The 72,089-nt window shown below is 36.9% G+C and overlaps 1 long non-coding RNA gene and 1 other non-coding gene across 2 annotated transcripts; both read left to right on the top strand.

The window, feature by feature from the left end:
* The first annotated feature begins 6,988 nt into the window (after nucleotides 1-6,988).
* On the top strand, nucleotides 6,989-39,935 carry LOC103661352. Its single transcript, XR_568039.1, has 3 exons — nucleotides 6,989-7,166; nucleotides 28,127-28,195; nucleotides 39,450-39,935. It is a non-coding gene; the product is annotated as an uncharacterized LOC103661352 (long non-coding RNA).
* Nucleotides 26,227-26,333, top strand: LOC121101778. The gene has a single exon (XR_005833813.1). It is a non-coding gene; the product is annotated as a U6 spliceosomal RNA (small nuclear RNA).
* Nucleotides 39,936-72,089: the final 32,154 nt, after the last annotated feature.

The raw sequence follows: 72,089 nt of genomic DNA on the forward strand, positions 1-72,089 counted from the left end.
GTAGAGAAGGCAGATGAGAATCACAGCTAGCAAAGACAAGGAGCAAAGTTTTATCACAAGAGCAGAATTAGAAGAGGTAGTTCAGGGAAAGACTCGGAAGAGTAGGAGAACGTGCAGACCCAAGTAGAAAAGGCAAAAATGGAGGGAGAGAAGGCCTGAAATGGAACACCTGTTGTTCTTGTGGAAAGAGATTCCTGACCCTGGGATGTGCCTTCCACAAAGCACTTGACTGAGGATATGGGTCCCCAGCTCCCAGTTTTCCTCTCTCTTTCATATCATGATGGGATGCAAGCCAATGACCTAGAAAGTGCTGCTCTCATTGTGGTGTCTGGATTTCTGCTACTCGAACCCCTTCATTTCCACTCTTCACCAGGTCAATCTCTAACTTTCTATTAAGATCCTTCTACCTCTGTTACCTCCGCAGTCCTACTAAGCTGGAGCTTCAACTCCCCCACAACCACTTACAATTCTTCTTCAAGTCTCGTAGGTTCTCCCACACCTACTTAGTCTCTCTTCCTCATAAAATAACATTTGCTGAACGTCTACCATACTTTCCATAAATGTTCTCATTTTTCCCCCCAAAATCATGATGTAAGACCTATCAAGCTCCCCTTTTAGCCCAAACCTTTGAAGTAACTTCCTCAAAGTGACAGCCTGGTGTCCGTGGAGGTGAAGAGGGCAGTCAGGACTCCCAGCGTTATACTGGTGTGCATTACTATATGTGTCTTTTCTAAATACTCTTTCCTTGCATAAATGAGGTCTCATGGTCAGTCTTAGCGCCACTGCCTATACCAACATCTTCATTTCTTTTGCTTTTATACACTTGTACATACTCAGCCAATCTCTAAATTCTAAGGCAACCTAGTTGCCCGTTTTCAGCATGCCTACTTCCAGGCCGCTAAGTGTTATTGGAGAAAAAGGAATAGCCGTGCTGATTGCTTTCATTACATTGTCATGGTGTCCAACCTCAGCTGGGCCTTCACAAACACTGGCAATCCTTTTGCTCCTCTCTCGACAGCTATTTCCCATTTCCCACAGCATCTGTTCCAAATCTGTATAGTTTTCCTCAAGTCTACTTTAATTAAAAACAATCTTAACATGGCTTAGCAGCCTCTCCAAAATCTGGCTCCTTCCCACCTCCCTGGCCTCCCCAAGGGCTATGTTCCCTCTTGCTTTTCTAGGCTCTAGCCACACTGATACTTTTAATCCCCTTGTCTTGTCCTTTTTGGATATTCTGTTCCTGTGTTTGGGAAGACTCTGTCTGGCTTCTTTGTTTAACTAAGTGCTCACCCTTCAATGTTACTTCGTCTGATGAGCCTTTCCTGACCTCCTAGATTAGCTTAAATCCCACCAAAACATTTTTAATATTCTGTACATTTTTAAGGATTTGTCTGAAGCCAGCCCTCTCTTCAGGCAGCTAAGTATGTGCAGATAGTGGAGATATTGTCTCATTTAACTAATCTATCCCCAGCACATGGCACAGTGTCTGGCCCTTGAGAAATGCTCAATACCTATTGCATATTTAACTGGAATTAAGAATTTGTCATTAATAATCATATGTATCTATGTTTACCCAAAGACCTACAGAGACCTGGAATACCTTGGTTATACATAGAGTCTGAAAAGGTAAAAAGCATGCAAAGTCTGAGGTTTTTGTGTTGACAGTAAGTTGGGGCAGAAAAACTTCTCAGACTAGATACAAGACCCGAGACGGTAGAGAACAGATGGTGTCTACAGAAATATTGCTTTCTTGGTCTTGAGGCTGAAAGTACGAAGATGTTTTGTAGGATGTCTGTGTGATGGTGTCCTTTGTTCAGAGATAGGCCAAGAAGTAGGAAATCAAAATGCCAAAAAGCTGTCCCAGCCCTAAGGGTGAGGACATTGATAATTCAGATGTGTTTTCTAAGAACTAACCAGACAACTAAGCAATTGAGGACTACGGAAACTGGGATGTTGTTATTCTTAGGGCATTCTCTAAGCTTACTTCCATTGTCATCCTTTCCTATTCTCTACCTGAGGATTAAGGTTTACCCTTGGGCTGTGAGCCCAGAACGCAGTGTGCTGAGAGTCAAAAGTTGCCGAGCTTGGGAAAGAGGAAGGTAAGTAAAAAACAAAATGAACAAAGGGAAGCAGGGGAGGCAGCAGCTGTCATAGGACAGCAGGTCAACCCTAGGTTCGGGCCAAGTTCCAGGAGATCTGGTTCATTCATTACTCTTATATTGATTCAAAAGAGGGCAAACAGGAAAGAGGTACAACTTTGAAAGTACTGAGGGGAGATGATGGAGATAGTGAGCGTTTCATTTAAGGGATTTCATCCCCTAACAAGGCAGGAAGACCGTGAATAACTTTTGGCCTCAAGAAAACATGACAACTGGGGCACCTGGGTAGCTCGGTTGGTTAAGAATCTGCCTTCGGCTCAGGTTATGATCCCAGGGTCCTGGGATTGAGTCCTGCATCCAGGTCCCTGCTCAGCAGAGAGTCTGCTTCTCCCTCTGCTCATCCTCTCTCTCCCCCTTCTCTCTCTCTCCCCCTTCTCTCTCTCTCTCTGAAAAATAAATAAATGAAAGAAAGAAAGAAAGAAAGAAAGAAGAAAGAAAGAAAGAAAGAAAGAAAGAAAGAAAGAAAGAAAGAAAGAAAGAAAACATGATGATTTCAGTCACATCTCCTCCCCTTCCCCCAGGCCCTACAGCGTAACTTCTCCTTGTTGTCAGCAGTCCCAGTGGAAAAGTCCCCGTGGCCCTGAAGGCCGGCCACCAAGATGCTCGGGATCACCACTCAGTGGCATACCTTGAAACATGCAGGGTTAGAATTCAAACAAAACAGTGAGTATCTGCAAACCTTCCTTGTTCACAGGGAGCAGTGTATTGATCTAGTGATAACTGACATCGCATGTGTTTCTGGTGATGGACAAAACACTGGTGACGGACAAAACACAGAACAGGATCCTGGCTGACAATATTCAACAAAAAGATCTTAGAGTCCTTTGGCCTGGTTTGGGCATTCTAAGGGTATGTTATTTAGGACTTTTTTGGTTTCAGTAGATAGAAGCCAAAACATTAAACTGACTTAAGCTGATAACAAATGTGGAGGCTCTTTATTGTTTCATAGAACCGTAAAATCTAGAGAAAGACTGCTGAGTGTGTAAGAATTGACCATTGGCATGCCCGGATGTAGGGTCTCAGATAATGTCACCAGGATCTGGTTCATTTCAGTGTCTCTGCTCAGCATTCCACAAAGAGGACACCAATACCTCCAGCATCACTTCTTGTTGTCAGCAATCCCAGTGGAAAGAGCTAAAGCTGTTCTCAAGTCTTATAAAAGCACTGGTTTTAACTCCCAATGGTCTAGATTCTATCTCATGTTGAACCTGGCCAGGGCCATGAAATGTGCTGAGTGGCTTAGTCCCGTATCACATCCTCACCCCTCCAGCTTTCAGGTCCGCCTTATCTATATACAGTAGAGAGATAATAGGAGGGAGGCAATATCCCAAGGAAAAATGGTCTACTTTTAGAAAAGAAGAGGGGAAGGTTTCTAAATAGGCAAAAATCAAAAATGTCCATAAGAAAGGTGTTCCAAGGAAAGGGATCTGTGATACTGCCTGAGTCAGAGATGAAAAGAAGCTATGATATTTCTCTGTATTGGTTAGGATGATTTTTGTTGCTGTCACTGTTAGAATCAGATCCAGAAGCCCATCCTAAACGAGCTCCAAAAGGAAACTCATTGGCTTAGACAAACCAATCACCAGTCACCGAAGAGTTGGGGCTGGCCTCAGGGACTGGTTCCAAGGATAAGAACAATTATTAGAACCCATATCCCCCCAAGAAAAGAACACTTTATTGCCATTTCTAGCCTGGAAAATTTAGGAGAATAAACAATTTGTCCAGCTAGAATCATTTGTTTCTCCTTTGACTGATGAGGAAAGCAGGGTCTACTAGCAGAAGCACAGTAATTTGCTGGTTAAAGACTAGTCCGTAGCCTAAGTTAAACTTCTTGTGCCACAAACCCACTGGCAGTCTGGGGACGTCTAAAAACCCCATCTAAAAATAGTGCGTTTACATCCATGAAATGCAACATATAGGACTGCAAAGGAAAGTGAGGATACTTAAATATAGTTATTAAATGCTTTAAGAATAATTAACAACAGTAACATATGTGCTTCATTATTAACACATCGCATAATGAGATGTGGTAGCAGGCCTCATTACTGCCTCATAATTTTGAGATATGGGTGAACATAAATGATATCTGTCACATGGGTAAAGCAGTATGGAAATACCTGTCATTTACTTTGGTAACATTACAGGTACTGCTCCTATTTCTTTGGTTTGTTGTCTACATTCAAATTTCAACAAAATGAGAAACTTTAGTCTGAGGTTAATGAAAATAAAGCTCTAAGTTTTCCCACCCCAGTCGTCCATCCCTCTGAAGCTTGTCCAGGATCACTTCGGGGGCCATGCAATAGAGGGTTAGTGAGGTAAGAGTTTGAGAAACCCTTAATTAAAAATGGATTTCAGGAGCTACTGGATCAAGACTGTCCATCTTCACCTTGATAATGTTACCCCAGGGCCAATGCTGAGATTTATTTTGATAAGAAATGCAATTTCCTAAATATTATAGTAACTGCAGCTTTGGGAATTATATTGGGTTGTGGTGCCTTCACCAACCTAGCTTTTCCTCTAGGTCTCACCTGATGAGTGAAATAATCTATGCCATCACCCTACTGAGAAGAGACTGTTTCTCTCAGCCCGAAACCTTCATCTGAGTTGAAAATTCCGAAGTGGGTGTCAAGGCTAATGTTTAGCACTCACCCTCAATACCAGAGCTTCATGTGTTGAAAAGAACAGTTCTTTGGTGGAAGATGAGGCACTCTCCTCCTTTCAATGGGCAAACGGGAAAGGGGAAACACAGACCAGACGCACGTGAACACAACTTTAGGTTGAGATCTAGAGCTGGACAGACTTTGTCGAGAGCTAACTACAATAAGAATCAGAAATCTCTATCTCAAGAACCTAATGATTTTTTTTAAAGTTTCCTTATTTGCCTTTTTTTTTTTTCTTTCACAGTGTTTTAAAATTATTATAAGACGCCGGCCTTCTTCAGCTGTGCTAAAAAGAACCAAGGAAACAATCTATGATTGGGACACACTTTTCAAGAACAGTGAGGAATGTGACCCTGAAAACTGGCATTGGCGGCCATAGGAATTTATGTGGCCTGAGTGGTCCAGGAAATGGATTAAGGCTCCTTGATCAGCCACTCTTCGCTAATTGGCAATCTCTTCTCAGTGTTAAACCTTGGAGGTTTTGAGTGGGTTTCAATAAGAAAACATTTAGCAAAGCATTAGTCAGATTACTGTGAACTCTGCTGGAGACAGAGCCAAAAAACCAAATCCAACAAAAACTGAGTAACTATTATGAGTCAGACATTGTAGAAGGCATCTTACATATATTATCTGTTTTAATCCTCCCCCAAACCTTGTGAAATAGCTACCATCACTTCCATTTTACAGGGGAGAAAATTGCAACTCAGAGAAGGTTAGTAATCTATTGAAGATCACACAGCTGGCAAGCAGAACGAGTACGGGATGCCGGGATGCCTGACAACAAATGTAATACTTGTCCTTTCTACTATCGATCTCTGCCAAAAAAACACACTTGTTCACCCAATTATTTCAAGTACCCATTGGCCAGTTTCCTTGGGCCCCAGGCAATTTCCCAATAGGAAAAAAAAAAAGTGGCCAGTGTTAGAAACCTGGAAATGGACCTTATGTGACCTCAAGGCACATGTGCTATTTTGCTTTTCGCAAAGGGAGTCAAAATTCTCGCGAAAAAAGAACAAAAGCCTACAATTCTTATAGGTCTTTACTCGGATTGTATTCAATTTTTTTTTTTTAAGTGATGATCTTAATCGTTGGATTACAGTGAGATCAGAAAAGAGTTATCTAGTATATCTCTAATGTCACACAGGGAACCGTAATAGGAAACATATGTAAAATATCAATTTTCACAAAACAAATATTTATCGGGGTGGAATGTAGGGGGATAGAGAACTTAAGCTTTATGTTTATTGAGCTTCGGACTGATAGAACTATTCCATAGAAATGAATATAACGATATGTCATGATTAGTTATGACATATTGGCACCACTCTCAAATTAATCCAGACATTTAGATCTTCAAAGCGGGTCACTATTTTTTTGGACTATGCTGGCAATTAATAAATCAATCTTATCACACGGAGTGATTGATTAGCACTTTTTGCAAAATGTATAGCAAATGGCCATGCTAATCAAAGGAAGTAAAACTATTCATAGATCTTTTTTTAATTTGAATTTTTTTCCAATTATAAACAGATTTTTTTCCTCTGGCCATATATAAGTGCATTTAATATTCCATGGATAGCAAAATGTTTAAGACTGACAAATACCCACAGTCTGTAACCTCTATGGGAAAAGGCTTTGATTACAGTAAAATTACACAAAAATGTGTCATTAAAAGGCATTGGACAGACATAAAATCTAACCTTTTGAGCTGAAGAATACTTAATATTCTCTTCATGATCATGCAAGGGGAAATTCTTTGCTATGGAATAGCTATTTTCCTGTTAAGCAAGCTATTTCATCAATGATTTATTCCTGAGATGTAATAGGTCGTTTAAAATGGTGGTTTAAAAGTTGGGCCTTTTTGTTTAATTTTCTCACAGGCGGTTGGTAATTATCATGGTCCTGCAGTTTCTCTGGAATGCCGTGGAGGGTCAAATGCCAATGGAACCCTGCTTTATAGGGTAATTAAGACAGTCGACATGGTTATTAAATACATCATGCTAAACTAAACTGGAATGCTGTGAAATAAAATCCAAAATCATAAATAGAACTTGGGTATTCCAGCAAAGGGGTATGTGTGAAAAGGAGGAGCTTTATGCTCTCAGAATTGTAATAATAGCTCTTGCCCACTCAGACTTACTAAAATCTGGCTACTGAAAGCCTCTGGATTTGCCTTTGAGAGAGTGAAACTGAGATCGATGCTACCACCCTACGTGTACTTGAAGTTCTAAGTCCCACCATTTCACATCACGTAAAACAACATGAGAATACTTTGATGAATCAGTTTCCTGCCTTCCTTATTGCCAAGATCAAACACCGAAAAACGTGATAAATTAAGTGATCCAAGGTAAGTGGGATATGACTAGCAAACGAATTTTAGAGAGAGAGAGAGATAGTTTTTTCACATTTTCAAGACTCCTTCGCTCTGTAAGTTCCTTCCAATGACTGCTCATCGCTGGGGGTTCATGCTGCCTTTGAGAATTCATCTGTAGCCCACAAAAGACCACGGCAATAGGGCGACTACTTCAAAGAAGCCAGGAACAGGCTATATCGGAAGGCTTGTTGATGTTGATAATTCTAAACAGTGGTGATAGGTAAATATTGTCATCAGTAGAGATACGTCTTCCAAGTATGTGTCTGTCTTGTGGTCATAAGCTTTCAAACGCAAAAGCCGAAGGCTTGGGTAATTTAATTTCTTTCCAGAAAATGTGATGAGTAAACAAAAAATGCTGGCAAAAGGGCCGGACAGGATGAGAATAGAATAAAATGCAATCTTTCCAACCTATAATATGTTGCCTACGAGAGATTTTCAATTATTCCTCCCTTGCGTATTGCCTGGAAGTCTTTTTCTCTATACGCATGTTTACAGGCAAATTCATTGGTTTACTAGGCAAAGGAAAAGAACCTCTCTTAAATAGGGAAATAAATATTTCCAATTCTAGCTGTAAAACTAGAAGCCAAAATGTGTAGTTGACAGGCACGGAGCCAGCTGACTTCAGATCACTAGCCTTTCCTTAAAACCAGTCTTCCTATTTCCACATGGAACACATTTTAAGTTAACAATGTGTAGTTTGGCAAAGGAATTGTTTTTCTTTGGCATGAAACGGTTGTCTCGTTTTTTAAAAAATGTATTTTCTGCCTGCTCCTACATACAGCGTACGTCAACATTCTTCAGAACTTTCAAAACTCTTGTTACATGAGAAAAGTTTGAGGGAATTACCTTTTTTTAAATCTTTGCCCAAGGAGGAAAATACATATTTAACCTACGCATGCGCTCGTGCTCATGCTTCCTAGAATTCTGACCACTGCCTCGATGTCCCTTGAAAGGCATGTTGAATGGTGACGTGACTATATCGCATACTTCGGAAAAACGGGCCTCTCAGAGAAGTCATTTAAATTGCCTTTGATGAGTATTTTTACGGGATTTATCGACAACGTACAATCTGAAAATAAATCCGGCCGTTGCCTTCTCTCCTCCCTGTCAGAGTCTTAAAATTGGGTCATTCTATCCACAATGTATTTATAGCACTAAAAACAGTAGAGTGGAATGCTACCCATTCAAACATTTGCAGTCTATTTCCCCACTTCTGGCTACGGCCACAGCGAAGTCAGAGAAGCAGAAATGCAAATTTTCAGCCATCGGTTCCTCAGGCTGCTGCACCGGCTACCGTTGTGAGACCAGATAGGGCCACTGCTGCCTACACATAAAGAAGGCCATTAAGGAGAAGTTGTTTATTTCTGCTTCTGCAGAAATCATAAACACCAACCCTGAGCTTGACAGCGCAAGCTGTGCCGCAGTAAATTCTAGTACTTTGCTGGCCATTCTAAGCTGCCCAGTAAAAGTTACTGTAGCTAAATCCCATATACATTTCACGAAATAATCCCACTCAGAAGATGGTATCGTATTCATGCACAGCAGGGTGTGCAAATGCCTATAAATTACATGTAGAATCTGAGATATCTATTTTAAAAAATCTCTGCAAATTTAACCGTGACCCTTTGCCAGACAATAGGCCCTCATACGCTTTGCAGCTTAGCAGACACCCAGGAATTTTGTTTGGAAGTGATAGCTACTGTCTATGTAATATTTAGGACCTATTCATGAAGCATCTGGCAGAAAATAAAAGGGTTTTCTCCACTAACATATGCTAAAGAAGGATGTGGTCCTGTGCCGACTCCTCCTCTTCTGATTTTTTGCAAACAGCACAACATAAGAGACGGTTGTTTCTGGCTGCCCTGCTGCCTGTCATGGCTGTCAGGCGAAATCCCATGAATTATTGCTCTTCCAGATGTAAGAGATTTTCAGGCTGCCTTAAACTGCCTGTGGTTTGTGGTGCTGGAGAGGAGAGAAACGAGATTAAACTTCATCTCATCAGTGCGATCTGGAAAGATCACACAGAGGACTAATAATCAGGGCTTTTTCACTCCAGAGCCGGACTTGAGAGCTGTGTGTTTTTGTTTCAAGGTGATGTCATGTTAAGCTTGTTGGAAGACAGTGATTAAGGTCAAACAATATTTGAGGAAGATCAAAAAAAAAAAAAAGTGTTCAACCCACTTCTGACGCTTCCTTATTGCATTTGCTTAAAGGGGAAGGACTGATCATTTTCACTGATGGCAGAGAACGGGAGGAGGATTTAGTCTTGTAATTCAAAGTTGTTAGCATTTCCTAACACAAGGTTAATGTGGGGAAAATTAGGAATGTTCTCATAAAATTATAGCTCTACTGTTCATTGTAATTTAGAGGAAGCATTCATCACCATCCAAAAAAAAAAAAATCAAGTGTCACTTTTTGTTATCTCTAAAGGTCAATTTTGAAGTTTTTTTTTTGTTTGTTTGTTTGCTTTTGCTTTTTTGGTTTTTTGTTTTGTTTTGGTTTGGTTTGGTTTGGATTCTGTGAACATGTCACACAGAGCCTGGAAATAGTCATTAAAAAATCAGCAGGCGAAAAAAAAATCAGCAGGTGATACTAATGTTTTCTGATATATAGAGGTTTCTTTTAAAAGATACTTTAGTTCAGTTTTCCTCTCAAAAAAAAATGCACTCCTATAACTCCCCCCATAAGTGGTAAATATCAGCAGATTCAATAACCCCAGTTACGAACATTTAACTAAAGGTTTTTATAACTGTTTCCAGAATGACTCAGAAAATAAATCACACCCTCTCCCATTATGTACAGTTTGAGTCCTCGGGGAGAAAACTTATAACTCATTACATTTCCATTCCCTTTGATCAAATACCATATACAACACCTGGATATTATAATTTTAAATAATAGTTGTGACACAAACTAGGATAATGCTTAAAAACCTAAGAATCTTAATATGGTTACTATTAGTTCATATCATTTACAGCATGGAGAAATAGTGAGTGGTTTTGTGGCATTTTGCTAGAACTCCATCGCAAAATATTAATTATAGATCAAGAAAACATGTTTTTTTAAGAAACACCTGGAAATAATCGACAAATATATATGTCTTAGATCAGAACATAATTGCCCCAATTCAACCTGTATGACTTTCTTTTTTTTTTTTTTTTTTTTTTTTAAGATGTAGCCTGTAAGTAATGGGGTAGGCTACCAGATGTAAAACCTCCCAGGCCAGCTTTTCTTTCCATTTCAGCTTAGGCACCTCACAAAGGTTCTCTAATGTGAAGGATCCCAGTGAAACAGTGATGAAAACCACAGGTACAAGTGGCTTACATGAAAGTATTTATTGCTTTTCATGCATTGCATTATAGCAGAGTGGAAAAAAGTCCTTCATTGAAAATGCATTAATTATTTGACACTGGTTTGCCTCAAAGTCATTTTTACTATGGGATGCAAGCAAAAGATCACAGCTGAAAAAAAGATCATCATACTTGAGGTAGGCTCACAGAGTCTTTTCTTATGTTCTGTGTGAAGTTGTCTTGAACTGAAACCTATGCTCCTTAAGGATTAAGGGATTGAAAAGCAAAGACTAAAGCTGCTGTAATTTAAACCTACAGATTCCCTAGCACAAAGGTGCAAAATGGACTAAGCCAATCTGACTCTTTCCTTGTTCAGTAAAGAAATCATTTTCCTTTAGAAAGTTTTACACTATTAACATTCCAAAGGTGTTATCATCTTTAAAGCAAGTGGTCTTCTCTTGGCTTTGACTATGCATCGAGTGCCTGCAGACATTAAATCAGTGGACATGGTTTTAAATGACCACGTGTGACATCTCTAAACAGGCCTTTCTGTGTGAGAAATAGGAAGAAATTTTTAAGAAAAACATGCATAATGATCATCAGACTTGTGTTTTCCTAGTTAAATTGGCACTGTGTGCATTACATGTTTTTGTTCGTGGTGGTATATTTGCTTTTTGTTTCCTTTCTAGAAAGATGCTTATTTCTGAGTCAATAAAATTTAAAAGCATTATTCATCCTTCAAATAGTAAAAATCATTTCTGAGCAATGGAAAGCCACTCGATTGCAAGCATTCGTTTTCTTACGTGGTAATTAAGTCAAAATGAAAGCTCAAGGAGTGCTTTATTCGTTCACTGATGGAATCATTCATTCAACAGTTATTAAGCTCCTACTAGGTGTCATGCAGTTGGGCACCTCAGATACAATGGTGCGAAAGTAGACACATCTTCATGCCTAGTGGGGTGCACGTATATTAAATTAATAAGTAAGTAACTTCTTAAACTCTAATTGTTACCCATGCTGTAAAGGAGATGCTTAGACAAAGGTCACGAAAATATGTAATTCACAGGAATGTGAACTTTGCAGCCACGTGTGGTTGTATAGCTCTGCCCTGAGGAAGCCATGATTTACCGCAAGTTAGCTGAGAGCTTTATTTCTATAGTTTCTCAAAGAAGACAAACAAAAAAACTTCAACTCTAAACAAAAGATTTGGCTAAAATTTTTGTGTGCTGGTATCAGAATTCAGGGTTTTGTTTTTAGTTTCCCGTGTTAGATAGGAAAAATAGTGAGTGTAAGAAGATAATATTTCCAGGATAAGCCATTTCTAAATGGTTCTTACTGATTATATCCAAGTTCCCTTTGAAAAGCCATATGGAGAAAATAGATCATCTTAAAACATAAAACCAAAAATCCTTAGTCACAAAACTTGAATTTTAGCTATTGTTTTTTCTCACAAAAATGTTCTGCTCCAATCCTTCTCAGATTTTCAGGCTGTATTTCTAATCTACTCTTTGAAGATAAAACACAGCATCATTTTCTCACCTCCAATGTGAAGGCAGTTTGGATATTTCATATCTTGATCTTTCAATCTCTTACCTCTGCGTTTTTACTTCTTTTCTTTGTATTAATATTCCTATTTTGCTAATATTTTTGCCATTCACATTAAATGTCTTCACTAAAGTACTTATTAAATAATGACTTGGTTCATCTAATTACTTTGGGCTAAACCCATTGTTTAAAAAAATCTGAGTAAATTTGAAGGTCTAATGGGCTTTATTCAATGATTCATGGGTGGGGTACATCCCATCTAGCAGAAAGAAAGGAACTTGGAGAAGTTGTACAAAATGGAAGGCATTTACAAGCAGAAGTAGGTGCGTCAAGGGGGCTTCTAATAAAGAGTGGATTGTTTCAAGGAAGATGGGGGTCTATCAAGCAGATGACCTCACTAGAGCTGACCAGGTGATTCCAGACTGGCTGGTTAAAGATCACCTTCCTGGAAGACGCTGCAACTCCAGTTAGGTATTAAGTCTTAGTTTGTTGACACGGGACGTAGCACAAGTGATTCATTTGGGACCTGTTGGTTCCTTTTTCTTTTCTTTTAACACTGAGAATATAAGGTATCCAGATCGTCTATGTATATAGATCAAAATAGGCTTACTGTCTTCCCTTCAGAACCATTCAACACATTTCCCCTCAAGTATTTTCAAGTTCCTGGTCCCTTCTAGCCACTCTTCTCACCTTTGCTCTTGAACTTGGGTTCTTCACTTTTATTGAGTTCAACTTTCACTCAACTTCAAATTAACCTTCACTCAACTTTCAAATCAAATTACTCAAGGAAACATTTTCAAGTATTGTCCCTTTGATGTCCAAAGGACTTAGTGGTTTTCAAATTTACAGAATGAATACTGTATTTAGTTTTCTGAACATGAATGATGGCTACAGAGAGAGTTGTAACCAGATAGAATTTAGTGTGTGTTTCAGAGGTTACTTTTCCTGGTTAGAAAAAATAATAACAAATATGCTTTGTGTACAGCACACAAAGATATAGAAAAATATTAAAAAGTAAATAAAAATAACTCTAATCTAACCAAAGAGATTAAATTAGTGGTTTTCTCCACTTTATTTTTCCTTGTCGTTTGTCATATATCCACAAGAAAAAAACCTTACATCTTTTTCTTTTGTTAATTTTAAAATAGTTCCTGTATAACTGCATATTACAAAGATCTCAGTAATATGTAAATGAAGCTCTACTTAAATTAAATTAAATGACAATGGCCATTGTCTTCTCTCTAAGGGAGAAAAATAAAGATACTTAATCACTGTATTAACTTCCATTAAAGGCTCTTCTCAAGTTAAATTTGACACCTTTCATTGTTGAAATTTTAAATTACTTGAATATTTTTATAGGAAGTGTTCAACTTCCTCCCTCTCATTAATTCTGCAAAATTGAAACATTCAACAGATTTTTTTTTTCTGACTTACAATGACCACCCAACATGCAATAGTACCTCTTTTGATCATCACTCATCCATTCATGATAAAGTAGGTAGTGAACATCTACTGGGTTGGGTTGTATATTTGACAAATCAAAGACTTAAAAAAACAGCAAGTATGTCCTCAAGTTTATGTGTTCTTTAATTATTTCCAATGTTTATTTGAAAAGGGAATTCATTTTAATGTGAAGGAAGTGAAATTTAAATAATAAAATGAAAACTTGTCACAACTTCATATCACATACCCTAATATAAAATGCAGGGATTTGTGTATTATTTAATATGTTAGAAACTCTAGTCTGTGTTTCTCTGTGAACATTAGATTGGCTCTGTCAGCCCCAAGTTTCACTGCATGCCACCACTACACACATCTGCTACTGTTGGCTACAGTCAAGTTATTTGTTTTTTCCTGTGGATTAAATGGTACAAATATTTTGCATTTGAAGACATAGCAAATAAAAGCATTTGAAGACATAGCAAATAAAAGCTAAAAGCATGAACCTTGGAAATATCCCAGGATCTAAAATTTGCATTCGATTATGGGAGTGAGGGGTGGCTTTCACATGGGCTTATGGATTTCTATCTCTAGATGCTACTTTGGCCAATGTTTCCCATTTATAACCTTAAAATCCTATCTTGAAGGTTCAGACACCCTCTCCAAGAGTAGAAGTAATTCCATTTCTATACTCCATGTGCCTCTTGAGGCCAGATCTGCCAGTAATGCTTAATTGGGTTGGAAGATAGTGGATAGTACCAGTTTATCATACAGGCAACTGACACAAAACTTTTTCACTTATCTGAGGTTGGTCTGTGTCTGGGTTCAGAGATGAAAGGTCAGTTCTTTATCCACTAAGTCCCCTAGACATTCCAAAATCCCCAGTACATTACAAATTTGAACAGTTTAAGCTCTCTTAAATAAAAAATCTCTTCTCTGGGTAAAGTATACAGTGTATATAGATACAGTGGAGAAGAAACATGTGAAAGGTCACAGCCATGACCTTTTAACATCAATAGTTTTATTTATAGCCAAGAGCTTAGTCTATAGGGCTTAATATAAAAGCAAGAAGAAAGACAAAGGTATCTGGTTAGCTTTATAATAGCTATCCGGTTATAGAAAATTTGTCTTTTTACTCTTGAGCTGAGAATAAAAATTATAATTTAAGTGACAACTATTTTAAAGTGAAGAATAACATTTCTCAATCATTTTTAATGGAACACATTCTATTTTTCTCTTGATATGGCCTAAAATAATCTGCCAGCTTTTAAAGGAATAGATTTATTTCTTCACATGTGTGATTCATTCTTAAAAGACAAAACAACAGTATTTTATTTTTATTACTACCTGCTTCCTTGTCACCTGTTTGGTGTGTCCTGCTGTACTTAAAATTACATGTGGGAGAGTTGCAGATTTCAGCACCCAAAAACCCTCTTTCATGGAGTTCTAGTAGTTTAGGAAATGTAGCATACACAGACGCAAGCACTAATTTGCCGTTTTCAAAATAGTTCTCGAATACTCTTAAGAAACGCCTGAAGGTATATTGAGAGAAGTTCAAAGATGCCCCAAAACCCACAGTGGGAGCAAAGTGTGAAACAAGGCTAGAGAATTGGCCACCAAGGGCTGGGTGACAAGTTGAGACGAACACTCATCCTACAGGGAGCCTGGGAACAGTTTTATAAGGAAGAGAGCCTGATCTTAGTGACCTACTCAATTCCAGGAGACCAGGAAGCCACTGGGAAGTATGCTCTCAGAGAAGACCACCACCCTCTCCTTTCAACCCTCTTCATCAGGGAGATAATCAGAGCCTAAGACAATTTTGTCTTCTTGTCTCAAGAGACCAGTTTGCCTTTCTGAGCACCCTACCTGGTAGTTTGCCTCTCACTGGTATGATACTGCTAGCACAGTTTCCTACAATGTGTTCATTTAATTCAGGCTGAAGTAATAATAATGGAAACTGACCGATAGCTTTTTCTTTTTAACTGGAACTTCCCGAGACAACAAATTTACCCAAAAAGTTAACTAAATTGGTCAGAATTGCAAGCCCTGTATCCATGTATAGAATTGCCAAGGATGCCTTTCTGTAATACTCCAATTTAAGTTGAATGTAGTACTTGGGACTTTTGCCTTCTAGTTTTGTATCCTTGCTCCAAATTTATAACCAACCTTCTGGTGTGTTATAGAAATCTCTCTTCACGACTGCCTACACCAGAGATAGCAGCGCCCCAACCCTACATCCCCCCACCCCCCGTGCCACCTTCACTCAGGACTGCTATATTTTCTAGTTAAAAGGATATCTATTGAGTCATTAAACAAAACAAAACTTCAGTAAACAGTATCAAGTATTTAATAGTGGGTAAAAGCCCAAAGTATCAGGATTTGATAAGATGCTGAAGCGTCTTCTAGAAGGTGGAAGCCCAGATTCTGGATCCAGACAGACCTGGATTTGAATCTCTAGTCAAAGACCCACTTGATTTATGGCTTTGGCCAGAAGCTGAACTTCTTTAAGCCTCATTTCCTTAAAATGAGGACAGCATATACTACGAGGTGTGATAACTGCGAGGCTATAATGGGTTCATTTATGTAAATTACAGGGCTGGTTTATAGTAAGCAGTCACTTAATCTTAATTATTTTTAGTATCATTGAATTAAATGTCATTTGTACAATGAAAGAATAAGAAAATCAAGGTTATTGACAACATTTAGATAATGAAATGCAGCAAAATGTAGAGTTGATTATTCTCCTTTTTTTGTAACATTTTAAGTGTGTCTAATATTTATCAGTAGCTACATCGAGAGAAAACTCTAAAATATATGTAAAATGAACAACAGTGATGAAATATTACTAGTGAAGTTCATTTCCTTCAACTATAACCTCCTTGTGGTCTCGGCAAAGGGACTATTTTAACCTCCTTGAAGAATGGAAGGGAAAAATCTTGCCCACGCTCTACTATAGAAAAAGTTTGTTAGATTAAAGTATCTTTTTGATGTCCTAACAGATTGTGAAATGCTGCCGTTATAAACCCGCTTCTCTGCTACCCAATCATACAAACCTAAATCCAGCCCTACTGAATTATTATTCTCTCTGTCCTGCCCTGAGTCAAGCTCAGAATGAGAACTAGTCCAGGTATATTTTGGCCCTTCAGCGCCACCAAGACCAAAACACCTTTATCACAAGGAATAATTCCGGGTCTAATGGTCCTCAGGTTTTCTTTGCTTCCATTGCATTCCATTTTTATTAGTCAATTTATTTTTTGAATGCCTACCATGTTCCCAACCCTGCACCAGACCCTTTCGGCAAACATGAGCAGAGTAAGCCATAATCCCTGCCGTGGACAAGTTTAAAGCCTAAATAAAGGAGAAAACAAGTAAACCAGTAAATGCACCATCTTCAGTGAACTGTTATCCATTTACATGGTAGAGAATCAGATAAAATCTAGTGTTTAAAAATTTAGATTTTATGTTGTACAGGCAGATGGTGTTCACTCTTAGTGATTGGGAGGGAGATTAAAGAAGACATCTGGGGTGCTGCTGATGTTCTGTTTCTTGGTCTGGGTATAGATTTTACAGCTGTGTTCAGTTTGTGAAAAAATCATCGAGTACATCAAGTGACACACTTATGTTTTTCTTTTTTTTAATATATGTTTTTCTTTTATATGTTATACGCTCAATAATTCTTTATAAAAAATATAGACCTCTATTCCCTTTGCACAACACAGACACTTAGATAGGTACACATATTCCTTAGTCTCAACAAATATTTTAAAATTTGAATTATAATTATAATTTAAATTTCTAAAAACTTAAAAACAGTAGAGTCTTCACTGTTCTTCACAACCATGAAAACAATCCTTATTTTGTAAATAAATTACTATGCTGAATCTTCAGTTATGCCTCTATTCATAATAATTTTGTTCTATTCAAAGCCACTAAGACTATTCCCATATATTCCAGCGATATTATATTACCATAGCTATCCCAAAGAGCACCTCCCACAAGAAAAGTCAACACACCAGTTGCTCGGAAATTTCCATTTGGGTCTCTTATTTTTTGCACCTACCAACAGCTTACTTAATGATGCCTTGAGCAAACAAGTAATTGCATTCACTGTATCCTCTTGGTATTACACCGTATTAACATCTTTCATTTTTTTTTCATGAAAATGTCATTTGTGAGTATGATTTACTTTTTAAAAATGCTCAATTTCCACTGCTGAATATAAAATGCATCCAACTCGTGGAAAAAATATAGCACCAAGCAAAGCAGCCCCCTAAAATTGTTTTAAAATTAATTCCATAGATATCACATAATTTCCCCAATAAATATACTGTCAAGCAACACATAGCAAATAGTGCTAGATTTACTCCTCTCTGCAGAGTTTAATCCCGTTGAAAACATATCCCCTTGAATTTTCCTTAGATTTCATGCCACAAGATTCATCTTATCCCTTACTCCTCCTAAGCCCACATTCCAGGCTCCTCTTTCTCTATCCTTGATGACAAATACGATTCTATAATATGTATGAATCTCTGAAAAGCACTTGTTTTTTTCCTAAATTACAACCCCAGAACTCACTCTAGTCTCTACCTACTCTGTACATTCTCTCTGTCAATGTAAAGAGGTATTGCCAAGGTTTTCAGGGCATGACCCTTAGCTCTAGCTTCCAGACCCAAGTGACAGCAAGAAATCCAACCATTTCCCACTCAACTCAAAACCCACCTGTATTCTCTTGAAAGCTGCTTCCCTCCTTCTCCACCTCACATCTCCCTGCCCCCAAACAACCCTCTGTGTTCTCTCTGTTGGTAAATGACAGTCCTTCTCTTGAATAACCTTCCAATATCCTTCTCACTATACCTTTGCTAGAAAATTTCCTCTTCACTGTTATCTTTTATCCCGTTCTTGACGCCCTCTAATCGCATACCCCTGCAGTTAAAATATATATTGTGATGTGCATAACACTGTTCTTTTATTCATTCATTCATTCACTTTTTGTGTGTGGCAAATATTTGCTGAGTACTACCCTTCCTAGGCTTTTGATACACAGAGATAAACAAGACTCATTCCTTTCTATGATGAAACTGTCTCAAGAGGGAGACATACAAGAATGGCTTTCTCACATGTATATTCTGTAGCAGAGAGTTTAAATGCCTGTCATATATGCCATATAATGGTCTTCACAATCTGGGCTCTCCAAACCTCTCCTGCTTCATTGACTACATTTCCCTAGTATGTGTCCTTCACTGCAGGCCCCCAGAACTACATGTAGGTTTCCAGTAAGCCTTGTCCTTTTTTTTTTTAAGATTTTATTTATTTATTTATTTATTCGACAGAGATAGAGACAGCCAGCGAGAGAGGGAACACAAGCAGGGGGAGGGGGAGAGGAAGAAGCAGGCTCATAGCGGAGGGGCCTGATGTGGGGCTCGATCCCAGAATGCCAGGATCACGCCCTGAGCCGAAGGCAGACACTTAACCGCTGTGCCACCCAGGCGCCCCTCCAGTAAGCCTTGCCCTTATGCTTCTGTGCCTTTGGGCCCTCAGTCTGAAATGTCCTTCTCCACCTTGGTAGTCCAGCAAATGGATTCGGGAACTATTTTCTGGCCTCCTCAGACAGTTGGCATCTGTCCTCTGTACTCAATAACATCTTGTGCAGATTTAACATTTATCACACTATTTACTAATTATTGATTTTCACTTTCGCCTTTCCTACTAGACAGTGAGGTGCATGAGAGCAGTGATTGAATCTCCTGTGTCCTTCGGGTTGAATGAACAATAATCATATACTTGGGAATAAGAAAATGATTAAGAACACAGCCCAGGGAGTCAGACAGCCATGGGTATAAATCCCAGATCCACTCTGTAATAACTATGCAACCTTGAGAAGTCACTTGTCTTCTCTGAGCCTCAGTTTCCTAATCTGTTAAAGGGAATAACAATGTTTATTTTAAAGTGTCTGTGAGAATGGCACAAGATCATGTGAATAAAGTGTTAGCTCTCGTGTCTGGTCCGTAGTAAGTTCTCAATAATGTTTAGCTATTTTTATTATTATACCTGAAAAATGGTGGCAGCATATGGTGCCCTTTACATTTTACAACTGTGCTTAGGTGGTAAAAAAAACAAAGGCTGGAAGGGGAAGTGAAGTAACTTTCAAGAATTTACTGTGTATCTATCATACTTGGGATATGTTATCTCAGTGATTTTCCCAGCTACTTGGGGGAAATAAGGAATATTACTAACATTTTATAAATGAAAAAACTGAGTCTCAAAAAGCAGAAGCGACTCCTTCACGGGCATAGAGGTTCAGCTGTAAGACACACTGTCTCAGCTTCAGCTGCCATAACAAATACCACAGACTGGGTGGCTTAAACAAGAAACATTAATTTCTCACAGTTCTCGAGGCTGGGAAGTCCAAGGTCAAGGTGTAGGGAGACTCGGTACCTGGCGGGGGCCCTCTCCCTGACCTGCAGATGGCCACCTTCTTGCTGTGTCCTCACATGGCGGCAGGAAGAAGAAAAATCTCTCTCTTCCTCTTTGTATAAAACCACTATACTGGGGTCTCATTCTTATGATCTCATTTAGCCTCCATTGCCTCCTAAAAGCCTAATCTCAAAACACAGCCACATTGGAGTTATGACTTCAACATACGAATTTGGGGGGGACACAATTCAGTGCATAACACTCGTGTTTTTTCACTGAATCTCACCGCCATAAACAAAGATGAACTGGCGTGAACAGAGTTCATTACTGCAATCCGTAAAAGTATAAGTTCTGAATCCAATTTACCCAAAAGCTTGAAGATTTTAATCATTCTCCCTTTATTCCTTACCCTATTACTAGAGTTTCTTGAGCATCCAAAATATAACTGTTGGAAAGTAAACAGTAGGTGTATCTCATAAGCTATCCATCCAAAAGGAGCATTTTTAAGAGACAAATAATTTAAGGCAGAAGACATTCTGGACCATGAGTTGGAAAATATGCAGCTCTTTGGGGCACCTGGCTGGCTCAGTCAGTAAAGCGCGCAACTCTTTATCTCAGGGTTATGTGTTCAAGCCCCACATTGGGCATAAAGCTTACTTTAAAAAAAAAAAAAAAAAGCAAAAAATACTTTAAAAAAAAAAAACAAGAAAATAGGTGGCTCTTCAACACAGTGACTGGGAGCAGGAGTGAGCTATTCCACATTGTGCACCACTGTATATGTCATATGCCAATAAAAAGTTCTAAAATTTAAAAACACCACTTCTGGGTATATACCTGAAAGAGTGGAAAGAAGGAATTTGAATAGATATTTGTATACTCACATTCATAGCAGCATTATTCACAATAACCTAACGATTGAAACAACCCACATGTCCAGAGACAGATGAATAGATAAACAAAATATGGTATATCCATACAATGGAATATAACTCAGCCTTAAAAAGGAATGGCATTCTGATACATGCTACACCATGGAAGAAAGTCGGAAACATGCTAAGTGAAATAAATCAGACACAAGAGGACAAATAGTGTATGTTTCTACTTGCAAAATGTTTTAGTTTGGGCTTTTATAATAAAACACCAAAGATCTGGTGGCTTATAATCAACAAGCACTCATTTCTCATAGTTCTGGAGGTGAGGAAGTCCAGCTCAAGGCACTGGAAGAGTCTGTGTCTGGTGTGAGCCTGTTTTCTCATTCAAGGACAGTCATCTTCTTGCTGTGTCCTCCCATAACAGAAGAGACAAGGTCGTTTTCTGGAGTCTCTTTTGTAAGGGTACTAATCCAATTCATGATAGCAAAGACTACCAAAGGCTCACCTCCTAAAACCACCACACTGGGGACTAGTATTTCAACATATGAATTTGGGACGGACAAAAATATTCAGTCTATGGTATAAGAAGTACCTGGAGTGGTCAAATTCATAGAGACTAAAAGCAGAATAGTATTCATTAGGGGCTGAGGGGAGAGAGAAAAATGGGAATTATTATTTAGTGGGTATGGAGTTTCAGTTTGGGATGATGAAAAAGCCCTGGAGATGGATAATGGTGATGGTTGCACAATAACATGAATGTATTTAATGATTAATGACTCCAAATTGTACATCTAAAAATGATTAAGGTGGTAAGTTTTACATATATTTTACCATAATAAAAAAATCAAAAACCAAGATAAAAATGGAGGCATGTGCCTTCCTCTTCTCTCTCAATGGAAACTTGCCTACCTGTGCACAGGATCCTCTAGACAAATTCTCCCACATTTCCTCCAAGTGGTTTCTTTTCAAGGCCACCACCGTTTTCATCCTCAGGATCCATCTCTGAGATCTCCTTCTGTCATCAGCCACCTTCTTTACCTCAAGGCTACATGTCAATATTTCCCTGGGCTGGCTCTGTTTCACCTCCAGGAGTAGAAGAGAATATCTTTAGAAGAATCTACTTGTTTAATGTGATCAAGAGATTTGAGTTATTGACCACCATACACGAATGTCTTATATATGTTACATCATCCCCACACCAATATTCTAAAATATACTTCTTGCAGTGAAAACCCTAGAAATAGCTAATTTATTGTTTCTCTGAGTAGAATACAATCCGTTGACCAAAATTTTAAACATTTATTTATACCTCACCTATTTGTAAACAGACCTAAGACTAAAATGAAATGGCCAACTTCACAACAGAATAATCTGGAAACAATAGTTAGAATACTTTGTCATTTTATTTTCAAATAATACCAAAATACCTATTCCACTGAGCTAACTATTCATTTATTTTTGTCTACATAATATCAAAAAAGTTTGACCAAATTTTTCACTGAGTTTATTAATGTTTTTACTGAATTTCCAGATGTTTTGCTTTCACATATTGGTGTCACTATATATCTTTATTTTCCTCTTACACTATGATTCCTATGTATAGTTTATTGCTGGGGGATAGCTGCAGGGCAGGACAGATATTAAAACTATAGAGGATCTCATAAGATGTGAAGCTGAATATCTTTTTTTTTAGATTAGGTAACCTTTTTATAGCTTTGAGGGAAAACATGGATAGTACTCCTGTGTGTGTGTGGGTGGGTGGGTGGGTGGGTGGGTGGGTGTGAGTGTGGGTGTGGGTGTATATTGACAAAGAATTCTTTTATATTGAGAATGAGCAAAACCTTATGCCAAACATTGTAAGAAAACTCTAGAAGTCTCGGGGTTTTTTTTATTTATAGGTCTGCCAGGGAACTTCATTTATATACATATAACCCAATTCATATATAACCTCAGAGGAATTAGTACAGACTACTGGTTAAGAAGGCAGAGTTCTTTACAGGGTCATGAGATCTAGCCCTGATTTCGGCTCAGTGCGGGGTCTGCTTGACACTCTCTCTCCCTCCCCCTCTGCACCCCCAGCACTCCACGTGCACTCTCGCTTTTCCTAAAATAAATAAATCTTAAAAAAAAAAAAAAAAAAAAGAAGGCAGAGTTTTACTCTCAGCTCTGACATTTCCTAGCTTTTCTCAGTTTTCTCATCTGTACGGAGCAATAAAAATTACAACTTCCTTATGGAATGTTGAATGAAAAAGGACTCAACCCAGTGACATGCTCAGTTAATGTTAGTGTTCACGCTGAGAACCAGGAAACTTGTCATTTTTAATTATGAAATAACGTCTACATTACCAACTATGGGTCATTGTCTTTAATTTAAATAAGCAGTTTAGTTGTTGTTTCAAAGGAGCAACATTTCCTAGGCAGACTGTTCAGAGAAGAGCAAGGAGGACAGGATGGTTGGGAAAGACAAGGAGAGGGAGCTATGGCTAAGGCAGGGGCTGTAGTCAGAGAGGAGGCAGATAGTAGAGCCAACAATTTTGTTTGGTTCACAATTTGGGCAGCAAAACAAGGTATTTGGAAAAGCATGAATCTGGGAGCATTTTGTTATCACCGCACTACACCATCCTATTTCATCCCTTTTGGAATGATGACATTTTCTACTTTAATTTTAATGATGCAATAATTCACCACTTGAATTAGCTCATGCTAAATCATGATATATCTTTTTCTTTGTTGTTGCAGGTTGTTCATTTGTTCAACTACTACCATTTGGGGCTTTAAAAAAAGGTTTTAGCTCCTAGTTGTATTTTCTTATGGTCCAACTGGATGGCATGAACTCACTTTAGGTTAAGAAACAACACGTTTTTTCCCAAGAGAAATCTCTACATTCCAGGTTCCTGAGTGACAGGTAGACTCCAGGTCCTTGGTTGGGGGCCTGAAAAATCTCTGAACCTTCACGGAAGCAACTACTTTTTTCTTTTTTTTTTAAATATCTCTGGTTACTTGACTCTTTGCCCCTCCTATTTCTTAAAACAAAGAACTCTGGGATTCAGAGGCAAACATATATCCTTCTATCCAGCTCTCAGATTTTAAGTCCTATATTCTACTGAGCATGATAAAATTGTTCCAAAGTAAATGAAAACTGGCTTGTCAGAATCTTGCTTTCTATATTTCTGATGGTCTCTGGACTAATAAGCAACATGTAGATGGCATTTCTCAGGTCCCAAAGCATATTAAAACTTTCTTTTCATGGAAGAACTAGTTCTTTGCCTGAACTGTATCACCTGCCCAAGGACTTCAAGAGCTTCAAAAAATATACCCGTTGGAAACTCATGTGTTATACTCATATTGTTTTCATACTGGAGTTTCTTTTTCAAATAGTTGAAATATAATAAAGAATTTGTTTTAACTAAACCTTCAACCTTTTATCCCTATATCTCCATCATGAATGGACACAGTATCTTAGGGAGTTAAGACAGTTTCCTTGACTTAGTTATAGCCCTAATGATTATAAACTGAAATTTTATTTAAAAAAAAAAAAACAACTTTTGCTTGGTCTATTTTGCTTTTTGAGTTAATCTTTTATAATTCATAAAAGTAGCAAATTCTTGTAAATATTTCAGATATTACAGTTCTATTTGAAGTTAAAGGTGTCCCTAATCTCAGAAGTAACTATTTGTAATTATTTGGTATCATTATAGATCTTTTCTTACACACATACTCAATCAGAATATTAGCATATATTTGTTACAACTCTGTTTGTCTTCCCTATTTTTCTTTCCTCCAACTGTATCCCACTCTTAATCCTCATCCCCCAATTCAATCAGGTATGCAAATTTATATTTCTTTTCCTCAGGATTTTTTTCTCTTTTTAAGGATGAAAGCAAAATTGGCTCCAAGTCAGTTTCCTCTAGTCTTTTGTGTTAATTTAAAGTCATATAAGAGGTTATCTAGGTGTGTTTGAAGAAGCCAGAGGAGAGGAGGGAATCTTTGAGGTTTATTGGAGCATGGAGCATAATTTAATAAATAAAGGGTGGAAGTCTAGGATACATGTGAAGGACTCCTGCTGTCCGGGCTCAGCATCCTAGCACCCAGACTTCCCAGATGACTGCATGAGTTCCTCTAAGAGGGTAGTGTCTGCTAAACAAGTATCCCCACCTCCATAAGGATTACTCTGCCCCACATGTACCAGAAGAGCAGGAAGACACCAGATTTCAAACGCTTATCCCTCGCCTAGAAAATAAATGATCAGTGTTGACAATGACGGACTGAAGATTAGCTCTTCCTCCCACGTGTGAGACAGTAACTAGTGAAAGGAAAACAGGACCCAACGCAGCTGCAATTGAATTGTCCATAAGACAGGGAGGATGGGGTCAAGAACTGATTTAACTACACGCAACAACAATAAATAACTGGATACTTCTTATATATCTGAGATGTCAGCTGGGATAGCCTCCAAATATTGATGTAGAGTTGGGGGATGGGCTTCATTTCATTATGCTTGTTTTTTGATAACAAAACTGGGACCATAACATGCCTTTTTTCTATAAATTGGCTTTGCAAACAATACTTACAGAGATCTTTCCATGACTGTATATTGTTTCATACTTCATCCTTTTTGCCAGAATAGACAGTTCAGAAGGAAAAAATACACACACACACACACACACACACAGATTTGGTGAAAGGAAGATAAAGTCATTCTTTAACTGCTTCTAGTTTATTTTATCTTACTGGTTTGATTTTTCACATTTAAAATTTTAATGCATCTGGAGTTGTATTATGGTTCAAGTTCAGGATGCAATGTGGGTATAAGTGGCTAGTACTTGTTTCCACACTTTCTCCCCCAGTGCTTAGCATTGCCACCTTTGTCCTATAGTAAACTTCTTCATCTTTGAATGCTTGCTACTAAGTTCTCTATCCTATCGTTCTAGTCTATTAGTGGCAAATTGCTCTGCTTTAATTATTATATGCTTTAATATAAGTCTAGATAACTAGTAAAACAAAACTTCACTTAAGATTTTCTAACAGATTGCCTTATTTGTAATTACCTAAATATTGCCTATATCCATGTTTATATTCTCCTTTTCTTATTCTTAGTATTGTTTAACTATTTTCTTTCTTTTTTCCTCGATGAGACTTGCCAGAAAACTTCCCACTGTTTGGTTTTGGCTTCTGGTTTTGACGGTTTTTCTTTTCTGTCTCCTTGGTTAAGCTGTTTTCAATTTTATTTAAAAAGTCTATTTTTTGTTAGTTTTTCCCTGTTTTTTCCTCTTTCGTTAATTTTTCCTTTAAAAATTCTCTGTTTCTCAAAGGAAATTTAAATAACATAAAATCAAATTATAAATGACATAAAACCAAGTTACAAATGTTAACATGATTTCCCCTTTCGTAATGTACACATATATCAAATCATTATGTTGTACACTTTAAAATCTTACAATTTTCTCGATTGTACTTCAGTAAATAATAATAGTCCTCACTTCAGCAGCACATTTGCCAAAATTGGAATGATACGGAGAAGATTAGCAGGGCCCCTGCACAAGGATGACAGCCAAATTTATGATGCATTCCATGTTTTTCTCCAATAACATAAATACACAAATAAATAATAACAATGATAATAAAATGAAATGAAAGCATTAAAAAGTAGACATGATTCTAAAACATTAATACAGAAAATACCTCATGTCAAGAGTAAACCTTTTTTTAATTCTTTTAGTAGGTAAGTGGGCTTTACTAATTGAATTATGTTAGCAAGTAGGTCTGCAATGAGCCTACGAGTAGATGGTCTTCTACTGTATAATTTGAAGATCAACAAAAATAATCCTTACAAAAATATCACCTCTGCTACCTAAACTGGGCATTGCATTCCATTCCTATGCAAATTAATATCCAACTATAAGGCTCTTGGTTCCTGGAGACCCATCATGGCTGCCCCTCTCAGCAATGGCCCTCAAACTTCAGCATTCCGTAACAATGACTGAGAAAGCTGATTCAAAAGGCAAATGGAGAGGGTTTAATATGGGGCCCAAGAATCTCACATTTAAACAACTATTTCAGTTGATTAAGATGGCAGTCATCCTAGAACCACTTTCTGAAAAATACTGCTATAGAAGATGAATAGTTATGCATTCATTTACCTGGAAATCATCCCAGCACTCTCTCCCTCTTAGCCCCCTTCTACCAGTGGATAATATAAGACAAATATATAAGACAAAGGACAGAGGCAGAAGATAATATAAGACAAATCTCAGAGGGAGAAGATACTAGAGTGATAACACCTAACTGGGAAGCGGTTTTGAAGGTGCCCGACCAAGAAAGGATACAAGTTATTTGAGTTTTGGGGGGCACTGGCCAATAGAATTTCCTGCAATGATGAAAAATGTTTTATATGTGCATGCTCTGATAAGTAGCCATTTGTCACATGGCTTTTGAGCCTGTGAAATGTGGCCAGTCCAGCTGGGTAACTGAATTTCAAATTTTAAATTTTATTTAATTTTAATTAATTTCAATTTAAATGTATATAGTTATATGTGAGAGTGGCTATCCTAACAACAGCACGGGACTGGAGCTTTGTCTAAGGCTGGGATAGGGATTTAGTCAAAAGAAAGTTGATACTAAATTAAACTATTTCTAATTTACAATTTTGCCAAAGGTCAGCGTGATTATTTAGGATCACGGTATCTAATCTTGATATCATGCTACCAGGGAAAGTCGTAAAATTGGTAAAATGTATTTAACTAATAGTTCCTCTATCATTCTGCCAGTCAAATAAATTGCTTTCGATACCGAAACCATTGAAGTGTATTTTCAAGAAATCTTAGTGACAGTTTGGCAAATGATAGGCAGAAGAAAAAATATTAGTGGTAAATATCCTTAGTATATTCTTCAAAGTCTGTCAAGCTAAATTTTCAGTGGTCATTGAAATTTTATTTTGAGTTTAGAAAATTTAAAAAGATCTTTGAGTGAGGAAACTTTATTAGTAATGGTGTTAACGCTTGTAGAACACTGACCAGATGAAAAGGAGTATGTGAAGTGCTCTACACACACATTATTTGACTTAACCCTGATGGCACCAACACATTGTATTAATCGCATTTTGAGATGAACGAATCAAAAAATCAGAGAAGTTAAGTAACCAGCCCAAAGTGGCACAGCCGGTCACGTTAAAACAAGGTCAGAAACAAAATCTGTTTGCCTCCAGAACACGATGCTTAGCTGCCTCTTTTTATTTAATCTTGGAATAGGGGATTTGACCAAAAAACTTCCTCGGATGTTTAATATTTTTTAAAAATCAGTTCTACTGTATGATGACTAAAATAATAAATTTGAAATGCTAGTAAATTGTTCTAATGCTAATATTCTTTCTAAGGATGGTGACTTCTCTGATGAGCAGGTCCTCAACTCTAATGAGCACCTTGGTAAGCTGCGGTTTGTGATGGTGAGTCTGAGGTGAATTCTAGAGCTTGAGGGCTGGGGAAACTGCCCGTCAGGAAAGGGAAGAAACTGAAATTCCTGAGGCAGTTCTGAGGTAGGAAATGAGGAGATGGGATCGAGGAGGAAAGAGAAAGGAGAAGCGTCCTTATGAGTTTTAAAGGGATAAAGCCAACCAACGTGGATTGAAAAGCCAGTGATATTCCCCTGTGGCTGGTGGCTCAGGGACATTTTAAAATCAGACAAAGTTCATGCCCAGTTTAGTTGCTTTGCTACCATATAAACCACACCTCCTCTCCACCTAGTCCCCTTTAAGCTTTCTTATTTTTTTTAAGATTTTATTTATTTGAGAGAGCTGGAGCATGAGCTGGGGAAGGAGCAGAGGGAGAGGGAGAAGTAGACTCCCTGCAAAGCAGGGAGCCCAACTTGGGACTTGATCCTGGGACCTGAGATGAAAGCAGACGCTTAACCGACTAAGCCACCCAAGTGCCCCTGCCTTTAAGCTTTATTACGTATCACTCAATTCACTAATGTTTGTGGGAGTCTTGCTTTGTTTTGTTTCGTTTTGATTTTGAGAAAACTTAGTTTCAGTTCTATGCTAGCTCAGGGATCTGGAAATCTAAAAAATGCAAACTTCTCCTCTTGACCCATCTTCCACTCCAATAATTCACATTACACAGTATCAGTATTTCCTCAAGGCATAGAATTTGGGGTTCAAGTCTATTTTATGCCACTCTTGGGGAGCATAAAGGTCTCAGCTGAGATCCAGATAATGTTTTAATTACATATACATTTATCGTTCTCAGTAGGATGAGATAGCCACCCAATTACTGGCCCTAAACCTGCTAATGGGTGGATGCAGCCCAACTGTCTCTTCTGACAAAGCATGAAATCCAAGTGTCAGAACAGACCCAAAGGTTATCTAGTTCAATCTCCTCTTTGATACTTGGATGCCTCTTGAAACTTCCCTACTGTGATCATGTTTGTTTGTTTTCTTTGAACTCCAGTTAAAAAGAACTCAAGAACTCCTGCAAGAGCATATTTCACCCAAGAAACTTAGCTTAGCTTCTCATAGTCATAGTTCTACTGTTTGGAGCTGTATTGAATGACTGAAATTTCTGGTCTAAGTGACTGCCAGTAATTTCTGACTCTTTCCTCCCTCTCACCCCAGTTAACACATCCCTAATTCCATCAACCATTTCTCTTAGGCTATTTTGTGAGGACTTTAGTCATCCCAAATACTCCTCCTGGAAGAGTTTTCAGCTTTTCCACGGTCCTTAAAATATGATATCCAAATTCAAACAAAATTGCGAGAATAATCTGACCAGCACAGTATGGATCTGGGTTCTGACCACCATCTCAATGGATCCACCAAGCTCAGAACACAATCCAAGCTTTAGTTTAATCATTCTTTGACAACCATATCTAATGGCTTAAGGGTAATGTCAATTTTTCTGTGTTGCCACTTAGCCCTCATTATGAATCTGACTTAATTTTTTTTACACTGTACAAAAGAATCTTTGCAGCATAAAGGAAAGAGCGTGAACTTCAAAGTTAGCGAGTTACCCATTTGCATTCAGTCTACATCGTATTAGCTATGTGACCTTAAAGAAGTTACTTAACCTCTCTGAGACTGGATGTTGTAATATTGGGTAGAATCCAAATACTTCCTATATATCATCTCATTTAATGCTCATAGCAAGTTTTTGTAGTAGACTAGAAAGATGTTATCATCCCCATTTTATAGATGAGCTTATAGGAGACCACACAAATAAGATTTCACATTCTTTCTTCAATAATTACAGATCTTCATTTCGGTTACCCATTCTAGAATGTTATCTAAAACATGAAAAGATTTCTAGTTTATTATATCTACTTCTTCTACATAGAAAAAAATGCGACTAATTCATTCATCACATGTTGGTTATTAATCATCTACTTATGCCTGACGCTGTCCTGGGTATCAAGGAAAGCAGCAAACAAAGGTCTGTGCTTTCATGGATATTTAGGTAGAATTGAAAGACAAGAAACAGACACACCATTAGAGACCTTTAACTCTAGGAAACAAACTGAGGGTTGCTGGAGGGGAGGCAGGTGGGGGGATGGGGTAACTGGGTGATGGGCATTAAGGAGGGCACTTGATGCAACTAGCACTGGGTGTTATCAGTTGTATAACTGATGAATCACTAAATTCTACCTCTGAAACCAATAATACACTACATTTTAGTTAATTAAATCTAAATTAAAAAATAAAGTTTGCTTTATATGAAATTTTAAAAAAGAAAGACAAAAAACAAATAATATGACAAGGGACAATACTTACTGAAAAAAATAAAATAGGGAAATGGAATATGCGGTGACATGAGGGATGGTGGTCATGACGCTTTAGTCAAGAATGGGTGGCTCATTTGTTAAGCATCTGACTTTGGGTAAGGGCGTGATCCCAGAGTCCTGGGATCGAGCCCCGCATCGGGCTCCTCCGCTGGGAGCCTGCTTCTTCCTCTCCTGCTCCCCCTGCTTATGTTCCCTCTCTTGCTGGCTGTCTCTCTCTCTCTGTCAAATAAATAAATAAAATCTTTAAAAAAAAAAAAAAAAAAGAATGGTTGGGAAGGAGCGCCTGGGTGGCTCAGTCAGTGAAGCGTCTGATCTTGGTTTTAGCTCAGGTCATGATCTCAGGGTCCTGGGATCGAGCTCCACATTGGACTCTGTGCTCAGTGGGGAGTCTGCTTGAGAATCTCTCTCTCCCTCTGCCTCTGCCCCCCTTCACACTCTCTCTCTCTCTCAAAAATAAATAAACAAATCTTAAAAAAGGAAAAAAAAAAGAATGGTTGGGAAAACTCTCTGATACATTGCCATGGGTGCAGAGCTGAGCGTACCTGGGGAAACTGCACCCCAGCCAATGGAGCCAGCAAATTCAAAGATACTAATGGGAAGTATGTTTGGTTTGTTTAAAGAATGGCAAAAAAAGTCAATAAGACTAGATTGGAGCAAATGACAAAAGTGTGGTCTTGGTAGTAAATAGATCAGGGAGTGGGGCCCACACCAGGCAGGGGCTTCTAAGCCATGAGAAGACATCTGGATTAACCATCAGAAAGACTTGACTGGAGGAGTGACACGATCTGATATATTCTTTAAAAGGATCCCTCTGGCTGCTGTGGGCTGTATGAGCAAGGACAGAATAAGGTAGACCAGTGAACAGCTATTGCGGTAATCCAGACAAGACATCATGCTATTCAGACTATAGTGATAATGATAAGGGTGATTAAAAAGTGCTCCATGTTTTGACATTTTGAAAGCCATGCCTCCAGATACATTACTGGTATTTGTATGTAGGGTGTGGGAGAAAGAAAATTGTCAAGGATTTTGCCCTGAGTAACAGGAAGAATAGAATTGCTCATTACTAACACTGAGAATCTGTAGGAGAAATCACAGATTTTAGGAGTTAAAAATCAGGAATTTGTTTTGCATATGTTACGTTTTGGATATCTATTACACACCTACCTGGAGTAAGCCTCTGAAGGAGTCTAGAATTTAAGTCTGGACAAGTCCGGGCTATCGGGGGAAAAAAAAAGAACGTCCAGAGAATGGATGATACTTAAGGCCATGGGAGTGGATGTAGTCACGTAGTGAATGAGAGGAGACAGAGGAAAAAAGGATGAAGGACTAGATCTGCAATACTCCCACCAGCCAGGAAGACGAGGAAGATTCATGACCGAGGTGAGGTGGAGTGGCCAGTGCGGTAAAGCAAGATGAAGAAAGTGTCACCAGTGGTAAAGGTGCTTGCTTGTAGCACACACAATCTCCCACTACCGCTGACAGTAGCTCTTTGATCTCATCAGCTGGTATTCCCAAGATTCAAAGCCAGAATACTTGAACTTATTTAGACAAGTTGGATGCGCTCTTATCATTTGTCACCCACCTTGCAGTACTGTAACCAAGAACATTCTCTTGAAGGTTAGACCACAATGCATGCTTCACTGCTCAGGCTTCCCCAGCTAGAGCAATGGTGGCTGTATTTAGCTTTGACCCCTCTTTCATCTCAAATCCTTGTATTAGCTAAAACCAAGCTCTTATTCCTCATCACTGCCACCCATGGAGCAGAGCTAGACCTGTTATTCCCAGGAGACAAATAACAGAAATAAAGATTCTGGTTCATAAGTTTATAAATAACCAATTGTGGTGTTAAAGGCTAAATACATTTACACATGTGTGGTCACATTGCTTTTTGTTTGCCGACCTCATTTTATATAACCTGGGCCAACAAAACCAACAAGAGAGGAAACACACAGGTATAAGGTCAATTCAAGGGTTCAACGAAGTGCTCCAAATGATAGAATCAGCAGATAAAATGCTTCACAGGTTGCTAAGATACCTTAATCTGGGAAAAGAATCAGAATTAAGTTTTTGTTAAGAGGTTTATCATTCCCTATCCTGATCCTTTGATAGAGATAGTCTATAGGAATCTTAGCTTAGCAATTATATGGCTGGTGTAATTGGGAAAAAAGTTAGAAAAGGGGTTTGAACAGAAAGATAATAGTTTAAGAATTTGAGAAGTCACTTGGGGAGAGTTAGGTCATCTTGAAATTGCTTTAGGCAAGTTTAAGCTGTTTAGAAGATTTTCTCTTTGTGAAAGGAGAAAACTAAGCAATAATATTCTCCTCTGTGGTTTTGCACCTGATGGGCTAGTACTGGTTGAGTGAAACAGTTATAAAATCTCTTTAAGAATAAAGTGATATTAATGAATCTTGTTTTCATCTGCCCTTTGTAAAAAATTCTGGTTTTGCATGTTGTTCATGCTGCTACCCACTTCAAGCTCTTTAATTTGCTTTTTACTTGGAAAAGGAAAAAGAGGCTATTTCAGTCCTCATTCATTCAAAGCAGTATCAACAGAAAAAATATGCAACCAAAATGCATGTTTTGAAGATTTTTTATAAATTTTCATAAACCTATTAAAAAATTGTAAAATGAAGAACCTTCCCACACCCTTTATTCAGATTTAATTACTTACAACTTCCCCCATTTGCTAGTTATTCTTTCTCTATTTCTCTCAATAGTGGATGGGAGACAGAGATTTCTCTCAATAGATGAATGAGAGAAAGAAACAGAAGAGACAGATAGGAGTGTATTTCTTTGTGAAAGTGAGTGGCAGACATGGTGGCGTTCCATCTCTAATGTTTCATTGTGTATTTCCTGAGAACGAAGACGTTCTCATGCATAATCACAGCACAAAATCAAGACATTTAACATTTATACGGTATTATGGTCTAATCTAATCCACAATCTATATTCAAAGTGTGTCAATTCTTCCAATAAAATACTATATATACAGATTATAAGTTCTTATAAATCCAGGATCCATTCCGGAATGTAACATTACCTTTAGATATGGTACCTTTTTAATCTCTTTTAATCTGGAATATTTCCTCAGTCTTTATTTGTCATATATGACCTTGACATTTTTGAAGAATACAGGCCCTGTTTTCTAATAACCATCGAGATGTATAATATATGAAATACAAATGGAGTTACACAGCTGTTTCCATTGAGAAGGATTGGAGATAATCATACCCAAATAATAAGGTGCACACATAGCACCCAGATCTTGGTTTCTAAATACCATTCCCCACTGAAAAGAACCACAGTTCTTTGGAGAAACAGCTGATTATGATACTGGAGCTTATATTCTACTGGAGCAGGAAAAATAAATAAGAAACAGTTATATTACACAAGGTAATTACAGACTTGAGAGTTGTTATAATGAAATTAAGATGATATTATAATAATAGGTCAACTTTTGTTATAGTGGCTAGAGAAGGACTGCTTGAATAAGCACCATTTAAGTTGAGATCCAAAGAGGAGTAAAAAGGTTAGCCATGTGAAGAATGTAGGGAAGAAATTTCTAGGCATAAGAAACATAAAGTAAGAAGACCCTGATGTAGAAAGTGTTTGGTTTGGTCACTGAAGAGAGGAAGCCACTATGGCAGGAACATGGCACTGAGCACTACTAATGGAGTGGTGGGCACACTGAGGAGAATGTGCTTGTGACGTTAGATGCGGTTGGAAGGATAGGCAGGAGTTGTTAAACCAAGCGATTTGGATGCTATTCTTGGTTCAGTGGAAAAGTCTTGGCAAGATTTAATGTGGGTAGTGACATGACTTGCTTGATTCATGAGTTACAAGATCATTTTGGCTTTTTTGTTGGAAATAAACTAGAAAGGGTGTGAGAATGGAAGCAAAGAGACTAGATAGGAGACTACTGTGAAAACCCAAGCAAGACATAATGGTGGCCTGCACAAGGGTGCTGTCAACAGAGATTAAAATTATGGATGGATTTAGATTACATTTTCAAGGTGCAGAAATTAGGATTTATCTTAGATTAAATGTGTAAGGTGGCTGAGGGTAAGGAAAGGTCAAAGGGAGATGTCCAGGTTTCTATCTGGGGATCAAAGACAAGAAAATCAACAGCTCCATTCTGCACATAATTGTGAGATGGTTTAGACACCAGATGGAAATATGAAATCGATGGAGAAATTTACAAATTCTAAAGGTCCCATGGGATTTTCTTACCTTTTTTATGATATTAAGATATAATACCTAAATGAGAACATCTGCATCATTTCATCAAAAATGAAAAATTAAGGGAAATCTTAAGTCACCTTAAGATTTTCTGCAAATTGAAACAGCACTATGTGCTTAAGAAAGATGAAATATAGAGATTACCTGCAATGATTTAAGGGGGAAATTATGAGAAAAATTACTTTTCTAAGATGGTCTGAAGAGCGACAATTGAATAAAGGAGAATATAAGTTAAACATTAGGAATTTTCTGAGCAAGAGTAATTCAAATCAGGATATCTTTTAAGGGCTTATGAAAGCTCCTTCGACTGAGACATTAAAAATGAGACTACATAAAGCCTAGTTTTAAAAAGGAGAAAAAATATATTACAAAGGAGATGGAATAAATGTTCTAATAATGTTTTTAAAAGTATTATTAGTATTTATGAAACCAAATCCAGTGAGTTAAATGTTTCACCTTTTTCCAGGGTAACAACGATAGATCTTTGTGTAATTTCTTACAATTGGTGGAGGTGAAGTTAAATGGGCCAGTGTAATTTTTTAAATGTCATTTCTGGAAGTTTTTATAATTCTGAGCAGAAAATATTAAGCTGCATATCTCATAAAATGGGAATGTGCTAAAGAGAGGTAGGAAAAAATTAGTAATGTTCTGGAAAAAAAAAAAACAACAACTAGATTTGCCTTTATTTGAGTGAAGGCAAAAACAGATCTTGGAAGAGAATATGGTAACATTGAGCTTTAAAAAAAGGTAGTTGTTGTGAATCAATTAATTTGATCTTAATTGCAAAAAATTCTTTTAAAAAAATCTCTTAAATAGTGCATGTGAATATAATGTATTCTTTTTTTTTTAGGCTTATTTATTTATTTTAAAGAGAGAGATTGAGAGAGCATGAGTAGGGGGATGGGCAGAGGAAGAGAATCACAAGCTGATTCTCTGCTGAACTGGGTAGTCCGATGCAGTGCGCCATCTCGAGGCCCTGAGAGCATGACCTGAGCCAAAATCAAGAGTTGAAGGCTTAACCAACTGAGCCACCCAGGCACACCAGTATAATGTATTCTTAAAAAACTGATGCGTTATTTCCATTTTTAAGGTTAGATGCTGAGATTATATGCATTTATTATTCTCCTATTAATAATTCTACTTCTATTGAAAAGTTGTTTGGGATAAACTGTATTCTTGATACAGAGAATTGGTAATCTTTTCTTTTTTTTTTTTTTAAGATTTTTATTTATTTATTCGACAGAGATAGAGACAGCCAGCGAGAGAGGGAACACAAGCAGGGGGAGTGGGGGAGGAAGAAGCAGGCTCATAGCGGAGGAGCCTGATGTGGGGCTCGATCCCATAACGCCGGGATCACGCCCTGAGCCTAAGGCAGACGCTTAACCGCTGTGCCACCCAGGCACCCCAGTAATCTTTTCTTTATTGTACAAAGGCATTTAAAATATTTTTTCAGTGAAAATTGTTTTAATATACCATTTCTATGAAAGCAGTGATTTCAATTAGAAATAAGTGTGGCATTATTTATGTATTGATACCCCAATTTGTTTCCAAAAGGATTTGAAGCAGAGTGTAACATTATGAAGGTGGGAAGCAAAACATCTCTGCCATTATATACTATTCCACCTCAGTAAAAGGAGAGATGTAAGAGCCATTTAAATGCCATGAAGAAAAGCATGAGAAAAATCAATGCTGAAATGAGTAATTGAATGATGTTTGCAGGGGCTGAGTAGGTCATCATTAGGCATGACACGATTATAACAAAATTCCTAGGGTTATTCAACCTAATGCACATGGTATCCAGTAAGACTAGACATGCATTTACGACTTAGATTTACATAGTGCTTTAAAGAATCAGAATACAGTCATCAGGCTGATATAAAGTGGAGGAAAACAGAATAATCAAACCGTATGATAATACAGAGACAATGGGGGCGTTGGAATGCTGCAAATATAAGTAAGATCTTCTTGAGAATTTCAGGAAACTACTTTATGGCTAAAAGTGAGACCGCAGACCTTATAAAATAAAAGAAAAAGCAAAAAGAAACACAGCAAATAATGATGCTTGAGAGAGGTCTATGTCACATGCTTGCAACACAAAGTTCTACCTCGAGCGTAAGATACACGACCTTATCTAGTACATGCTGGCTGGTGCAGCACCCACGGGAGCCTTGTCTTAGCTCTCAAACCTTAGATCAGGTAACCAGAGCAGGGACCTCCACTTTGGGTGCTCTATCACGCTAGAAGCGTCCTCAGAATAGATTAGCATCTTTCCTCTCCTCTTTTTTTAAAATTTTAAATAAAAACTTTTTTAAAAAAGTCTTTTCTTCTTAATAATGTTAAACCCAGAAAATGAAAAGCAGAGCAATACCAAAGCATACTTCTCTAGTTCTATTTCAGTCATATTATATGTACCTGTCTATTTTCAAACCACGTCGTCTTAGGAAGGAGTTCTATGTTAGAAGAAGAAGAAGAAGAAGAAGAAGAAGAAGAAGAAGAAGAAGAAGAAGAAGAAGAAGAAGAAGAAGAAGAAGAAGAAGGAGAAGAAGAAGAAGAAGAAGAAGAAGAAGAAGAAGAAGAAGAAGAAGAAGAAGAAGAAGAAGAAGGGGAAGGGGAAGGGGAAGAAGAATAAGAAGAAAGGAAAGGAGGGAAGGAAGGAAGGAAGGAAGGAAGGAAGGAAGGAAGGAAGGAAGGAAGGAAAAAAAAAAGGTTGTAAAGGTTATATTGAATATTTCTAGTAATGCACAACCCATACCATCGTCATAAGGCAAACTATTCCACCGATGAATGGCCATAAATACTGGGAAAAACTACCCTGAGTGGTGTCAAAATGTCCTTCTCTGCAACTCTTGCCTATTGTTCCTCTTGCTTCCTTAGAGTACTTCAAGTAATATGTTTAATGTCTTCTCGAGCAAAAATTCTTCATATATTTGAAGAGAGTTATTACATTCTCAGACTTTGCTCATTTGTTTGAGAAAGAGAGAGTATGAGCAGGGAGAGGGGCAGAGGAAGAGGGAGAAGCAGACTCCCCGCTGAGCTGGGAGCCCAACATTGGGCTCCACCCCAGAAGACTGAGATCATGACCTGAGCCGAAGTCAGATGCTGAACCCACTGAGCCACCCAGGCACCCCAAAATAGTCTCACCTTTTTAAACCAATAGCATGTTGATTCTAGATCCCTCAACCACGCTGGCAGTCTTTCCTTGATACTCTCCAGTGCCTACTTCCTGCTGCAAACTGAATACATTGCACCAGATGTGTTTTCCCGTCATCTCCTTTAGGCACTCTTCTCTGACTGAAATCATATTAACAACAACAACAGCAAAAAGCAAGCAATTGGACCCCTTCAGTTTATCGTTGCTTTACTGAGTTTGCTGCCAACAAGAAATCCCTAATTCCTTTTTCTGTGACCTTTGAACACATAAATTTCCTACAACCTTTCCATATACACTCCATTTTCAAACTCACCTTCAGTCCTTTACATTCGACCCAGAAAATAGTTGTGTTTTTGTTTCATTCTAATTTGGTCTTCCAAGTCTATTCTTGTGTGCGCTCCTTCTCTATATCACTATTTCTCTCTTAGTCTGGGCTCCTCCATAATTGGACAGGCCCACCTTCGCTGTTTGCGATTAGAGCTCTCAGCCTACCCCTAGAAACCGTCCCCCGAGGATGTGCGGATACCCGGTGTTCCAATGCAGTACTACCAGCCAGCCCGCATCCTCTTTCCTGCAGGAATATAAGGAACTGCATTGTCAGACCACTGCTAGTATTATTACATTTTCTAGATGAAGAGCAATTAGCTTGCCACGAGTTGGAAAATGGATGTGTTTACCCAAGACTATGTATTTCATTGTTCTAATTACTTGAAAATTAGTGCAAAGTATTTCAGAATCTACATTTTCAGACTATGATCGGATTTACCTGGAGTATCTCTCAATCATCTTGTCCCTGATCTCTAGACCCAAAGTAATGTTAGAAGGATGTGAAATAAATTATTCTGGAGATGTACTTATACGAATAAAAATGGGAATATGTCCCATTTGTACTGTATATCTTTTAAACTGCTTTAAGGAGAATCGCAACTTGGTTATGGAGAGCAATAGAAAGGGTGAGTAAAATTGTTGCCATCCGACAAAAATCTTTCTCCAGATAAAGTAACCTTTAAAAACCTTTTCAAACTTTGGAAGAAAGGCTACCTAAATCAGAAAAAATCAAGCTTTCTTTGGAATGGATTTGATTTATGAATGTTATTCTAATAATTCATTATGTTGCCTTCTGACCTACAGGGCCTTAAAATGGAAATCTGAAAGTCACAATTCTATTTCCTGTTCAAATATTATTTTGTACTGGGCCCTGGCCAAAAATTAATTACAGCTTAAATTATAGTTAATTTATTTCTACCTATCTCAAGGTATATTAGAGTAATCAGGGAGGGCCGAAAAGATTAAATAGAGCAGAAAAGTATTATAAAAATGATGTTTTATGTGTTCTTATCATTATACACTGAACCATCTTTATGCATTTTTATAAATTATATTTATATGTCTAAATTACCCACATTTTATAGAATTCAGAATATGATTTTTATATCCTAAAAATAATTCCTGATGAAAACACGGAGTAAATTCAACTTTAAGAACATTAAAAAAAAAAAAAAAGTCTAAGCCATTTTATCATTTGTTATTTCAGCAGTTGTTGTAAACTCACCAGAGAGGAATATGGAGTTGCAACCATCCACTGTATTTTCAAGATGCTCAGCAACCACGAAATGAATTTCACATCAAGACCATAATGAGAAAAAAGATTCCTGAATAATTTCCTATTTCTTGAATTGGATATGAATAAACAGAGAAGGCAGATCATTTCTAAAAACAACACTTCATCCAATGGACTGAATCTTTACAATCTTTGTATTAGGAGCCAACATTTGAAAAAAAAGTATGCAATCATTTTGACATGTCCAGGCAATACTTATTTTGAATATAGTTCATTTCTTTCAGACAACAACAAACTCTGTTTAGTTTCGTTTTGTTTGTTTCACAAATTGAGTAAAATAGCAACCTTCCCAAATGAATAATAGCAACCTTCTCAAATTCGCGTATGAATTTGTTTCCAGAAAAAAAGGGCATTTTTGTTATCCCTTCAACATCTTCCAGCAGATCCTGTATAATTGTAGCTCTTAGCTCTGTGACCATCCACCAATATTTTTTCTCAGGACAACCCTCCCATCGGTTAAGTGAAAAACTTCACTTTTTTAGTTGTTGTTCATACTGTTAGTATTGGACTTAACACTTTGTGTATGGGTTAGTTGTCAATATACCTGTCTTTCCCGATAGACTGGAATCCAGTTGCCCACCTTCTTGATAAGGACATGTCATTTAATCTTTTTTTTTTAAGATTTTATTTATTTCTTTGACAGAGAGAGACAGCGAGAGAGGGAACACAAAGAAGTGGAGTGGGAGAGGGAGAAGCAGGCTTCCCGCCAAGCAAGGAACCCAATGCGGGGCTCGATCCCAGGACCCTGGGATCATGACCTGAGCCGAAGGCAGACGCTTAATGGCTGAGCCACCCAGGCGCCCCTCATTTAATCTTTTTAAGCCTCAAGTTCTCATGTATAATGTGGGGATAATGATGACATGTTCTCCATAGGGATAAAAAACCATCGAATCAAATAATGAATATAAAGTACTCACGATGGTGCCTGACATACCGTTAAGTGCTCAATACACATTTCTTGTTGTTACATGTAAAATATCTACTGTGCTTGACGCAGAGTAGATACTCAATAAATTCGAATTCAGGCCGTTCTTACCATTCTTTCCTTACTCTGTATCCCTTCAGTATTTATGGATTCAGGTAGTACTTAGTATACCACACTGGTTTGTCTTACTTTACATTGGAGTTCCCAAATACATTATGGTTCCCTTGTGTGTTCCTCTTTATACACAAAAAAAGTTATGTGGTAATATAAGTTTGATAAATGCAAGACAAATTTAAAGAGAGCCCTCAATTTCATTAATATGTTAATGGACATTATAAATCTCCAATAGCAGCTATGCAGCTTTCTTAATATCTACTTGACCAAATTTCACTTCCACCACCTTTCTTCAAAAACAGTCTCTCCAATGTTGCCCTATAATTTTTACCCACTTGCTTAGTTTTTAATGCCTTGAGACATTAGTTGCATATAGCGTCATCAAGGGAAATGATCGGATCTCTGATTGCCTTTCCATCTTTTTATAGCACACGAGTTGGTGACACGATGGGGATTTTATCTTTAAACATCACCCTGGCTTGTATATTTACACTGTTGACTGATGCAGCCACTCTTTCTCATCTGCTTCTTAGAACCAGCAGTGAGAGAGTCCCCTAAGTATAGGACCCCTGCTACTGTTCCCAACCTCTTTGAATATCTGTGTGGCTCTCTGGCACTGAGTTGTTAGAGAAGCAGAAATCCTTATCCATGAAGAAAATCGCTGCTACTCTCGTCCTCATTCTTTCCCATGCTCCAGACCGAAAGTGTTAGGCTCCCTGTCAAGTTCTCAACTGGAGGATCAGGTTTTGTGTAAGGAAATCTAACGTGACAGAAATCCTATGAGATTTCCTCCAGAAATTCCTAAGTGGGAGATCCATCAAGGGTGGAATTTTCTACAAGAGTCAGGCATTACAGGGTCTCACTAGGGATTTAAAGGGCCCCAAATGACAGAAAAACCTAAATCCCTTGAGGGCTCCTAAAGAATAGGTTTATGGAGAACTGGAGTGAAATGCCTAGGTCTACAAAAAACCTCCTGCGTCACATTTTGAAATACCTGCACGATCAGTCTTGCATATAGGAACAATAGAAACCTATTGACAAAAGTAGTATATGGGAGTACACTGGGGAAAGATCATTGTATCTCTTCCTCTCATTAGGGCATTTCATGATAAAATGCTCATCACACTTCTCTATGTATGACAAAGTACTGCAGGTGATATTGACGTATATATACAGATGCCTTATGTTCACGTAGAGCTACTATAGAAAGAATGCCTTGAGGAAGGGATTGTCGAATAACTCTCGGCCCAGCAACTTTGTTAATAAACATTTTTAAAAGGACAAAGCATAATAAGGGGGAAAAGACGTTTTCCTTTAACAACATCTCTATATTTTATTGGAGATATAAAAGCAAAAAGAAATTAGTCTGGCATTCAAACTAAAGAAAGCCTTCCGTCTTGAGATTAAAACTATGATAATTCTGGGTAATTTTGATAAAATTTGTTGCTGAAGAGCTTTCTGTCACTTCGTCACCTTCTCTCCCTTTGTATCCGGTAACTCTTTTAGGCCGTCGTGAGCTATAGGCCTGTATGCTCACCAGCAGCTCAGGGATGCAAAAAAGATAATTGTCCTTAATTTTGTAGTAACCACACGGTCATTGAAGATGAGGTGCAAGGGGAAGAGTGAGTTTTCGGAAGGAGCTTTTGCCTTGAGAGCTGCTTTTGCTCACAACGGCACCCTCGGGTGAATATTTTGGAGGGGGTAGCTCATGCTAACACCATGCTTTCACCATTTCATTAATTTTTCATCAGAGACAAACAGTGCTTTCTACCCTGTATCTTAAAGATTTTTTAAACTTTAGTATATGTAAGGGCTTCATCTGTTTTCCAGAGTAGGAGCCTCTCTGCTGACTAGTAAGGATAGCTTTCATGCAATGCTTCAGCTCGGATCTTAACACGTAGCAAGAAAGAAAAGTTGTGCTGTTTGTATGGATCACTCTATTAAAAAGAAAAAAAAAAAAAAAGGAACATTTGTCCTCCAGAATTTTCCTTTTCCAAATAGAGCCTGCAAGCCAGTGGCCACAATACTTGATTTCAAGCCCATTGATAGAGGGTAATCCGCTTGAAGAAGGTGTTCACTCAGCACAAAGACCTCATGTTTTTGTGGCCGAGTGAAGAGCAACATGTTACACGAACCATGTCTGGAACATGCTAGGTGCCACTTTGTTTATTTCAGACCGAATATTAAGAAAGCAAATTAGCGGGGCGCCTGGGTGGCACAGCGGTTAAGCATCTGCCTTCGGCTCAGGGCGTGATCCCAGCGTTCTGGGATCGAGCCCCACATCAGGCTCCACCGCTATGAGCCTGCTTCTTCTTCTCCCACTCCCCCTGCTTGTGTTCCCTCTCTCGCTGGCTGTCTCTATCTCTGTCGAATAAATAAATAAAATCTTAAAAAAAAAAAGAAAGAAAGCAAATTAGCTTAGATTCAGCACTATTACCATAAATTATAGTTTCTGAGTAGATGAAATTAATTGGGGAGGCAAATGTGAACGCAAATACATTCCCTAAAAGTTTCCAAATTCTGTTTCTGACCATTTTCAAAAGGAAGATAGGGTTCGTATTAAGCCCTCCATCATGAAAATAAAAATAAAAATATTAACATCTACAGTTGGTGTTGCTGCGGGAACACCTCTCTTTTTATTTCACAGAGGAGTAAATATTCCCATAAAGTATTCATTAATAGCCAGGAAACTAATCAGACTTTCCCTTAGGCAGCCTGAACTAATGCACTCATCTTTATTAGAGAAGGTTTTAATTGAGTAATATTTCAAAAATCAGAACAAACTTAAATATATTTCTCTTTTCACTCTATCCTAATTTGGTACTCAAATCCATCATGATGGTTCATTTAGACCAATACATTATAACTATTAATACTTGAACTAAATCTTTTACACGTTCAAAAGTCTTCATTTTATTGTCTTGCTGAACTGCTTTGCAAGATTTTTTCTTTTGCTCTTAATGTATCAGAATCTTAGATAAATTAGAACAATAAGAATATATCTACAAATGTGTTCACACATAAAAGACATAAGAATAATATATAACATAAATATGTATATATGTATGTGTATGTGTGTGTGTGTGTATTTGTAAAGTCCTACAGAAGATAAACGTATTATATGTTATTCTGGTAAAATTATTTTCTTAACCACCCTAACTTTTTAAACATTTTTTAATTCTACTTTTGATTTTGAAGTACTGTAAAACTTTAGAGAAAGTTAAATTAACAATACCTTCTCGCATTAGCCTCAGCGTTCTTAGTTGCTCACGTGTTACCCACCCAACACACCAACTGTGCCACCAAATCCTTGGCCCCGCCCCCTGAACACAGGAAGTGCCCTGGCCAAATCCTCCACCCAGACCAAGAGGAAGCAAAAAGGACCAGATTGACTTTTTCAATATAATTTCAATTTTATTGTGGAATGCCAGGAGTTGCCAGATGAGTCTTCTGCTTCAAGACAAGATTGTGTAATCTCCGTTTCACCCATCCCCTCTTTTCTTATGAAGTTCTAAGAAAGACTCCTCAGAATTTGTTCCAGATTACCAGCTCTACTTTTTTTTTTAGAGAAGCACCCTGAAGTTTGTGAAGTTTTAAATGACAAATTCTATTTCTAGTCTTCTTTCATAATCAGTAACTGTAGCAAACACTGGGAGAAAAAAAAAACACACACACAACATGAGAAAAATATGAGGAAATCAATTTTATCTCTGCAATTACAAGAAATAAACTCTATGGCATATTCTTCTTGATTGGATTGGATCTGAATCATCAAATGAAAGACTTTTTTATCCATTTGGCTTATTCATAGAATGTGCTTTATTACATTATATAGTAAACTGAAAGATATTGGGTGCGTCATTTAACTACTCACCAAGGTTCATTTAGTAAAAGACCACCTCTGGTGATCTATATGTTCTGACGGAGGCTTAGAGAAGAAAATGTATTTTATAGCTATTATCAATATTAGTCACAATGCCTTCTTCTGTTTTGCTAAGGAAGATATTTTATATAAAAATAAAAGAAGCCAGTGACCTAGGAGGTAAATGATTTGCCTAATGTCACAGAGAGGCTGAGCAACAGAGAGAGATCAAAACATGGAACACATTATTCCCATAAAGGCATGTAATTGCTAGGAGGGTTCCTAATCCCCTTGGCACACAGGAAGACATTACTTATATATCTTTTTGGGTGAAAAAGGATGTAAAGCCACAGGGTTTTTTTTTGTTTTGTTTTTTGTTTTTTTAATCTCTCTACCATAGTAGATGGGCACATTTGAATTAAATAAAATACCTTAGTATCCAGAGAAACCTGCCAAGAATAATGGGAAAGGACTACCAAGCTTAATATTTTTTTTCTTGAATAGGGAGGAATGAAACAAAGTGTTCAGCTACTCTGAAACTGTATCCTGAATGTAAGAAATCATGTTTGTCCCCAAACGAAGTTTATATGATAAACACATGTGCTTGTAAAACAGCCCACTCCAAACCACGTACTGAAGTGAAAAGAGAGTTGAAGATGTATTTTATTTGATGAGCCATATACAAATCTTAGTATATGTTCACAACCTCATTAAATAAATTCAGCTCCTTTGGAACAAACCAAACATGGTCACAAACTTCCTGAGCCTATTTTGGGAAACAGAACTGCCGGGCAAGTTAAGTTTCAGGCCACAGACCAACCACAAGAGCCACAAGTATGGCTGGGTGGACAAATTTGGAAACCTATGGTGCAGAGCCTGGGATATTCCTTGCAGGGCTGGGGGCAGACCAGTGAGCAGTTATTCAGGGAATTACCATATTTGTTCATATATGACATATTTGAAAAGTGAAAGCTATAACGTTGACACTGCTTCTTGTTCTCTACCCTAATTTCACCTGTGGTTGAAAACCAATACTGTAAAATTTGGCTGGCTGGGTGGAACAAATAGATTTCAGCTCTGCAAATACGTACACACACACACACACACACGGAAAATGTGTATATTTCTAAATAGGATATTAATTTTTGACCTATTATTATAGGTCAAATATATTATTAATGCCCTGGCATTTTTGAAGTTTCAGATCAGATTTTCTCCAAGTATCCAAGGACCTCTGTGATATGTCAATATGTTCTTGGGGATTCAAGTAGTCTCTTAATTTTTTTCAATCTTCAGTTTTCACTGCTCTGATAACCTTTAAAAACTTAAGAACTAGAAAGATCGGTAGGGGAAGAAAGGGATAAAGAAAGGGGGTAATCAAAAGGGGGAATGAAGCATGAGAGACTATGGACTATGAGAAACAAACTGAGGGCTTCAGAGGGGAGGGGGGTGGGGGAATGGGATAGACTGGTGATGGGTAGTAAGGAGGGCACGTATTGCATGGAGCACTGGGTGTTATACACAACTAATGAATCATCGAGCCTTACATCGGAAACCAGGGATGTACTGTATGGTGACTAACATAATATAATAAAAAAACATTAAAATGAAAAATTAAAAAAAAAACCTTAATACACCATATTCTGGATCATCTGGAGGATCCCAAACTGCCATTTGATTTGTGCTTACAAACAAATTGATGCCACATGCTATTTCCAAAGGGGGAAGAAATGGCTTTAATACATAAACCATGCATTCACCCTCAAATGAAGGCCAAATGCTGTCATGATTTACTGTACAAAAGAAGTTTTCACAGCAGTTCCCAAAGGGCAAATCGGGGTGAACTGAATCATCACATAACACATGGTAGTGTAGACCTCGGAGTCCCAGCCACGGGGAAGGCTGTAAAGGCAGCTCTTTGTGCCAGGACCTCTGGTTTCCGCTTCCATAGCATGTTGGGAGCATGCGTCAGGGGTCCAGGGAATCCAAAGATGGCCATCCGCAGCAGGCATCTGGTAGGACGTGTTTCGCACGTGGAGCACATTTTAATGAAACGGGGGCATACAGAGAAGCTCACCTTTAAGCATAGTACAGAATTATGGAATAGCAAATTTAGGCAAAAATAACTAAAATGAAAGAAATATCCTTGACAGAGGCTTTGTCATGTAAATTAGGTCTATTTAAAAATTCAATGCGCAGCAATTATAGATTAAAAGACTGAGAACTTTCTGGAAGCATGTATCCCATGCTTTTGTGCTCAATAAAGTTTGAACACAGTTGTAAGACAGGCTGTAAACGTTGGTGAAACATGGTCCCTACACTTAGGGTACTGACATTTTAAGGAAAAAGACAGTCTCCTAAAGAACAAATTTCAGTATAATTGGGATGCTATGGAACAAAGAGAAGAGCGCTTTTCTAGCCTGATACAAAAGAAGAACCAAATGATCAGGAACCAAAGCAGGCTCATGAAGATGTGCATCAGCAGGAGAAGTGGAATCACAGAATCTGAGAGAAAAAGAAGAGTATCAGACCCACAGTCCACAGTAGAGGCACTGCTCTAATGAGAAAGGATAGCTTCTTCCGCTAAGAACACCAACATACACTGGGCAGGAATGACATTTCAGGTCACTGCACTTTCTTGGCACATTGTACTTAATTCAGAGTCTGAGGGTCTGTCTTCTCAACTTATCCAGCTCTTCTTCTTAGAAAGTCACAAAGTATAACTATACCAATAACACATTTTATTTTAAAGTAACGACAAACAATCTAAGCATCCAAGGGTATTTCTAGTTATTTCCAAGGGCATTGCAAAATCTTAAGTATAATTTTCACTCTTCAAAAAAGATATTTGGGAGAATTATTTTTAATTCAAGGTACACCTTATTATGTCTTTAAAAATGGATGGGACGCCTGGGTGGCACAGCGGTTGAGCGTCTGCCTTCGGCTCAGGGCATGATCCCAGCGTTAGGGGATCAAGCCCCACATCAGGCCCCTCCGTTATGAGCCTGCTTCTTCCTCTCCCCCTCCCCCTGCTTGTGTTCCCTCTCTCACTGGCTGTCTCTATCTCTGTCAAATAAATAAATAAAAATCTTTAAAAAAAAAAAAAGGAGAAAAAGTGTGCCTTCTAAAGTTAGCTCAAGAATCAGAACAATTCAGATTGAAATTGTGCTCAGCCTATGAGAGTTGCGTGGCTTGGCGAGCTGTTGGTATAGCCCCGATTACCAGACGTACCTCCAAGAACTACATTTAAGTTTTTCATTCTCATTCGAGAGTAACTTCTAAACAGTGAGGGCTAAAAAGTCTTCTGCCTCTGCTGCTTTAGGGTCAATGCCACGAATCAGCCTGGAAAACCAAAATCCAATGGGTCCAAAGAGCCCCTTGTAGTTTGGATGCTTACAGTTTTCAGCCAAACGCCTACAGATCCCAGAAGCAAGTTGCAGCACAAAACGGAAAAGGTTGCAAGCTTCAAAGTGAATTCTAAGAAATGGGATCTTCAGCTGAAAGTACTCTAGAAATCTGATGAAGTTCAATAGCTAAGTATCTGACATCAGTTTCAATAAATTGGAAACTGTGAATTTATTTACAACAGTAACTGTTCTCCCCAGCCCCACCCAAACTCGTGGGATTCTTTTGTAATTTAGACACAGAGAATTGTGTAATAAAAACCCAGAGAAGATAAATGTATAACATAAAAAGATCAGTCCTAATTGCAGTTTATGTTGGGGTTGGGTAAGAATTTTGCCTTCTGGAAGGTTATCCAAACCAAATTCTGGACCCTTGGAGAGTGTTCTGCTTTATTTATTGTTCTGCAATATTGTCTTGCCTTTTTCCAGTGTTCTTTGTACTTAGGAAATATTTTGTGCATGTCCCTTTTTTGCAGCATAGCTGCTGATTTCGGTGAAAAATGGGTAGTGGTGTATTTATTTGCGTATATATTTTTCTTTTCGTTTTGCATTCTTTAACAATAAAAACCTTATAACTTCATTCCCCCAGGTAGTGATAGAAGTCAGGCAGAAATTATTTAAAAGAAAAAAATGAGATTAATATTTTAGTTTGAATGGCAAAAACAGAGGAAACTTAGGCAGTATAAAAGGGTCATGAGTTCACAGGCAAGATTATCTGTAGTGTTTTATCTTCATAAACATAACAAAAAATGATTTAGAATTCAGTTTTAATTTGAAATAAATGTGTTAACTTACTAAAACTAAATTGTTTAAAGCAAAATTAAAAATTATCCCTTAGATCTTTCTACTTTTTTGTCTTTTAGTCGTCTTACCTCTTTCTTGGAATCTCATTCTGTAAGCATGTTTTATTAATGATCTATTAATAAGCATTCACTTAAAACATGACTGATTAAAAAGTAGACCTGATTTTAAGTAAGTGTTCTGAAAATGTTTCATTTATTGAATTCATTGAGGTTTAAGTTCCCATTTGTATAGCTAGAGGGTAAATTACAGATACTCATGCTTGTTTTATCATTATAATGAAAGCATTATTCATATTTGCAACACTAATTAAAATTCTGCTCTGACCCATATAAATTCAGCCTCTCCTTCAAATAGATTATTTTCAAATCTTTATATAAACTTTACTATATATGGGTATGATAATGAAAGTATCTATCTTTAATACAACATAATCAAGGTTAAGAGAAAGTAAAAATTAGGTTCAGACTTTTTAATACTGCAGGGTACATTTTTAGTACCCTACAGAGAGAATTAGTCACACGACTCCCATTAACTTTAATGGAACCTGTATGGGCAGACTGTATGCTGAAATTCTTAGGAAGTTAAACATCAGTAGAGTTCACTGGTTTCATTTTTCTTCTTTGGAACTTTAGTTTTGACTCCTTTTACTTTCTAATGGTCTAGAGGGAAGACCTATCAATAAAAATGATTAACATAAATGTTTTCCAAGTTTTAGAAGCCCACATTTTTTTTGCATTTGCCCAGAAGTTAGGAATCTGCAAACAATGCTTAATAGCATTTGAGACTCAATTAGCAAGTAAATTTAACTAACTAAAGAACATAGTTTTTAATATAAACATCACAGTGTTCTTTAAATACGAACATTATAGCACTCGTCCCGTAGTGCTTATTCATTTTTCACATTCCTGTTTGCAATTACAATAGTAAAATCAAAGACTTTATAAACACTTTCAATACAATAAATATGAAAATTTATTTTACCTTTGTATCAACCTAATAAGTCTTTATATTTGAAATGAAGTATGCTTGGAATTCTATATATCAGTCTTATTAAAATATTGTATACAGTTCTTGGGCACTCTTGAGAAAGACACATATGGACAATTAAAAATTAAAGCATCATCACAGGGGCAACGGAACCTAGTTGTTCTTTACCACTATCAGCAACATCTTTCCACAATTATAAATTCAATCACCTGACTATGTGGTGAAGTTATGATCAGATCCATTTAAGTTAAAGAGATCTAAAGTTAACAGATCCATTTAAAAGCATTTAGTATTAAACTGAATTTACATTCATCACACAGAATATGAAAATATTCCTCTAATGTCAACTCACTCAAGATGTTCATAGCACTACTCAGATTGGAAACTACTAGGTATCTCTCAATTTCCCCTTTTCTCTATCAAATAGATCTACTTAAATTTAGAATTTGGTAGAAATTCACCATTTAAAACATTAACTTTAAAATTTTTTTTAAAAGAACCCTCAGTGTGAACTTAGAAGAATCTTCCATTTTTACCTTACTTGGGCATCTGAATCACCAAAACTGGATTCGTCAGACAAAAAAAACAACATGGTTTAATCAGGAACAAAAAGCAGACATTAAAAAGAGCATTGATAATTAACATCATAAATGATTTCATCTTGGATAAATATTCCATAAACCAAAAACAAACAAACAAAAAGATGTGGTCAAATAAAATCTTACAGAAGTGAAGTTCCCTGTAAAAACATTAGACGGTTATCATGTGAACCTTTGAATCATGCATGCCATCAATGAATATTAGTGCTGCAAGCAACACTAGCCATCTAGTCTATACCATCATTTGTTTTCCTATTTAAGTAGGCTCTACGCCCAATGTAGGGCTTCAACTCATGACCCCAAGAACAAGAGTCACATGCTCTACTCACTGAGCCAGCCAGGCGCCCCCTATGCCACGATTTTAAAAGTGAAGAAAATGAGCCTTCAAGAAGTAATTATCCTAAGGTCTTCCAGGTATTTTGTTGCAAGCAAAATCAGAATCGAAATCTCTTGACTCCATTCATTCATCGAATCATTTTTTACTAAGCACCTATGATAGCCTTATACAACATTAGGAAATGGGTTAAAGTGACGAACAAAATATATAAGATCCTTACCATTTTGGATCTGACATTCTAAATAAAGAGAGAAAACAAAGAAGGAAATAAGTAAAGCAAAAAGACAATTTCAGATTGGGTGCATACTCAAAAAAGATTTGGTGTAACTTTTACCAACTAAGAATGCCACTATTTGATAGTGTTTCTCTTCTTAACTCTTGATATTTCTTTCCTCTTTTCGAAGTTAAAAATAAAGAGATTTATCAGTGATCTGCCTTTCATCCATCTTAGTGGTCAAGTTCTCTCAAAAGACACACAAATATTCATGAAACACATCAATATTTGCCATGCTCCATCACACTCATGTTTGTCAGCTGTCAAACATGTCCACTTTTATTAGAGTTTTCCAGTATCTGACTTTTGCAGTTTTGGGATTTTTGAGTTTGTCCCTGTGTCATAGAAGGAGTTCAAAGACTGAAAATGCAGGACCATGTGCTAAAAATAATTTCAGAAAGGCGTATGGGTAAGGATTCTCTTCCAGAGTAAAACGGTTATCCCTCCACGGTTATTTCTCATTCCGTGTGATTTTTCTGTGTAGAGAACAAAAGAGAGTTTGAAAGATGAGGTGGGGTGTGAATCTGGCTGCTTGTAATTCTATGAAATTATACTGACTGTCTTGTCTTCAATGTCAGACAGTAAAACTGCTTCCTCTAACTAGCAAAAGAGATGCTTAGTGCTTTTGTCTTTCATTTTTTCTTAATGCATAATTTATGTATGGCCCATTTATTAATAACCATGAAGTGTTGTACCTGGAAATCTGCTCACAAAAGAATAGAATATACAGAATTAAAATGAACATTTCATAAGGTAGATATTATCTTTATATTAAAAAAAAACTTGTCCTAGTTAATTCTTTCTGAGAATGTTGGATAAAATCCAACAGAAATTATTCAATTATTAATATAACCATATTTATCAAATTAAACAAGAATTCCAACTATATCCTGGTTACTGATAAATCTCAAGGGGAATAAAACATTTTTTATAATGACATCTTCTACCTAGAAGAGAAAATATTTCAATAAAGCACCATTTCTGGGAGTTCCTTGAAGGCAGAGAAACTTTATTATTCATTTTGAATGTATTTTCCTTGCTTAATCTAATGGCATTACATTGTAATAATGATAAAATCTACAATAGCTAATATTTATAAAATAATTAGTATTTGTGAGGCAACTATCTTCCAAGTCAGGTATTATTATCATGTCATGTTACTAATGAAGAGAGTTTAAATATTTTGCCCAATGTCACTCAGTTAATGAGAGGAAGAGCTGGGATTTGAACTCAAGCATCTGACTCCAGAACCCACCTTTTTAACCATTAACTCTATTATTTTCCACAGCTTGTTTAGAGAGGAAACTAAAAAATCACTTAAATTAAATTGAAATCCTGATAGATTTAGCCCTCCTGATATAAGCCACTAGGAAGACAATCTTCTGAATAAATGTTGGGGTAAAAAGTAAAACATTTAGTTCACTGAATAATTCTATGTATTCCAAACATTTTAGGCCTTGTAGAGATCTAAAGCTGAGAAAGGATTTTAGCAATCATGCCAGTCCAATCCTTTCCATTTTCAGATGTGGATACAATCCCTTCTGTGACCAGCGAGATGACTCAGGTTACTGAGTGCCATACAACTTGCTAAGAGCAAAACCAAATTTCCTAGGTTCCAAGTAAAAATTTTTGAATTACACCTTAACTGTTTCTATTTTTGTTTATGTATTTCTTTGAAAGTGAATTATACCTAGACTGTTGCTATATGTAATGTGGCAGACAGGCTCCTAAAGTGTCCTTTGCCATCCCTACTTCCTGATGCCCATGACCTTATGTGATCTCCTTTCCCTAAGTGTGGATGACGTCTGTGATTTGCTCTTTTTTTTTTTTAAGATTTTATTTATTTGACAGAGAGAGGGACAGCCAGCAAGAGAGGGAACATAAGCAGGGGGAGTGGGAGAGGAAGAAGCAGGCTCCCAGCAGAGAAGCCCAATGCGGGACTCGATCCCAGGACTCCGGGATCATGCCCTGAGCCAAAGGCAGATGCTTAACTGTGATTTGCTCTTAACCAACAGAATATGGTAAAGTCAGTGGGATGTATTACTGACATGTATGTGATTATTTGATTACTTACATAAGGTCATAGCTCCTATTTTGCTGGAGCCTCTCTGGCTCTTTCTGGCTTTGATGAAGCAAGCAGTCCTGTTGGAAGGCCCATGTGGTAAGGAACTGAGGGGAACTTCCAGCCAATGGCCTGTAAAGACCTCCAGCTAACAGCTAGCAAGAAAATGAGTCCTTCAGTCCTACATCCACAAGGAAATGAATTACAGCAGTAACCTAAGTGAATTTGCAAATGAAACCTTCCCTAGTTAAACGTTCACATGAGAACTCAACCCTCAACAATGTCTCCACAGCAGTCTTTCAGAGGACACAGCTGCTCTGTGCTTAGATTTCCAATCCACAGAGATTGTTAGATAATAAATGTCTCTTGTTTCAAACCACCCCTTTTAGGGCAATTTCTTAACACAACAATAGAGTGTACTTGTATTCATCTTTCCTATGGCAAGAATCTGACGCTTCATTTCATTATTGTCAAACTAAGTAAGTTTCGCTAGGTAAATTTAGTTACTTTTGATGTAATAGGAGAATCTCAATAAATACTATTGAATGAAAGAGTGATAAAAACATCTTTAATAAAATATTAGTAAGGAAAAACTGAGATCTGAACATGGTATTAATATTTTTTTAATGTATTGCCTTAAAACACCACCCACTTTTTATTTGTATGTACATAGAGAATGAAATTGCAGTCAAAATGGCTTTGGTTTGAATCTCAAGATTAGAAAAGAAGAAATGATTTGGCCTCTAGAAACCTTTTGTGACTTTTTTACATATGTGGGATGCGTAGTGCTATCGTAGCTCTTTCCATCACTTTAGGGTCGGTGCTGTAAAGCAGTCACTAGTGTGGCTTTTTAACAATCATTCCATGTGTAAGTTCATTTAAAAAACTGCTTTTGACTAAATTATTCATTTTAAAAACTTTACATTATCCTTGAATAGGCATTTATTTTCTTCCTATGTGATGCAGGCATTCTTTAAAGCCTACTAAAAAGTCTTCAAAAACCAACTAGATATGAAAAACAAATACACGGATTTGAGTGTTCAATGACAATGCTAGACTGTTTTTTTTTTAATGTGACTATCCGTAAAATTAAGATACACTGGCGCTATTTCTATAGTTATCATTTGCCATTGACTGTAACATTACTAGGATTATAGGCAAATAAAGTTAAATTACAGTAGCCATTAGAAAAATCTTAAACTTAAAACATAGGGCCTTCATTTTGTACTCTTAAAAGAATTTGCAAAACTGTTTGGTTTCCAGGCATATAACATTTCTGGTGTCATGGCTAATTAAAGAAATCTTACCTATATTAAAAAAAATTTTAAATCATCCAGTTTGCTTCATTTTACAAGTGAAATATTGAAGGGCGGGGAGGGATCAATTCAAAGACAAGAAAATGGTCAGTGACAGAATAGCATTGGCAATCTAGTCTCCTGAACTTTACTAAAAAACAAAGAACTCTAATTTCTTGTGCATTTATCAAACATTAGTAATAGAAAGAGTCACAAAGGTAGAACATATCATTTATGTGTTCCTTTCTTATCTTAAAATACAAGGACCTAATATGAGAAATCTTATTTTTCATGTATAGATTTATGCATTCTGATTCACCAGGGATACCAAGTAAAGGTCAATAAAGGAGATTGGAAGTAGTCATCTCCCAAAAGAAAGGGACAAATCTTAAGAAATCATGGTTGTGGAGGAGTAGGTATATAGCTTGTCAACACAGCAAATAATCTTTGAAAATTAGTTTACTAATAAATAGCTAGTGGGATTCATTGTGTCTGCCAAATCTGAATCACTACTTTCTGTACTTTTGAAAAAAACTCAGGAGTTACCATTCATCATTCTAACCACATACAATGAAAGCCAGAATACTAAAAATAATGAAATTTGAAAAAAAACTAGAAATTCATAACACACCAAACAGTTCAGAATTTATTTCTGGAGATTATAAATTATGTATCAATTTAGCAATTTATATTCCTTCTAAGTGTTATGTATACCGTATTAGATGAAAAAGTAGAACTATGAGAACTTAAAATAATTTTAGAAAGTCCAAAATAACCAAATGCCGTCCTACTCTAATGTTTATTCACATTTAAAATTGAAAGTCTACATTTTAGGGTTGCTTTTTACCCATTCCAGAATGCAATATTGCATTTTTCTTATTCTATTTAGGCAAAAGAGTAAAAGCATTTAGAAAAGGGAACGTATTCTTTTTTTTTTTTTTTTTAGAGAGAGTTGGGGGTGGCTAGTGGAGGGGCAGAGAGAGAGGGGGAGAGAGAATCTTAAAGCAGGCTCCACCCCCAGCTCAGAGCCAGACAGGGGCAGGGGATGGGGGCTCAGTCTCACAATCCAAGATCATGACCTGAGCCCCAAGTCAAGAGTTGGCCGCTTAAGTGACTGAGCCACCCAGGCGTCCCGGAACATATTTTTTTTTAAGGTAACTTTTGGGATACAAAAGCAATTGCAAAAACTGAAAATATGTTACCAACAGTACTCTGAAAGAAAACCCCCTAAAATAACCAGTTTCAGTGGTAACACTGGGGCATCAGTTAAAATAAGAAAGCTTTTACCAACTTTTATCGGCTGGAGTGTATGAACTTTGCAACTCCTTAGAACCACATGGTTTTCATATTCGGTATGCCTGCATGCATATATGTGTACAGATAATTGCTATGCCTTGTACCAAGGATATGAACTGTGTAAAATTACTGTAGGAAGTTGTAAATGATGTATGAAATGAGAAATCTTTGCCCACTGGCAGTACCTAGATAGAACAGAGATAGTGACGTGCAATCTCTTCTCTGTCATTTGTCATAGTAGTCATCTTACAAAAGGCAGAACATATCAATAAACCTGAGTGTCAAACACGCATACTAAACAATATATATTATTTCTCTTTTTTTAGGTCTCCCCTCTTTCTTGACAAACAGTTTACCAAAACCTTTGTGCCCAAGGTAAATATAAAAAACTTCTCTGTTAATGATTTCTGTTGCCCATCCAAAAACATTAAATGCAGAAATTCTAAATAGGACTATGGAATGTGACTTTATACTGATACTCAGTATTGCTGAGTTTTCAGCCTTGCCATCCAAGACAAATCTTTTTATGAGGACATATATGGAGGCTTTATCTGCAAGGTCTAATATGCAACCATTTAGAAACATCTGAGGGTAGCATTGACAGTTTCATCTTGCATCCCGACGTGTGAAAGATTTCAGATTTCACCCTGTCTTGGCTGGCAGAAGTCACTGGAACAGCACCTCTCTCCTAAATTAGTTCTAATACAAAATTCTTGTGGCTGACTCCTCAATCCCACTGACCAACCCCCAAATCAAATATTTGGTCAAACAATTACAATAACTAAACTTAGGTATATTCAATGCCACCTCATCACAAAATGTTATAGTACCGGGAAAACAAATCTGAGAACAGAAATAAATAGAAAAAAAAAATCTTTGCAAGTGGGCATATATTTTGGGTTACAGAATTTAAGTGTAGAAATGAAAACAGAACAGGTGAAGTAAAGCTGTACCTATGAACAAAAATAAAGCCAATATGGTCAAGTAAGTTCATGAAAGCACGTGAAAGCATAAACCGAAGTATCTTTGGTGTTCAAGAAGTTGAAGGCTTATTAATGCAGAGCTCAAAATATAAGAGGTGATGTTTTTCGTGACACCTGAACTTTATTTTTTATGTACACAGAAGGAAATTTCAATATTCATGAAATTGCATCTTTCCAAAACTGAAATGCGTTCCTTCATATGCCAGTTATGGTTTTATTAAAATAATAATAAAATTTAAAAATTAAAAGTAAAGAATATGCTCTGGTATTTGACATTTTTTATAGGATGCTATTGATAATTCTTTCTAAAAATTGTAAAACAAATATTTCCTTACCAACTGAGTTCATCTCTTCTTGGAATCACACTGATTTTTCTTTTGCTTGATGAAGTTAGAAGTGAAATATCTGATTTTATTTCCGATCAGTGGACCACACAGTTGAGTGAATTTTGTTTTGCATATGAGTCACATAAAAATGATGGTATCGTTTTGTTGCTGTGAATAGAATGAAAAGAGCATAAGACAAAACAGTATCTGCCTTTGGTTTATTTTCGAAGTGGAATGTAAATATTGTCTTATTACAGCAAACACATAAACAGCAGAAGTTAATTTAAATTTTTCAAACTCAAAAAAAATCTTTCAAAAGTTGGCTCAAGGGGCGCCTGGGTGGCACAGCGGTTAAGCGTCTGCCTTCGGCTCAAGGCGTGATCCTGGCGTTATGGGATCGAGCCCCACATCAGGCTCCTCCGCTATGAGCCTGCTTCTTCCTCTCCCACTCCCCCTGCTTGTGTTCCCTCTCTCGCTGGCTGTCTCTATCTCTGTCGAATAAATAAATAAAATCTTTAAAAAAAAAAAGTTGACTCAATATTTAGACTATATTTAGAACCTATACATTTTCACCACCACCTTTAAGGTTAATATACACAGATACTTTTTTGTTTCTTGTTTTCTTTCTCTTTCCTTCCATTGCACGTGCCCCATTTTGGTTTGTGGTGCTCTCATCACTGAAGTGCTACTATCCACTCAGCTCCTTGTCCAAGACCCAATTCTTTTTACTCTTATTACCTTAGAGAAAATGTCTCAGTTCCTCTATTGTCCTTCTTTCTAAGTAGTGATATGTACCAAAACTGTGGAACCAGGATTTTAGCAACTGACTGTTTTGCAATTCCTCTCCCATGGTATTTTCATTTTTCATTGTTTATGTGATCAAGAACACAAAACCTGGGAAAATTCTGAGAGTACCAGCTGGTGGACAATTAAGGAAACACTTGCTGAAGTCCATACATCATATAATTATCCCCGCCATCCGTACTGTCAAATAGAGTCAGCAACCACATACTTTGTTTCCCACGAAAAATAAAACATCTCCACTCCTCCCCCAACCGGCCCAACCACCACCACAATGCTGGGATTAATTTATATCAGGGAAATAGGAAAAATTCTGTGAGGCAAGGAAAATAGGGCTCTCTTCTGATATTGATCAGATCCTCTGGGTTAAAACAATCAGTGAAATCTGTCTAGTATGATTATATTTGCTCTTAGGTAGAGGCAAGTGTTCAAAGATGATTGTAGGAGTGATATCAGAGTATACATTTTTATTTCTCCTTGTGTATATATAAAAGCATGTCAAAATCTGCATAGGATTTTATGCAATTAATAGCACATCCACATGGATCTATGTCTAGATCAGAGATCTCCCCTATTAGGAAATATTTGTGAGGACTTTAGTTGACTCGATCCATTGAATACTTAGACCTACTCAGTGAGAATGTTAAGTAGAAGTCAAAATGTACCATAATTTTCCTTGAACTAAAAATTCCATCAACAATTGTCTCTTAGTGAAAATTCTGCAGGTTACCTTTGGTTAATCAGAGGAACAGAAAACATCTGTCAAGTTCTTGTGTTGGTTCAAAGCATATTTCTGTTCTCCCACCACCCACTTCCCGCATTTTCTTCTGGCAGCTGTACTTTCTGCTAATCATTTTCTCTAATACCTCTCTGGAGATATTTGTTCAACTGATATCTAAATTTGACACTGGAGTTAGCTTGCATTAAAAAAAAGCTACAATTGTTAAAGGTGTAAATAAATAAATAAATAAATAAATAAATAAATAAATAAATATACTTGATGACCTGTAACTATAAATAGAGCTTACTCCACACTTCCTTTTAAACGACATCTTTTATACTGGAGAATGGTGCTTTTGTCAAATTTAGTCATATGTGATTCCTAAAATTGGGAAAGTAGAGTCTTCTGGTTTTTTTAGGAGGCATTGATTCGTGAAAATTCACATTTTTTTAGTAAACACTATAACTTTTGCCAGAATGTACTCAGAAATTGCATGATAGATGATTTTATGATTCACACACTTTTGCTTAATCTTCATACTAAAAAGTAATTCAACTGTGTTCTGGACCACTTAATTTAACCAATTTTATTATAAGTATGAAGCCAATTATTTCTATCTATTGAGAATGTTGTTAACTTGGTTTTTGAAAAATGATCATATCTGCCATGAAGACACTATGAAATTTTTTCATGTTGATAAATACTGATATGTAACTATACATAGTGAATTATGAAACAATGAAATAGGAAATAGGAATTTTGGCTATTGGAAAAGAAAATTATGGGTTTTTTCAGCCCACTCTATGGCAGGTAACCTAAGTCTTTTAAAATAAAGATATGCAGCACTCCTTTATGACAGCTAACTTCTTTGTTTTTTCTCTAGATAAATTTCTCTAAATGATTATCAACATTTCTATAATCTTTTTTGTTATTGTTTTTTAAGAGTGTTCAAAAAAATGTCTTGATGTCTATTAGCAATTAGTTCTATAAATTCCTTTTTTTAAAGATTTTATTTATTTATTTTGGGGGGGGGAACATGGGGGGAGAGGGTAGAGAAAAGGGAGAAGGAGGCTCCTCCCCAAGCAGGGAGCCTTCCCTACTCCGGGCAGGATACCAGGACCTCGGAATCATGACCTGAGCCGATGGCAGCCGCTTGACTGACTGAGCCACCCAGTTCTATAAATTCTTATAAATTCTTGTGAAATATAAGCTGCCTTCATTTTGGATCCATTCTAGAAAGCTGAGTTTATATTTTGCAACAACATAGACACCTACATTATTTGGATACCATGTCAAAACCAGGCAAAACTGAATTTACTTTGCAAAATAATATCTTTCTGGAATTTAAAATATCTTTTGCCTTATATGCCAAGTTCTGGTAGCTTTAATTTTGATAATACTAGGGAAAATCAGCTTACCACAAGAGGAAGAAAATTATATGAGTAACTTAAAAAAAATCACCATTGAAACATAATTCTACTTAAACATGGAATAAAATAAAATTCCACTGTCATTAGAACAAAACCTCTACCATGTACCTAAAATATGTTTGCTGTTTTGGAAAATATGTTGTTAAATGCAAATTTGGTATCCATGAGATCTTGTGTAGTCAATGACTGGTTCATATATAAAATTGAGTAGTAATTAAATTAGTTAATGACATGTAAAGCACTATTTGCAAGCAGCCTAGAAAACTGAACTGCTTCAACTTACATTCTACAACAATGTGGATACCTACCTATCTCATATATTTGCACCAAATGCAAATTGATTAAGGTCCCAAATTCTAACTCAAAACTTTTCTCTAATTTTGAAGAGTATATAAATGTAGAATGTAGATTATGCTTTCAAGCTAACAGCACAATAAACAACATTCTACTTTGAGTTACTTTAAGCTTCAAAGTGAAATCATGCCTTATGGGGTGCCTGGGTGACTCAGATGGTTAAGCATCAGGTCCTGGGATGAAGTCCCATGTTGAGACCCCTGTGAGCCCCAAGTTGAGCTCCATAGCAAGCCCCACGTTAGGCTCCCCACTCAGTGGGGAGTCTGCTACTCCTTTCCCTCTGCCTCTCCCCCCCCACCCGCTCATGTGTGAGCTCTCTCTCTCTCTCTGTATCCCTCTGTCTCAAATGAATAAATAAAATCTTTAAATAAAAAAAAAACCATGCCTTACTAATCTCAGTAACAAGTTTACTAGTATAGTATAGTACAGTATGATATATTCATTTTAAGGTCCATACTTAACTTCTTTTTATTTTTGCTATTATAATGCATTTGCTTTTATTCAAAGTCTTTTTTTGGCCTCTTTTCTTTTTGAATTTTTTTCTCATTGATTTTCAATGTATCCATTATTTCAACCCTTAACAAGTTAGTGTCTTTCCCTAATTATCTTCTCCCATCTATATTTTCTCCATTTTAACATCAGATTTTCAGTCTATGGCAAACTGTTTCGTCCTTGGAATGATAATAGGGATTCAGATTCAACCATTTGTTTATTCAACAAAAATTTCTTGAGCATTCTGTTAGTCTTTTTGCTCCTTCAGATCTAATTTTCAACCTTCTCTATGCTCTCATTGCCCCAGAAAGCTGGCCTTTTTGGTCTGAATCAATTGGGCTCCAATCCGTCAGTCTTATGATTGGGCTTATGTAATGGTACTGGCATGAAGTAAGAGGTTGTAGCTGCTGCTTACCCTACCTGAGCCAGCTGCCTGTAAGGCAGCTCTCTCCTATAGGTAGAACTCTTCTCCCATGTTCCAGTAACTCCTGACTCCCTTTGCTCTTTATGACCTAAGCAACAGCTTCCTTCTTGTCAGTTTCTCTTAAACCTGTCTGTACTTTGTAAATGAATTCTTCCAATAAATTTCATTAATTGGGGACGCCTGGGTGGCTCAGTCAGTTAAGCATCTGCCTTTGGCTCAGGTTATGATCCCAGAGTCCTGGATGAGTCCCACATCAGGCACCCTGCTCAGCGGGAAGACTGCTTCTCCCTCTGTCTGCCGCTCACCCTGCTTGTGCTCTCTCTCTCTCTCTCTTGCTGACAAATAAATAAATAAAATCTTTTTCAAAAATTTCATTAATTGTCCCTTTGAATGTGTCATCTATTTTCCGATAGATCTGATCTCCTACTCTGTGCCTGAATTCATAGTCTTTTCTACATATAGTTTTGTAGATTTTATGAATAAGTTAATAATACAACCCATATTTTATTCATAAAGAAACAAAGACTCAAAAGGTTTAAAAAACTCTCCCAGATACTCACCCAATATAGAATATACCCAAAAATTGAATCATGGTATCCTACTCAAAGTCTAGCACTCTTTTTCCTGAGGTTTAGTTTTCTCTTACTCCCCCTGAATGTCTTTCCATTGGTAACATCAATGATTATTTACTAAGAACCTATAGTACATTGTAATGTATTGAAACTGTATCAGGCTAAATTCATAGGTATATAGGAACAATAGACATGCACCTGACTTGTAATCATTTTGTTCAAGAATCTCCAGTTATGAACACTAGAAAGGGGTCGCATTTTTCAGTGTTAGTATCAACACTGAATTTAAGAACTGTCTCCTTATGGGTCTTTGAAAGCATCAGAATTAGGATTCCTTTTGTTTATCTTTGTTGACATATTAAATAGAGAGTTGGACCAATGGATAGACAGACAAGACAAGACAGCAAACTATGACCGAGATCCAAATGCTAACCATGGAGAGAGCACCAGTTTATCCAAAACTCACAGAGTCCGTTTATTGGCAATACTAGCAGATGGAATCTAATGAAGGAATGTAGATTCTGAGGTTCAATGGAGCTATAGAGATCACCTGGAAAGTTGTCCACAGACAGTAAAACTGTAAATTCTGAGGGAGATGGGAAACAAGAGTACTCATAAAAATTAGGTAGGAATCCAGAATGCTATATACTCTTCAGATTTGTTCTGAGGAGTAAATAAAATAGCATATGTGAAATATGCAACCTAGTGCTTGTCACAAAGTATAGTATGGTATAACAAATGACACAGAGAAAGCCACCAATAATCACGCCTCTAAGAAGATAGACTCAAGAGGAGGTTGGGTCTAAGATACAGGGCACCATATGGCAGAGATCTTAACTAGGATAAAGAGAAAATGGGAAATCAAGGAATGAACTGATATGGCTCAAATATAAACACCTACCTTGCATACATGTGGCCCCCACACAACATTGCAACAGAGAAACGGTGCCTGCTAACAACTCTTCCACAGGCTTCTCTCCACCGACGCTCTGAGTCCCTTAGACTACTTGAAGTTCTAAATTTATGATACAGATTAGATCCACTTTTCCCACATCTGACCTGTGGCCCAGAATTAACAGTTTCTTTCTAATCAACACCCTTATTTTGAAATCTCAGGTGTTAGGAAATCTGACAAGTCATTATTGTTCATGAGATAAGAAGGACTTTTAGGTTTAATGTTTTTTCCTCAAGATGTTTGTTAACCTAAGTCATCTTTAATTGTTTAAATATTTTAACGTTTAGGGGAACTACTCCCATCTGTAGAATTTATTTGTAAACATTAGCAACACAGAGATGGTAAGTTTTGGTGTTTTTGTGGAGGGTTCTTGCTTCTCAGAGCCTTATGAGGGAAAAAGCCAAGATACAGGTGTTTGGGGAATTATGTTTCCATCCATGCCTCCACAGGGATTATCATTCTTCCTTGATCTGAGCCAGAAAATTCAGTTGTGTTCAAGCAAATTATTAAGTTATCCATAATTATTTGTTATTCAATTTTTCTAAATTAATTTGTACATTTAATATAATTCTTAATCTTAAATAGCCTTAATTTTTTGGATTTTTCTTCTTGGAGTATGACAGAAATTAGTAGTAAAATTAATTTAGAAAAATAAAGGGAATATTTTAAGATGTATGAAAAGGGGAGTAATGAGGGTATACAAACATATAAACTACACAATTCATTAAGATTAAAGCAAGTCTAATTAACAGTGTATTTTAGACTGATGCACAAACTTTTAGACAGATGTACAAACTAAAAGAATAAAATAATAAATTCAAGAATATCACTATAGGGGTGCCTGGGTGGCTCAGTCAGATAGATTAAGCTTCTGCCTTTGGCTCAGGATTCCAGGGTCCTGGGAGGGAGCCCTAAGTCGGGCTCCCTGCTCAGTGGGGAGTCTGCTCTCCCTCTGCTCCTCCCCCACAGCTCCTGCTAGCTCTTTCTCTCTCTCTCTCAAATGAATAAATTTAAAAATCTTAAAAAAAAATAACACTATACACACATATTAATACACACATATTCTATATATATATAACCTATATATGTTTATATGCATGTGAAAATACATATATAATTAAAGGGAGCATCATAAAAATGAAAATAATTGTGTTGGGACCATTTATTAGCATTTGAAAAAATGCAGGTGAATATAACAAACAATACTCTATAAATGCTAATTTAAAATAGTCAATTAAAAACTACAGAACACTAGCCAAACAACTGCAAGACTAAACAAAAATAATATAATATTTATTTAACTCTAAAGAGGTAAAAACTTTTAAAATTTGAAATTATAAATAAAATCACAAATAAAAATATTAACAAATTTGGCCATTAAAACTGCCGAAGAGTAAACAGCATAAAATAAAAAAGAACAGAGCCAAAGGAGAATATCTGTATCAAATGTTAATGTTATATAAAGAATTCTTATTAAGGGAAGAAAATGAGAAATAAAGACAAAGGATGTTATATAGAGTTAAGGCAAAAGGAAATATCTTTCAGAAATTAGAAATCAAACAGGGAAAAATAAACAAGGCATTTTCTAGTAAAGAAATGCAAATTAAAACAGCAATGAGGTATTTTTAGTTATTATGATTTAATAAGTATTTTTTTGGTTTTATTTTGACTCAGTGCTAGTGTTATTGCTATTCCTGGTGCCTGTTTAAGTTGATAAAAATCATCCAGAGAAAAAACTAGAAATAGCTTTCAAAACTATAAAATATTCACTTTTTAATTCAAAATCAAATTTCTTAAAACATATAGTAAGCATATAGGCTCAGCCTGATTCTAAAATAAGACATGATCTTTAGAGAAAAACTTTAGGGGCGCTTGAGCTGACCGACTCTTGGTTTCATGATCTCAGGATGGTTACATGGAGCCCCAGCACTGAGTCCCCAGCCGGGAGCCAGGCAACCCCCAGCCCAGCGGGTAGTTTTCTTCCCCTCTCCCTCTGCACCTCTCCCAGTGCACACACTATAAATAAATATATATATAAATAAATAAATTAATTAATTAATTAAATAAATAAATGTTAAAACTTCGAATGGCAGAGAATAAAAAGGAAAAAAAAAAACCACTCTAGTAATCATTCATAACCCCTCATACAGAATTAACCACAGATAAAATTCTGGTAAAATTTTCCTGATATTTTTGCACGAATACAAAATTTTATGTTGTGAAGTTCTTAATATATAAATGTATGTGTGCATAATACAGCTTTGGTCTGCCTTTTCATTTAAATCATTAAAATGTGTTGACAAGAATCATTTTAATGTTATATAGTCCTCTACTGTATGTTCATGCCATGATTTATTTAACTGTTTATTATTGGACATTGAGGCACTCTTCAAATTTCCACTGTTTAAATAATAATGCTCTCCATAATAGCCAAAGTTCAGAAACAATCTAAAAGTTTAAAAGCATGAGTGGTTAAGATAGAATACATTTAAGCTGTACAAATTAATAAAAAGTCTGCAGTACCTTGGAAATATGCTTATGACACAATGTCTACACATCAAATTCCAGTTCAGTTTAGCTCTTCTAAGAAACTTTGCCTGGTACATCACATTGTACCAGCATTAAATGTTCGTCTCACTTCTATTTAATAGGTAGGAATTGCAGGCTTGTCCTGCTCTGTACCCCCAGTTGCACAGTGCCTCTATTTCAGGCACCCTGTGGGCACCCAGGATATGTTAATTATATGACTGATTGAGTAAATCTGCTAATGAAAAGACTAAAAAAGGTTGACAAAGCTTTGCTCACGTTCTTTTTTCTTGTTGGTTTCCTTTCTCTTGTTAGCATGTACGCATACTTTAATCTTGGGCTTTTGGGCTAGGAACGAATGATGTTCAACAGATTTGGAAACTATCCCACCTTAATTCTATCCTGAGGTTACATTTAAAGAGCAACGCTTCAGTGTGAGGATGTCGGTACTACAGATTTGCTTCTTTTTGCCTTGGCATACAAGGACCAACATTGCCATCACATGACACCTGTGATAACAGATGGCAGTCAGTCATGCTTTTAACCTTAATACCAAATTAGAATAGAAAATAATGCCGAGTAGCTCTCAGAAAATTTACTAAAGACAGCTTAGAGACTATGAAAATTCTGTTGAATTTCAACAATAATAAACTAGTACAAGATTTTTTTTTTTTTTTTTTTTTTGTCTTCAGCAGTTTAGAAAGTCCTAAGTAATGATCTATGGTGAAGATAGACGCGAAGCCTCAATTTATTTTTCATCAGGTTCATTTCGTTCATGAATGAGATACGGTAGAAGATTTAGGAGTGCTCATTCTTGCTGTTTCATCCAAGGGTCCAGCACTTGGCTATACTGTGCCCCATGCAGGTACAGTTTTGCAGCCCAAATCATCGCGAACATCCCGGCTTCTCTGAACTGTGCATGCAGTCCAGCAAACCGTCTATCCTTGGCTTGTAACTGTCAACAGAAGGGGAGCCTTGTGGTCACACACGAGGGCACAAGTCACCCAAGTCAAAGGACAAGGAAGAGATGGGATATTTATTATTTCTGTCAATGTTAAAGGGAAGATTTCTGCTTTTTTTGTCTTCTAAAATTATGTACGCCCTGCTCCGCAGACTTTGAAAGAAAGCAGCAAATTTGAAAAAAAAAAAAGTGGAAAACTTATCATAAATATTAACTTCTTCTGTGGAAGAGATTCTGCTATTTATGAATGATTTCGCTGTTTCGGTGACTGCATTATAGAAGTCTTACATGTCAGCTTATGCATGCACGTAATTAATTGTTCCTTCAGGGAAACAGTCTCTTCACTTAAGGGTGAGAGAGGAAAACACTATGTCTCTTCCTACAAACAAGGCAATGAGAGCTGAAATAAAAGAGGACTTTTTGTTTTGTTTTCTCATGCATGAACCCACACATGTACACACACACATGCGTGTATACACAATAGTCACAGATGCAGCGCCTTCAAAGATTTGGAAAAAAGCGTGGCATTCTCAGTAGTCCGTGACATAAATTAAATGCCTGACTTTACACTCTCCAACTAGTTTCATGGAATTACTATTTCCCCTACTGCTCTTACATCATAATTTGGGTCAATAAATATCCCATTGGGCTATAAGTTTCCTAAATATAGAGACAGTATCTCATTCACCATAGCAGCCACAGCACAGTTCAAAAATGTGAATCCCATGCTAAGTATGAAAAGCAAATTCTACTTAATTTTATATTTTGTTTATAGACTATTTCTACCACATATAAAACCAAATTATTAAAGTTTAATGTTTATAAACTCAACAAGTTTGTATAATCATAATATTCTGAATTACGTCTGTTTTTCAAATTTTTTCTCTCAGATTTGAGTTTCCTTTGATTCTTGAGAGAATCCTCAAAGTTATTGATTTGAAATATCATCCGTTAGTGTAACCTGCCAAACCTAGAACTTTTCAAATAGCAAATCAATATATACCTAGAGACATTAAAATATCCTATATATTTATCATGGTGAGTAATGGTTGCTGAGGACTTACACGGTACCAGGTCCTGTGCTATTTCACAGAATATTTAAAAACCATCACTTGAGGTGTCTCTCTCTGGTATTATAATCTACATTTTATACAAAAGGAAAACTGTTCTGAAGAGATAATAACTGGTCTAGGGTCACAACACCGTATCAACTGGAGCTAGAATTCAAACCCCTTTTTCCCTGATTCTAATGCTTCCAGTCTTACATACGTTGCTCTGTTGTTTGCTTAGTGATAATTATGTACCTTTCTGACGTTCTCTGGCTCCACCATAATAGGGGCCAGGAAACTGCACTGGCCTAATTCTGGTCTTCATAGCACCCTAGGAAAACAAAACAAACCAAAACAAAGTAATTTTTAACTTACTCTATCTGAATGACCAATGTTGGGATCAAAGACCTGTGGCCTCTTTAAATAAGATTTTAATCAAAACAAATATGTATTTATCCGGTTAACATTTAATGAGCCCCTACTATCTGTGAAGCATTCTCTATACATACATAAATTCTGTAGTTTTTTATTGAAGCAACATACTTATGTTATCCACAACAGAGTACATACCTGTGATGGGATTTGGTTTGATGGGTATGGCCAATTTTCATATAATCTGTAACCTTTATGAATAAATAAAACAAGCAATTTTTAGCAAATATCTTTTTGAGTAAAAGCGAATGCAACAAAAATAATACAAGCAATCACGAATGAGAGCATAGGAAGTTAAGCACTAAATCTGATCTAGGACGGAAAAACAGTAAATTCTCGCACAGTACCATAGTTTTATACTTGATCTCATACAATGATATGTAAATGCAACAACCACAACTAAAGAATATTCTTAGAAAGGACCTCACGATAAATACGTCCCATTAATGTCACAGAAACATGTCAGTCGAAACAGATATTTTCATACGGAATACTTGGATTTTACAAATTTGAGCATCTTTTACAAACCTGTGAGTGAAATTTATGGCACCATCTCAACAAAAAGAACCTCAAAGATTAAACCTGCCACATCAAGCTTTCTGACATCCACACCCTGGACCGTGTATCCATCTCCTATACATTTATCCTTCTTCGGAACAAAATAGCTAGACAGTCAGCTAACTTTGGCCAAGAGTACTTTCTTCTTATTTCTTAAGAGAATGAAGAAATGTTTCTCCTTCACTGATATAGACTTTATTTTATTCCTTTGTATTCAAAGAAAAGAACATTTGTTTACCAAGCGGCTACTAGGAAAGCAGCATAATTGCTTGAAGCGAAGGCTGGATCCCGTCTGTAGTACTGGTCTGCTCTGAAGACTTGGGCAAGTTACTTCATCTCTCTGTGCTTTGATTTCCTTCATCTGTAAAGTGGGGCTAATAACAGTACCTACCTCAGTGGGAAGCTGAGCAGACAGATAAGACAATGTACATAAAGCCCTCACCACTATGCCTGCCACGTGATGAACATCGTCAACAAAGACAAGAATTGGGGCGCCTGGGTGGCTCAGTCGTTAAGGTCCACCTTCGGCTCAGGGTGTGATCCCAGGGTCCTGGGATGGAGCCCCACATCGGGCTCCCTGCTCTGCTGGGATCCTGCTTCTTCCTCTCCCACTCCCCCTGCTTGTGTTCCCTCTCTCACTGGCTGTCTCTCTCTGTTAAATAAATAAATAAAATCTTTAAAAAAAAAGATGATAAGAATGGTGTCTATCGGGGCGCCTGGGTGGCTCAGTCTTTAAGCGTCTGCCTTCGGCTCAGGGCATGATCCCAGAGTCCTGGGACCGAGCCCCACATCAGGCTCCTCCGCTGGGAGCCTGCTTCTTCCTCTCCCACTCCACCTGCCTGTGTTCCCTCTCTCGCTGGCTGTCTGTCTCTCTGTCAAATAAATAAATAAATAAATAAATAAATAAATAAATAAATAGAATGGTGTCTATCAACCTCTCCGTACCTGTGTCTTGTGAGAAATAAACAGTTTTCCTATTTTGACCCTCCCCTTCTCTCTCCTGCAATCTCTTAGTAAATGAACTGTTTTATTTCATGTGGAAATTCCAACTGAGCCCCTTCTCTGGGACCCTCCAAGGAAGGGGAGGATAATATTAGACACAGAAAGGTATCCTGATGCATCTTGAGAACATATGTTAAGTGAAATAAGGCAGTCACAGAAGGACAAGTACCTCGTGATTCCATTTGAGACACCTCAATAGCCAAACTCATAGAAACAGAGAGTAAATGGTGGGGAAGGGTGGTGGGGAGAAGGAAATGGGGAGTTGTTCAATGGGTATAAAGTTCCAGTTAGTAACACGAAAAAGTTCTAGAGATCAGCTGTAAAATATTGTGCCCATAGTTAAGAGTAGAGTACTATACACTTAAAATTTGTTAAGAGGGTAGATATCATGTTTTTTTTACCACAATTTTTTTAAAGTATCCTGAGCTATGATAAAAAGGTCAGGCCAATAGTAGAAATATGTGCTTCCTGTGCATTCCATTTGTTCTTATTAAATCCCGAACAGAGACCCAAAAGATACTTTGAAAACTCAACATTAGAAGTTAAAAGTTATCTGACACTTTGAGTCAGTTTCTTCCAATCTGTCAGCTGCTGTCTCTTAGAGAAATTTTATGCCCTGAAGCAGTTGGGCCACACAATAATTCTTAAGTGTGACTTCTAGGAACACCCACTTTACACAATACCAGCATTAAACATCCAAAATCCTAAGCTGTAAAATACAAGGGTAATGGAACCAAGAGGATGAAGATTTGGAAGGAGCTGTGATTCCAGCAATTTCAAAGCTGTTATTTAATTGTGAACCACTCATCTTTTCCCAAACACTTATTTCACAGATTAAGTAGGAGCATACAAATTGGTATTGTGGAATTTGGGGGGGAAAATGTGGTTCTCCTAAATATGAATTGTGACACTATGGACTGTTACAAAAATAAAGGGGCACAGCAAGGAATAGCAGTCACAGAAATTGGAAATGCAGAGCAGAATGATTACAAGTTTGTGTCATGCATTCTGTCATTTCTGATCATTTACAGATAAGACTTCCCATAGGAAAAAAGTCTATGAGCATATCGGCTCACAATTTCAGTTCTGAATTCAGTGAAGGAGTATCTTCACTGGCCTAATAAAATAAGGGAGAAACAGCCGCATCCTTCAAATGAAGACCACGTTTATTAAACATTTAAAATGGGAAGGAGTCAAGGAGTGATAGGTTGTAAGTTGACTAATTTAGGCAAGGTCTTTAAAGGTTATTTCTTTATCCTTGAATAAGAATATAAATGTAAAAAAAAACAACACCAAAAACAAATGCTGTAAAGACGTTGAACCTCGTAATTGATATCCCGATTTACTGTGAAATTTTACTCTTTTTTTCACATTATTGGACCTTTCAGTTTTTCAATATTATGAAATGTATTTCTTAACATGACATGATTTTTCCTACTGGATATTTACTTTTGTTATTTAGAAGATAGAAATGTAGATGTAAAAATATTTTAAACCTACAGCTATAAAAGAGAATCCTTGCAAATATAATATCAGCATTCTTGATCTGTTTTAAAATAGATATGTACATTTTGATACCTATCAAACACTTAATAAAAGATGACTCCTCAAGGCAATTTGCAAACTATGGTTTCATCCAGATATATGTCAGTGTAAATCAGGAACCTTCAGCTCACCGTTTTTCTAAACAAGTATGCCATAATCTTTGCTAGCTCTGTTTCCGTGAGGCCATCATAAATCTACCACACTGCACTGTCGCCTCAGAATGCAGTCACAGATTCAAATACTTGAAATCATAGTGAACTATACATACAGCGAGTCTATATCAAGAGTTGGTAATATCCTTCACCCTCACCTGTGGGGTGTTTTTCATTTTCACAAAATCTTAATATACATGCACCCATCATGCTGAAAAACACCCCATTATTATCACACTTCATTGAAAAATACCTTTGCTATTAGTCTATAATATGAAATAGGAATGGACACTCCTTTTACTGTACACACATATATGGTTTGCATATAACGTCTACTACATTACCCAAGGTGGACTTTAGTGAATTGAATGCAACATTGATTCAAATCGCAGAAAACATTTTTTTCTCAATTTGCTGCTACTGATATTTAATTTGCTTTGATCTAAACATGTTAACATTATCCAAGTGGAAGAAGCAACTAAGATTCGTTATTATAGATTTATTTCTAACGGTGAAGGTGTCTACTGAAAAAAAAAAGTAAAATAAAAGGCATAAAAGTATTTAATTTTCAGTCTTCAAACTTAAACGGTATATTAAAATCAGAAAAAAAATGTAAACCTTTGCCTTTTCTGGAATTATAGTTTATAGTTTTGTATTTATTGAATGCATTCATAGGCTCCCTTAGGATGTGAAATGTATGGAAATATATGTGCATTGCTAAAGAAAGAACTAAATTTATTCTTTCCCCACATCATGCTCTTCTTTGCAGTAGAGGTTTTTAATTCAATACAGAGCTAGAATGAGATGGAGCCAATTTCCTGGTCTATATGTGTGACAAATGCTGAAAGTGGCACAAGATTAACAAATTAGTTGAAGTATAGATCTTAAAGGATTTTTTTCTGTGTCTCTAAATCAAAATTCATACTTTATTTGAAATGAAACCTTCTTTAGAATTCAATAATGACTAAAGGTCTTTTATTTCTCTGTATTTAAGATAAAAGGATAGGATGTATGACAACTACTAGCATTTTTGAGCAAATATTTTTATTTGTAAGAAAGCTTACAAAGATTATATATTTGGAATTTGAAATGATTTTGACTGTAATCCTGCATCTTGGGTTAGTCACCGCAATGTGTGATTTGGAAAAGACAAAACATTCTTTTCTGAATAACTAGTTATTCCCTCCAAAGAAAAGCATAAAATGAAAAGCAGGGGTAAAATTTATTTATTTCTGTATTTTTATAGGTAAAAGCAATGTTTAAAATGTTAGGTGCTAGATCAACGTGCCTCCTTTTCTAATAGCATTTGTT

This window comes from Ursus maritimus, unplaced genomic scaffold (assembly GCF_017311325.1).
Source record: "Ursus maritimus isolate PB19 unplaced genomic scaffold, ASM1731132v1 scaffold_9, whole genome shotgun sequence".
Classification (NCBI taxonomy): Eukaryota; Metazoa; Chordata; class Mammalia; order Carnivora; family Ursidae; genus Ursus; species Ursus maritimus.